A 70,410-nucleotide genomic window follows, 5' to 3' on the forward strand; every position below is an offset into this window, starting at 1 on the left:
TGGTCTTTGGTTCTGTTTATGTGCTGTTAAATTCGTTGATTTGAATGTTCCTTATATCTCTGGAATGAAAACAACTTGATTCCTGTGGCTAATCTTTTCAATGTAGCTCTGAGTTCAGTTTATTAGTATTGTATCAAATTTTGGGGTCTATGTTCATCAATGAGATTGGTTTACAATTCTCTTTTTGTAGGTGTCTTTGTTGGATTTTATGAGTACAATACTGGCTTCTTAGAATGAGGTTTCTCTTTCTATTTTATGGACATTTTGAGTATTAGTGTTAGTTCTTTTTTTCTTTTGCTAAGGCCTGGTAGAATTTGGCAATGAATCCATTGGGTCCTGGGCTTTCTTTTTGAGAGACTATTGCAGCTTTAACTCAGTCCTTGCTATAAAGCTATATATCTATTTGTGAAGTTTATATAGTCTCGGTTCAATTTTGGTAGGTCAAATTGCTTCTAGGAATCTATTTCTTTTAGATTTCACAGTTTATTGAATGTTGGTTTTCAAAATATTCCCTCATAATTCTGGATATTTTATTGCCACTTGTGATATTTCCTCTTTCACCTCTAATTTTATTAATTTGTGTTATTTTCTGCCTTTTAATTAGATTAAGATTTTTATCAATCCTATTTATTTGTTCAAAGAACCCACTTTTTTTCATTGACTCTTTAACGAATTTCTGAACTAATTTTTTTTTTTATTATTGTGGGGTTTGAACTCAGGGCCTGGGCACTCTCCCTGAGATTTTTAGCTCAAGACTTGTACTCTATCACTTTACACAACAGTGCCATTTCCAGTTTCCTGGGGGTTAATTGGAGATAAGTCTCATGAACTTTCCTGCCTGGGTTGGCTTTGAACTGTGATCTCAGCTTCCTGAGTATCTAGGATTACAAGCATGAGCTATCAGTGCCAGCTTTTTCTTTGTGTCTGCTATATTTGGATTTGGCTTGTTTCCGTTTTTGTTTTTGTTTTTCTAGAGGTATATCATTAGGCTATTTTTTTGAGTTGAGACATCTCTGTTTTTTGTTTAATGGAGACACAAGAAATTACTTTATGTTTTAGTTATCGTGTGTGGTAGGGTTTTTGTTGTTGTTGGTTTTGGTTGTAAAGCTTGAACTCAAGGCCATAAATTTGTTCCTGGGCTCTTTATGCTCAAGGCTAGCTAGCATTCTACCACTTTGAGCCACAGCACTTCTGGTTTTCTGGTGACCAGTTGGAGATAAGAGTTTCATGGCCTTTTCTGCCCAGGCTGGCTTTGAACCACGATCCTCAGATCTCAGCCCTCTGAGTAGCTAGGATTACAGGTGTGAGCCACCAGTGCCTGGATATGGGTAGTTTTTTAAATTTATCTTACATTTATAAATGAGTAGTTTCTTGTGTAATCTGTAATTGTTTTCTTTTAGTGCTTTGAATTCATTATTACATACTCTCTTTACCTTATCTTAAAGTTTCTTTGGAAAGAAGTCTGTTGTTGTATTGATGGGTTTTCCACCACTGGTAACCTCCTTTGAAACTTTCAAAATTATTTCCTTGTACTCTGTATTTAATGTTTTTACTATAATATTACGTAGAGAGATTATATTCTGATTTTGTCTTTTTGGAGTTTTGAAGGCTTCCAGTACCTGAATAGACATGTCTCTCTTAAGATTTGGGAAGTTTTCTGTTACCTTATTGAATATATTTCCCATGTCTTTAGTTTACACCTTCTCTTTCAGTGCCCATGATTAATTCATAAGTTCGGTCTTTTAGTGGAGTGGAAGAGTTAACAGTATCGCTCATTTCATTCCTATTTGTTCCTTCCTGTTTCTTGGTCTTCGTATGATTTTTTTATGACATCTACTTTGTCACCAAGTCCTATTCTGTCTTCCATTTTAGTTTCTTAGAGAAACTTTCAACTGATTGTGTGTGTGTGTGTGTGTGTGTGTGTGTGTGTTGATATTGGGGCTCAGGGCCTCACACACAACCTTTTCTTCTTAGTTGGTGGTCTACCACTTGAGTAGAGATCTCTTGGGTAGAGATCCAAACGCTAAGCTCTAGCTAGCCAGCTTGCTCACTTCTGCCTCCTTCCATGCCTTAGAGACCCGGATGCCAACAGGCTTTACCCACCTACTGCTCTAGGCCCATGTCGGTATGTGGAGAGGTCCTTTAATCAGCCTGCCTAGCTGAAAGTTTTATGTGGGCTAAAGGTATTTGCCTCTTTATTCTGGGCTGCCTAGGAGTGGGGTCCTCAGAAATAAACCCAGTTTATCTTGCTAGGATATGGACTCCCTTCTGGGAGTCCATAGACATGAGTGGTGGTGTACAGATGCTGGTCCATCTTCTGCTTCTGTCCAGTGGCCCGGGCAAGTCTTGCCAGCCTTGCTTTGTCCTCTGCGTACTTGTTTTGTGTACAGGGTAGCCTTCATGGGTAGATCTGCCAGAAGGAAAAATAAATTTACTTTCTTCAGCAGTTTACAGTTCTCTCATTTTTTTCTTTTTTTCTTTTCTTTCTTTTTCATTTTTCTTTTCTTTTCTTTTCTTTTTCCTGCATTGGGCCTTGAACTCAAAGCCTGGGCGCTGTTCCTGAGCTTTTATCACATACATCTAGTGCTCTACCACTTTGAGTCACAGGACCACTTCTGGTTTCCTGGTGGTTAATTGGAGATAAGAGTGACACTGACTTTTCTGCCTCGGCTGGCTTTGAACCGTTATCCTTAGATCTTAGTCTTCTGAGCAGCTGGGATCTCAGGCGTGAGCTACCAGTGCTTGGCTTGATTTTTTTTAATTGAGAATTTGTATCTATGTTTATCAAGAAATAAGATGTATAACTTTTTTTTTTTTGGTTGGGGTGATGTACAGAAAGGTTACAGTGACATTCATTTGGTAGTGGGTACATTACTTCTTGAACATTGTTACTCCATTGTCTATAATTTTTTGTAGCATTTTGCCTGTTTATTTTTGGTTTTGCTTTTTTTTTTCTGGTCTTGCCTTGAACTGTGGGCCTGGGAACTGTCCCTAAGCCCCTTTTGCTCAAGTATAGCACTCTACCACTTGACCTACAGAACCAATTCCAGTTTTCTGGTGGTTAATTGCAGAAAAGAGTCTCACAGACTTTCCTGTCCAAGGTGGCTTTAAATTGCAATTCTCAGATTTCAGCCTCGTGAATATAGGATTATAGATGTGAGACTTATTTTACCTGGTTTTGATATTAGGGTAGTATTGACTTTTTAGAATTCAGTTTGTTAATAGTCTTTCTATTTATATTTTTGGTAATAGTTTGTGAGGCATTTAATGTTGATTCTTCTTTAAAGGTTTGGTATAATTCAGTAATGAGGGTCTGAGAGTTTGGTCTAGTGGTAGAGTGCTTGTCTAGCATGCATAAAGACCCGGGTTGATTCCTCCATACCACATACATAGAAAAGCCAGAAGTGGTGCTGTGACTCAAGTTGTAGACACTAGCCTTGAGGAAAGCCCAAGAACAGTGCTCAGGTCCTGAGTTCAGTCCCCAGGACTGGCCAAAAAAAAAAAAAGATAATAATTCAGTAGTGAATTCATCGGATCTGGGATTTTTTTTTTTTTTAGATATGCCCTATGATGGATTTGACCTCATTGTAGATCTATGTAAGCTGTTTGTATTCCTCTTGGTTCAGTATTGGTGTCTCTCTCTCTCTCTCTCTCACACACACACACACACACACACACACACACACACACACACACACACACACACATGCGTGTGCATGAATTTATTCATTTTTTTCTTGAAAATTTGTTGTCCATTATTAACTTTCACTCAACTGAGCACCACACTGTGGTCACCCCAAGCTTCTTTTTTTTTTCTGCCAGTCCCAGGGCTTGAACTCAGGGCCTGAACGTTGTCCTTGGACTTTCTCAAGGCTACAGTTCTACCACTTGAGCCACAGCACTATTTCCAGGTTTTTTCTATGTATGTGGTACCAAGGAATCGAACCAGGATCTTTGTGCATGCTAGGCAAGCACTCTACCACTAGGCCACGCTCGGGGCCCACCCTGAAGCTTCTTGATTGTGCTTAATGACTTTGGACAAATGGCAATCAGACAAATTCCATGACAGCTTGAGGCTCACTATCTCTGCTGGCCAGAAAGTTAGGTATGGAATGAGTATAGCCAGTGCCTGGCTACTCCTACAAGAGATGGCCCCTAGCTAGTCGCGAGGATTTTCCTCCGGGAGGGGATAAAGGCTTCTCTTTGTCAGTGAGGATTTTCTCAGGTGAGGTGTGAATAGGACTCACCCTGCTTCTCTCTGCTGGCAGCTGTGGGTCTCTAGGGAGAGGACTGTAGCTACCTCAGGACAAAGCTCCCGTGGGCTTTCTTTGGCTTGATTATCATTTCCACCTGTTTTGTAGGGGTAACTATATGCAGTAAGTGTTGGTCTCTTTTATTTCCAGCTACAGTTATAGATAGGAGGTTTCTTTTGGGACAGTCTAATAATAAAATTAAAGCTTTGTCAGTAAAGAAAAATGCAGCAGGGCTGGGAGTTTGGCCTAGTGGTTAAAGTGCTTGCCTAGCATGCATGAAGACCCGGGTTCGATTCCTCGGTACCACATACATAGAAAAAAGTCGGAAGTGGTGCTGAGGCTCAAGTGGTAGAGCTCTAGCCTTGAGAAAGTCCAAGGACAGTGCTCAGGCCCTGAGCTCAAGCCCAGGACTGGCAAAAAAAAAATGCAGCAGTTAGAACAAGCTGGTTTTGTGCACAAGTGTGTATGCATACAAGTGTGGATGGATAACGAGGACTGCATTCATATTTTTATTCTTTTAATGGATATTTATTGCATGTCTTCCTTCTGCCATCCTGATCAAGCAGATACAGTAGGAGAAAAACAGAAGTAATCTATGGCCTCAAGAATCATGTTCAGGCCGGGAGTGCTTGCCTAGCATGCGCGAAGACCCGGGTTCAATTCCTCGGTACTACATACATAGAAAAAAGCTGGAAGTGGTGCTGAGGCTCAAGTGGTAGAGCTCTAGCCTTGAGAAAGTCCAAGGACAGTGCTCAGGCACTGAGCTCAAGCCTAGGACTAGCAAAAAAAAAAAAAAGAATCATGTTCAGGATAAACTGTGGTATATAATTTGTGATTTTGTTCATTTCCAAAACTGGAGCGATAACTTACAGGATGAACAAAGCTACTTTCTCCTTACTCAGTTATTTATAGTAAATTTCCAGTTTAAAAATGTCTTACTGGGGGCCGGGAGTTTGGCCTAGTGGTTAAAGTGCTTGCCTAGCATGCATGAAGACCCAGGTTCGATTCCTCAGTACCACATACATAGAAAAAAAAAAAGCCAGAAGTGGTGCTGAGGCACAAGTGGTAGAGCTCTAGCCTTGAGAAAGCCCAAGGACAGTGCTCAGACCCTGAGCTCAAGCCCAGGACTGGCAAAAAAAAAAATGTCTTACTGGTCGGGGAGTTTGGCCTAGTGGTGAGACTGCTTGCTTAGTATGCATGAAGACCCGGGTTCAATTCCTCGGTACCACATACATAGAAAAAGCTGGAAGTGGTGCTGTGGCTCAAATGGTAGAGCTCTAGCCTTGAGAAAAGCATAAGGACAGTGCTCAGACCCTGAGTTCAAGCCCAGGGACTGGCAAAAGCGAACAAATAAAATGTCTTACTATTGCTGGCTATGGTGGCATGTATCTGTAATCCTATATCTCAGGAAATTAAGGCAGGAGGATAACAAAATTGAAGCCAGATTGGGCTATGTAGTAAGTTCTAGGGCAGATTGAATTACACAGAAAGAGTCTGTCTCAAAAAGAAAGAAAAGAAGAGTCTTATTGCTTCCCCTCAAATCCTCTGTAAAAAAAACTGGAAAGAGTAAGAGCATGGAAGTTGGAGAAGAAAGTAAAAAAAAAAAAAAAGCAGGGTGCTGTTGGCTTACACATGTGATCCTAGTTATTCAGAAGACTTGAGATCTCAGGATCACAGTTCAAAGCCAGTCCAAGCATGAAGTCTGTAAGATTTTTTTTTTTTGGCTGTGGGGTTTAAACTCTGAGCGTGGACACTGTCCTGAGCTCTTCAGATCAAGGCTAGCCCTCTACCACTGGAGGAAGAGGGAGAGAAAGATTACATTTTGTGAATTTAAGAATTAAGACTAAATTCTGACTATAAACCCCACAATATAACAGTTCAAAAGTACAATAGGATATAATGTGAAACCTGAAAACATTTTTTTAAAGTGTTCTTTATAGCCGGGTTCTGTTGCTCACTCACGCCTGTAATCCTAGTTACTCAGGAGGCTGAAATCTGAGAGTTGTGGTTCAAAGCCAGCTCAGGCACTAAAGAACATGAGACTCTTATCTCCGATTAATCACTAGAAAATCAGAAGTGGAGCTGTGGCTCCAGGGGTAGGGTGGTAGCCTTGAGCTGAAGAGCTCAGAGACAGCGCCCAGGCCCAGAGTTCAAGCTACATACACCTCATGGTGTCCATGACAGCCACACCAGGCCACACAGCTCTGTTCTGTTGACTTATATGTGCACTTGTACCCAATGTCATGGAGGCTAGCAGTGCCTCAGCATTGTCACCGTGCTCCATGTAGGAAAGAGGCGGATAGACAATAATAGATGAGTGCCTACCCCTGAGCCCTTGTCTCTCCACACTTCCTTTGAAGGTGCTCTCCCAGATACCCCAACAAAAGTATGCTGCTTAAATGATTGTACCACCTTCTACATGCCAGTGTTTGAGAGGTTTGGAGAAGTCCTGTAGCTGTGTATGTTGCTGCTCCTCAAACTACCATTATGGCTTAATGCAATACGTTAAGGAGCAAGTAGATAAGAAATTCTAGAAACAAGCTATGCCTCAGTAGATCTCAAGTAGTACACTGAATTCTCCCACAGTTGGCACACGCTGTAGGGGCCAAACCAGTTCTCTTCTTAGAACACTGAGATCCGATTTGCTGAGCCTGCGAGCATATTCCAATGTCTGTGAAGCCCACAGGGGTCTAGAAGATGAACTTTATGTCCACACCGCCATCCATGAGAGGAGAAAGCGAAAGATGGGAGATAGGAAAGCTTTGTTGATGGGTGACACTTCTATATCATTTATTTATTTATTTATTCATTTTTATTTTGCCAGTCCCTGGGCTTGAACTCAGGCCTGAGCACTGTCCTTGGATTTTCTTAAGCTCTACCACTTGAGCCACAGCACCATTTCCAGCTTTTTTCTATGTGTGTGGTACAGAGGAATCCAGGTCTTTTTTTTTTTACTTGTTTTTCTTTTTCTTTCTTCCTTTTTGGACTGCCCTGAGTCTTGAACTCTGGGCCTGGGCTCTGTCCCTGAGCTTCTTTTGCTCAAGGCTAGTGCTCTAACACTTGAGCGGCAGTGTTGCTTCTGGCTTTTTCTGAGTAGTTTATTGGAGTAAAAGCCTCACAGACTTTTCTGCCTGGGCTAGCTTCAAACCACAGTCCTCAGAGCTCAGTTTCCTGAGCAACTAGGTTTATAGGTCTGTGCAACCAATGCCTGTCTCTTTTGACAATTTAATTATCATAAGTCTCAATGCAAATATTGGCCATTTATTGTTTTTGGAGACTTGATATTTCCTCTCATTGCTTAAACATGCTTGTATGTTTTTATGACCACATAGCTCCCATAATAGTGAAACTCCAGTTGTCTGAACTTACCTGGCCTAAAGCAAAAGAATTTACTAGGGGCAAAAGGAGGTAGCTATGTTAGAATGCTTGCCAAGTAGGCACCATGCTGTGAATTTGATCTCTAGTATCACAAGCAAAAAAAAAAAAAAAAAAAAAGAAAACCACTAGGTCAGCAAGGTTGTAAATATATTAAATATCTTGGTTTTTATCCTACAATATAGTGTAAATATATCAGAACATCAGGTTATACCCCATGAATGAATACAATTACAAGTTGCCAGTAAGATTAATAAATTTGAAAAAGTATCATCCACTAGAGGGCACTATGTCCCAGGGACCTTCATTTTCTTTTCTTTTTGCTTTTTCTATGTATGTGGTATTGAGGACTTGAACCGGGGTCTTTGTGTGTGCTAGGTAAGCACCCTACCATTAGGGCAAACTCCTGGCCCCCATTCATTTTCTTTCAGTGAGACTATTGATCTCTTCCGAACCAGGAAGAGCTATATTTCTGTGACAAAGGTCATTCATGGCTGAGTGAGACTTGTCATGAAAGAAATCTATGGTTTGTTTTTCTTAATGTATTTTTGTTCTACAAGGGAGATTCCTCATGGTACTTCCACATGAGGATATAACAAATCCAGAGCAACCTCTCTCCGCAGCATTCCCCCTCCCTCCCCAGAATAATGTCAAGGGGTGTTCTTGTTCTATTTTCACATATGTATTTGAAGTACATAAATCATGTTCACCTGCATTTCCCTTCCCCAAGTCCTGCCCCTCCCCCTGCCCCGTTTCTCTGGTCCCTGCCCCTCCACAAGGCCATACAGTCGTGTCCCCCCCCTCTTCTAACAGCCTTGACAATTTCAGCCCCAGTTGAGAAATCATTTTTTATTTGTATCCTTCCTGGAGAGGAGGAGTTTACCTATAGATGACTTGTGGACAAGGAAATAAATCAGAAAAAAAATGAGCGGGGAAGTGGCGCTGTGGCTCAAGAGGTAAAGCGCTAGCCTGGAGCTGAAGAGCTCAGGGACAGCACCCAGGCCCAGAGGTCAAGCCCCATGAGTGGTCAGGGAACCGTGTAAAAGGTAGCTACAATCAGGTGGAAGTGGTTGTAATGGCCTTGGTACTTGGGTATAGTGTCTAAAATTATAATATTATTCTAGCCATGGGAAAAGAGAAATAAGCAGATAAGGAAAAGTACAGTAGAGGATAAGACTTTCACTATGGGAAAAAAGAGCTTTAATTCATTAAAAAAATGTTTGTATTGTATGTAGAAAAGTTCTCATCATTACATTTCAGTAGGTGCAGTAATGTTCCTAGATCCTGTTAACCCCTACATTACATGTCCTTTCTCTTCCTCTCCCATCTACCTCCCTTAGTAGTCTTTTACTCTTGTGATTCTTTTTTTGGTTGTTGTTGTCCTTTTTTTAATCCCGTTTTTACATATGAGAAAAATGATGTGATACTTGCCTGCATAATACATGATGATGTTCAGCTCCATCCAGTTTCCATCTCCTTAATGCAGAATATAACCTCTACTGTGTGTGTACATAATCACATTTTCTTTATCACAATTAGCATGGATGTACATGTACAGCAAGCTGATCTTTCTTTTGGGAATATAGTCAGATGTCTATACTACTCTACATACTGGTGGATCATATGGGAAATACCATTTAAAATTTTTTTTGAGGAATCCTATATTGATTTCCATAATGGTTGCACCAATTTCCCCTCCCAATGATAGTGAACAAGCATTTCTTTCTCTCTACAACCTCAGTTTCATATGTGGCACACTGCAAGGATTATAATTTACAGTAGCCTATTATGTGTTGTTCGGTAGCTAGAAGAGAGAACCTCAAAGACTGATTGGCTGAGTCCACTGTATTTCATGTGCCAAGGTTACATGTGTAGTAAGTATTCATTGTCACTGTAAGTGGGCTCAAAGACACCTTAGTGTATGTTTGTGACAAGCACATCCAGAGACAGATTTTGAGGACAGGTGAGTGGATTCATCCCCTGACGGGTTTGTAATCTGATGGCATTTTGGGGAGGAAGAAATAGATTGGAGGAAGTAAAGACATATCCTTGGGGTCTATATCTTGTCTTGTCCTCTTTCTGTTTCCTTTTTTTCCTCTGCTTCTAGGATGCCATGATTTGAGCTGCTCTATAGCACTGTCTCTTCCCTACCATGACGGACTAACATGACAAAAGCCATGAGTGAAAATGAATATTTTCTCCCTTAAGCTGATTCTCTCAGCTATTTGTAACAGTGACAACAAATGTAACAAATACAACGTGTTTTTCCCCTCCCTGTAATTTCAAAAAAATGTACAGAAAGATAGGAAATGTTAATTTCTCTAATTTGGTCATTATATATTGTATACATGTGTCAAATTTTATACTGTAGTTCATAAATATGTACAATTAAAATAATTTTTAGAAAACATAGACACACACTTGAGACCAAAATTAGACATGCATTTTAATAATTCAGAAGAAAATAGGTGAAGAACTTAAGCCCAATAAAGAGAACTCTCGGTAGCTACACATTCTTGACTTAAGGCAACTCCCTAAGCTTGTCTCTTAGCTGCAGCACTTAAGTCCATCTCCACAGCCATCTCATCTCTGGTGGAATTTTCCCAGTGAAATTGTCTTGGTTGAAGAGCTCCTAAGACACTCAAGTCTTCCTAGCTGTACTATACCCAAAAGAGGGATTAAACAGCTCTAAAAGAAGTTACCTGAGAAGTCTGTGTTATGATCTGTGGAGTATGTTGCCTGCTAGCCACGGGGCCATTTCCCTGAGACTTAGTTGGTTCAATCGTGAATGAATCAGGCACATTCGGTGAAACCGGAAAAGGGGTCCAGTTATTAAGATCAATGGTGATATCCTCTATTTTAATCAAGGGGGGTCTTGGAGTTAGTTCCTCTGAAAACTGCAGGGGAATACAGCATGACATCTTGTTCTTACAAAGACGGATGTATCTCTCATTATCTAAGCATCGTCTTCTGCAGCGTCCTGAGTCATTTTTCCAGCACTTTTGTTCCCCCCAGCCAGCTGCAGGGAAGGAAAAAGTAGGTCAAATGTTAAACTCTAGCATCCACATAAATCATCCAGAAATATACAGTGAGAATTGGTAGCTCACATCCATAATCCTATCTATTCAGAAGGCTGAGATATGAGAATCAAGGTCCAGAGCCAGCCTAGGCAGGGTAATCTGTGAGATTCATGTCTCCATTTAAACACCAAAAAGCCAAAAGTGAAGCTCTGGCCCAGTGGTAGAGCACCACCCTTGAGCGTGTAAGCTAAGAGACAGTGCTCTGGGCCTTCAGTTCAAAAAGTCCCAATACTGTAACAAAAAGTAAATGAGGGAGCCGGGAGTTTGGCCTGGTGGTTGAGTGCTTACCTAGTATGCATGAAGACCTAGGTTCTATTCCTTGATACCACATACAAAGCAAAAGCCAGAAGTGGTACTGTGGCTCAAGTGGTAGAGCTCTAGCCTTCAGAAAACCCAAGGACAGTGCTCAAGCCCTGAGTTCAAGTCCCAGGACTGGTAAAAAAAAAAAAAAGTAAATGAGCCAGGCACCAGTGGCACACACCTGTAATCCTAACTGTTCAGGAGGCTGAAATTTGAGAATCGCAGTTGAAGACAGCCTGGGCAGAAAAGCCCATAGACTCTTATCTCCAATGAGCTACTCAGAAAAAGCTGCACGTGTCACTGTGGCTCAAGTGGTAGAGCTCTAGCCTTGAGCACAAAGCTCATGGACAGTGCCCAGGCCCTGAGGTTAAGCCCTAGGATGTGGCGTGTGTACTCACATTCCTTTGAGCACTATTCCCAATAGGTGAGCCGTGGAGACAGCCTCAGATGCTCTACAACTGATGAATGGATCCAGAAAATGTGTTCTATACACCAACTGGACAAAAACTAAGTTATATCATTTGCAGGGAAACTGATGGAACAGATCACTAAGTGAAGGACGCCATGCTTGGAAGGACAGAAGCCCCATTTCCCCCTCAGATATGAGTGCTAGACTGAAAAGATAAACGTTTATATAAACACATACAAGGCCATATATATATATTTATTTATCAGAATCTTCAAGAAGATTAGGAAGAGTACAGGAAAGCCAGATGCTAGTGGTGCACACCTGTAACCCTAGCTACTCAAGAGACTTGAGATCTGAGGCTACCAGCCCGGGCAAGGCATTCAGGCCCTGAGTTCAAGCGCCGGGAGAATATTTTAGATTCAAAGCATCAACTGCGTGGATGATATTTAAGAGGACTATGAAGAAATCAAGGTGAGTTGCTGGTTTTCTGGATTGGGGTGCTTATGATTAGAGATTTGTGCTATTCCCTGAGGAGTAAAAACTGAGGAATGTGACTGGGGCAAAGAAAAGGATGGGCTAAGGATTTGCTCTGGAGAAGAAAAATACATGGGAGTCCAAGCACATCAAGAAGGCTGCAGAAAATACCTGTAGAATGTCAGAGAAAGACATGTCAGCTTGGGATTCGTTGTTTAAGGTGACAGAACTAAAGCCACAGAATAATATTTGGAAAAATGAAAGGAAGAAAGAGGGAGAGAGAGAGGGAGAGAGAGAGAGAGAGAGAGAGAGAGAGAGAGAGAGAGAGAGAGAGAGAGAGAGAGAGAGAGAGAGAGAGAGAGAGCCAATCCAAGTGGGAGCAGGGGAGGTGGTGAGGTTAGTTAAATTCAGACGTTGATGTTCAGGTAGCTGAAATAGACATTTCTGTAGCTATGGGTGACATAGAAATGGAAATGCACAGTGAATTCCAAGAGCCTAACTTAAACAATAAAATAACCACAACTGGGAACAATTTACAACTTGATTTTTTTTAAGGTAACAGAGTTATTTTTTACCGCCAAAAAAAAAAGCTCTCCAGTCTGTAGCTATTGTATTATTTGGGCAGGTGATCTTTATTACTCATGTCTCAAAATTCACATACTAGAAACAATAAAGAACAATGATATATATTCAAGCAATATAGACAAAACATTAGCAGGTGTGGAATCAGCTAGAATCAACTTAAATATATTAATTGGTAGCAATTCACCAATGAGCAGTTTGGCATAATAAAAAGTTGCTCTGGGAAGTGGTGATGTGGCTCAAGTGTAGCCTTGAGCTGAAGAGCTCGGGGACAGCACCCAGACCCAGAGTTCAAGCCCCAAGACCAGCAAAAAAAAAAGTTGTTCTGTAAACTGTCAGATACTCTATCACCTAAAAACATACAAAATAAAGCTCAAAGGATTAGGCCATTAAATTTTAAAAACAAAACCTGTAAGGGAATAAGAGACTGAATTAAGAGTCGAAACCAATCCTCCAAAATAAAACAAAAATAAGTGTAAAGGATGTATAGAGAAATTCATATATATGATAAATTGTATTTGAAGTTTGACTTGTTCATTACCCAAAGATAGAAGTGAAAATTAAATACTTCAATAAAATCTTTAATTCACAGTATTTGCAAATATTTAAAAATAATACATTAAGCAGACAGGAGAAATCATTTTCCAACAATTTTATGATGAGCAATTTATATATATGAAAGTTTATACTACCTCTCCTTGTTCTTAAAACAGAAATTGACTTATTTATGCAAAAAAAACTTGAGTAATTTACATAGCATTATTTTTTATTAATATGTATTCAGTCGTGGAAAGTACAATTTCCATTAGCTTATGTCAGTTACACAGGGAGGAGAAGTTCTTTGTTCTATCTCCATATGTGTTAGCACTCTATCCAATCACTTTCCCTCTCTCTAGCCCACTCATCCCCTCCTCTCTTCCCCAGTTTGACTCCTCCACACAACAGCTCTGCAGGAAATACCACATAGACTTGCTAACTCCCTGGAAGGATGTGAAAATGAAGGTGTCCCTCTGAAGGTACTTGGAGGACAAATTAAAATTGAAGATGGTGGAAAAGGTTTTTTGATGCCTTAGAACACAAGAATGAAATAGTTACAGCAGAGGTGGTGAGAGGTCACGCTGACACTGGTAGCAGCTGTATGTAAAGAGAGAGCTGAAGGCATCCAGGGCTTTAAGGAGAAGTGTGCCTTTTCAAGAAAAAATGTCTCAGAGAACTGAATGTCTCAAACAAAATAATCCCAGAAAGTAAAGGCCACAGGGCGGCCAAGCTCACAGGAAATACCCAAATATGACTCTTTTCCCCTCAAGACACTGAGTGGGGGCGGGGGAAGGGCAGGACCTAACTTTAATATCCACGCCTTACAGGATTCCATTTACCTTTGGCCACCTGAGTTAGGAGCCCACAGATAATGAAGACCAGCTTGAGGGCAGTCATGGCTCCCCGGAGAGAGGCAATTATTTGTCCCGGAGGAACGCAGAACATCTTATATGGCTAGGCCACCATGCAGTCACCTGCACTGGCTTCTTCTGGGTGATGGGCCAGAACCAAACCAGGGGGTGGGGGGGTGGGGGGTCATGCTACACGGATCACCAGAGCATTGCTTTGTATCTGTGGACGTGCATAGCCTGACACCTTCCATCTCTAGAAACCATGAAAGGGACCTGAAGCTTCAGTACAACCATAGGGTCTAATACAAAGAAACCCCCACAGGAAGGCTTCCTGAATCCTAGAGAGGGACAGCTATTTCTGCTCGTTCACCTGCAGTACCTTGAGTGCACCCAACGACAGAGCAATGGTGTGTAAAGTTAGCACGTGACCACACCAATAACTTCGGACATCCAGTAGAGTAAAGAGGATGCTTTTTTGTTCTGTTTAGTTTATAAGATTCTATTGATTATTAAATACAAAGAGTTTGGGTTGAGGAGTGAACATAGGAAAGCAGGTTTTATTGAAGAGCTTCTTTGTTCCCATTCCACTTTCCTGTCAGAGGTTATAAAGTAAAGAAAGTAATATTGGAAGAAAGGCAATACTTTAAAAATCAATAATCTAACATTCTGCCTTAGGAAATTGGAGGAAAATTGAAAATTAAATCTAAAAATAAACAGAAGTGAACTATTCAAAGTTAGAGCAGACACCATGACATTGAGAATAGAAATAATATTTTTTAAAGAGCCAATAAAACTAAAAGTAGATTCAAAGTCAAAATTAATAAGCCTCTAGCCATACTAAGCAGTGATAAAGAAAGATCAAATTTCCACTTTTAGAGAGAGTTTATTGCTACCAATCTCATTTACATTAAAAAGACAATAATTAAATACAATAAATTATGCCCATAATACTAAATAGATTAGATAAACTAAGTCCTTGAAAAACCTCCAAATATTCTGTTAGAAATTGATCACTTGAATAACCTTTACCTACTTAATTCAAGAAGGTAAGCCAGCTGGTCCAGGTGCCTCACACCTGCAATTCTAGCTATGCAAGAAGCTGAGATCTGAGAATCTCGGTTCAAAGCCATCCCAGGCACTAAAGTCCATGAGACTCTTATCTCCAATTAACCACTAGAAAACTGGAAATGGTGCTGTGGCTCAAGAAGTAGGGTGGTAGCCTTGAATTGAAGAGCTCAGGGACAGCACCCAGACCCTGAGTCCAAGCCCCATGACTGACCAAAAAAAAAAAAAAAAAAGAGTGAAAGGAAAAGAGAAAGTCAGTTGTCCATAGTATTGTTTTTGGCCAGTCCTGGGGCTTGAACCCAGCACTGTCCTTGGGCTTTCCTCAAGGCTAACATTCTACCAACTTGAGTCACAGCATCACTTCTAGCTTTTTTTTTTTTTTTTTTTTGCCAGTCCTGGGCTTGAGCTCAGGGCCTGAGCACTGTCCTTGGACTTTCTCAAGGCTAGAGCTCTACCACTTGAGCCTCAGTACCACGTCTGGCTTTTTTCTATGTATGTGGTACTGAGGAATCGAACCCGGGTCTTCATGCATGCTAGGCAAGCACTTTAACCACTAGGCCAAACTCCCGGCCCACTTCTAGCTTTTTCTGTGTATCTGGTACTGAGGAATCAAACCCAAGGCTTCATGCATGCACTTCAAGGAAAGCACTCTACCACTAGGCCAAACTCCCAGCCCATAATACCTCATTATAAAAAGAATTCAGTCCCAGATTATTTCACTTTTGATATATTTTGGACCTAGGTAGATAATTTTCCAAAGAAGACATGCAAACAAATGTCCAGTAGTTATAAGAAAATGGAGTTCCACTCACTAATTGTCAATGAAATGTAAATGAAAACCATAAGACACATTTCCAGGAAAAAGCTACATACTAAGAAAGGGGCAAAGAGGGGCTTGGAGTGTTGCCTAGTGGTAGAGTGCTTGCCTAGCATGCACAAAGCCCTGGGTTGGATTCCACAGTACCACATACACAGAAAAATCTGAAAGTGGCGCTGTGGCTCAAGTGGTAGAGCACCGGGCAATTCTGTATTGAAGACAATACAGAATGCAAATGAGAAATTCAGCAGAGATACCTTCGTACCATTTTTTTCTTTTTGCGAGTCCTGAGGCTTGAACTCAGGGCCTGAGCACTGTACTTGGGCTTTTCCAAGGCTAGTGCTCTGCCACTTGAGCCATAGTACCACTTCTGGCTTTTTCTGTGTATGTGGTACCGAGGAATCAAACCCAGGGCTTTGTGCATGCAAGGCAGGCACTCTACCCCTGGGCCACACTCCTGCTCCAGAGATGATTTTTCTTTCTTTCTTCTTCTTTTTTTTTTGGCCAGTTCTGAGCCTTGAACTCAAGGCCTAAGTCCTTGGGCTTTCTCAAGACTAGAGCTCTACTACTTGAGCCACAGCACCATTTCTGGCTTTTTCTATGTATATGTGGTGCCAAGGAATTGAACCCAGGTCTTCATGTGTGCTAGGCAAGCACTCTACTACTAGACCAAACCCCCGGCCCACCAGAGATAATTTTTTTAAAGTACCAAACTTCCAAGTGCTGAAATCCTAGCTATTCAGAAGACTGAGATCTGAGGATCTTTCCTGACGCCTAAGGCAGGAAAGACCATGAGACTTCTAGCTCCAGTTAACCAACGAAGAGCCAGAAGTGGAGTTAGGGCTAAAGTGGTAGAATGTCAGCCTTGAGCCAAAAACTCCCCAGCCTGACTTTAATCCCCAAGACTGGCACCAAATATTCTTTTAAAAAATGAAGTTAAATTAATTACAATCACTCCAAAGAAAATGAAATACCTGAATATATGCCAGGTATATTGAACTTCCATGATTAAAAAAAAAGATAAACTTACTCTATTTATAGATTGGGTAAATCATCATAGTAAGAATATAAATTCTTCCTAAACTGATGTTCAAGTTTATAATCCAGATTCTTCTTAAAAGTCCAGCAAGACTCATTCTAAATTTACATAGAAAATTACTGGAACTGGACTAACCAAAGCCCTTTTAAAAACGAAAACTGAAGTAGGCTATTATGGAACTACAGTCACTGAGACCCTAGTACTCGTGGAAGGACGGAGGCTGAACCGTAACGGATTTTCCTTCTCCAAAGAGGTAAATCAGTCACTAAGGGGCTGCCCTTAGACTCCTAGAATTCTTTTCTTGCTCACAGTACCTGAGGGCCTTAGCATCTGCTAGACAGTCTATGCTAACAATGTAATTGATGGTGGGATGCTTTGGGTATCCAGCTCGACCCCTGGAGAGTAGAAATTAAGGTCAGCCTTGCAAATGATGAATCCTACTTAGGTGAGGCAGCATAATTTCCAGTCCCGGAACCCAATGCCTGGGTGAACGCGTCTGTTGGCATAATCTTCTGGATGGTCTCACAGAGGAGCAGGAAGTAGACTCTGCCTGCATGACTGACCTGGGAAGGACTGCTGAGGCCACCTTGTCTTCTGGACCTTGCCCTGAACGGCTCTTTCTGCTACTAATCTTAGTCGGTATTTTCTTTCTGTACTAAGCCATCCCCTGAGGTAAATGGCCGAGTCCCCTAGTGAGCTCATACACCTCAATGTGGTCGTGGGGACCCTCCAGCTTGCCGTTGGTGTGAAAGTGGTTTGGGGACCTCTAGACTTCAGACATGCAGGTCAATAGAGCAGCATGGAGGAGTCAGAAGTAGATCAGCTGGGTATGTGGCTTAGTGGTAGAGTACTTGCCTAGAATGCACGAAGCCCTGGGTTTGATTCCTCAGCACCACACACATAGAAAATGCTGGAAGTGGTGCTGTGGCTCAAGTGGTAGAAAGCCCAAGGACAGTGCTCATGGCCTGACCTCAAGCCCTAGGACTGGCAAAAAAAAAAAAAGCAATTTTATTAAGGTGTTATACAGAGAGATTACCATTTTATGTCATTCCTTTTTTTTTAGACATTTCTTTTTTTTTTTTAAGACAATGTCACCCATTCTTGCCCCCAGTTTCCCCCTGAAAAAAAAATTTGAAAGAGTAGAACATACAATCTTCCTGCCTTATCCTCCCTGCTGTAGAATTATAGTCATTTACTGCATGCCAAGAAAGAAAATTTTGAAGGCAGACAGTTTGGTAGAGAGTTCTTAGACATCATGCCAAAAGCATGATCTTTAAAAGAAAACTAATTTCAGTGACCCAAATTAAACACTTCTCATCTGTTGCAAAAACCCCGTGAGGAAAATTAAAAGGAAAGCTAAAGACTGAGAGAAGTTATTTGGAAACCACATGTCCAACAAAGAGCTCATACCTAAAACAAAGACCTCTCAAAATTAAACAATTAAAAATAATTCATTCATGTCACATACTGGTGGCTCACACCTGTAATCTTAGCGACTCAGGAAGCTGTGATCTGAGAATTACAGTTAGAAGACAGTGTGTGTAGGAAAATCCATGAGGCTATTATCTCCATTTAAGCAGCAAAAAGCCTGAGGAAGAGCTGTAACTAAAGAGACAGAGCACTAGCCTTGATCAAAAAAGCTCAGGGACAGTACCCAAGCCATGAGTTCAAGTGTGAACAATAACAACAAAAACAATAATAACACACTTAGAAAACTGATATAGCAGAGATTTAACTGAGGAGGATATGGTAGCAAATATGTGCATGAAAAGGTATAATTAGTAATTAAGGAAATGAAATGAAAGCATGATATGTTATTACATACTAATTTTTTTTTGCCAGTCCTGGGCCTTGAACTCAGGGCCTGAGCACTGTCCTTGGGCTTTCTCAAAGCTAGAGCTCTACTACTTGAGCCACAGCACCACTTCTGGCTTTTTTTTCTATGCCTGTGATATTGAGGAATCAAATCTGAGTCTTCCTTCATGCTAGGCAAGCACTCTACCACTGGCTCCTACATATTGATATTTTTAAGCTGAGAACCCTTGGCTCGTGCCTACAATCTTAGCTACTGAAGAGGCTGAGATCTGAAGACTGCAGTAGTTTGAAGCCAGTCCGTAGCAGACAAGTCCAAAAACAAAACAGGAGGCATGGCTCATTTAGTAGAGCCCAGTCATGAGCAGAAACAAGCAGGTAAGAGTACAAGGCCCTGTACCAACACCACCACACACACACACACACACACACACACATGCAAGAAATAAAAAGTGTATACAAATAAATGTTCCATACTGTGCAATACTTCTTGGCAATAAATTAAAAAAAAAAACCTAGCTGGGTTCTCATGCCTGTAATCCTAGCTACTCAGGAAGCTGAGATCTGAGATCCAGATTCAAAGCCAGCCTGGGTACAAAAGTCCATGAGACTCTTATCTGCAATTAACCACCAGAAAACTGGAAGTGGTGCTGTGGCTGTAAGTGGTAGAGCTCTAGGTTTGAGCTGAAGAGCTCAGGGACTGCACCCAGGCCCAGAGTTCAAGCCCCAGGTTGGACAAAAAGATAAATAAACAAACCTGATAGATTTGACAATTGCAAAAGAGCTCATATTACAAGATGCCACTATTTAATATTCTTAAAATCTTCAAAATATGGAAACAGAGAAGAAAATAGTCGTTTCTAGAGACACAGACAGGTGTTGAAGAAGGTTGAGTGTGAGCTTTACAGGAACTTATGAGCTATATGCCCTTGAGAAAGTCAGCAGAACTCTGACCCTCAGTTTCTTCACCACATAGAACTATATTGATCAGTGGGGTAGCACAGATTTTAGAAAGCAGATATTGGTAACAGACATTTAACCAAAGAGGTTATCATTTCCTTCTCACAGCACAAATTTTTTGTCACATCATGTATAGCCTGTAATATTACTTACTTGTTCCTAGCAACCAATGCAGACTATAAATTAAGTCTATATCAGCCTAAATTCTGAATAATGTGATCTAAAAAAATCACCACATCTATGGTTCATGTTTTTTTTTCCTCAAGTGAGAATACTAGAAACTTTATTGCGTCACCTAAATAATAGCACAGGCTGCCATTAAACGTGGATAACACACAGCTCAAGAAACAGTTTAGCCCAAGTTACTTTACTTGTCAAATGGAGAAAGTGGAGACTTACAGGCAAAAATCAGCTTTCAGATTTAAAATATAATTTAGGAAATGCAAATCAAACACCACTGAGATTCCACTTCAACCCAGTTAGAATCTTCTTTATCAAGAAAACGAACTATAACAGATGTTGGTGAGGATGAGGCCAAAAGGGAACCTTAATGCACTGTTGGTGGAGTGAAAACTTGTTCAATCACTCTGAAAAGCAGTGTGGAGGTTCCTTAAAAAAGTAAACTTAGAACCACCCTAGGATCCAGCAATTCCACTCCTAGGCACTTAATCAAAAGATTACAGAGTAGGATACAGCAAAGACATCAGCACAACCATGTTCATTGCAGCTCTATTCACCATAGCCAAGGTATGGCATTAACCAGATGTCCCTCAATGGATGACTGGGTCGGGACCGTGTGGTGTATATATACACAGTGGAATGTTATTCATCCACTAAAAAGAATGACATTGGCTGCGCTCCTGTGGCTCACACCTGTAATCCTAGCTACTTAGGAGGCTGAGATCTGAGGATTGCGGTTCAAAGCCAGCCTGGGCACTAAAGTCTGTGAGACTCCAATTCACCACCAGAAAACCAGAAGTAGTGTTGTGGCTCAAGTGGTAGAGCACTATTTTTGAGCTGAAAAGCTCAGGGACAGAGCCCAAGCCCCAGATTCAAGCCCCACAACCAACCAAAAAGAAAAAAGAATGACATTCATAAACAAATGGAAAGACCTAGAAAAGGATTATGTTAAGGGAAGGCCCAGAGACACAAAGAATGGATGTTTTCCCTTAGAGGTAGAAGCTAGATTTAGCCTATAAAATTACAAATAAATACGCTGGGTGGCATGTAAGTGTATACAAATATATTAGATAAAATCTGGTAGGATGGAGGGAGGACTGAAATCGTGGAATTCTTTAGGAAGACAAAGTCAAAGTTCAGTAAATACAAGTAAGCAGGTACCAGAAAAGGATAGGGTGGAACTGAGGGGAAAGGGGCAGGTGAACGAAGAGAAGAGGGGGAGAATGCAATCAAGAAAGCAATGTATTTCTACAAAATTAAAAAAGTGTGAGGAAAAGAGTAGCCGGAGGGAGAATGTTGAAAGCTGAAGGTTGAATGTTGATCAAGAGGCATTGTATTCATAAAGTGTTTTGTTAAATGGCACCTTTTTTTGCAATGACTTAAATATTAAAAAAATAAAATATTACTTCAAAGATAAACCACAATTCCCCATCCCTATCTAAATAAAACCCAAATCTTCAGTGAGGCCCAAACATAGCCTTCTTCTCGGAGGCTGGCTTCCTTTTCTATTCTCTCAGCCACCTGACTTCTTGCTTCCCCTAAGACACATAGTACTTTCAGGCCCCAGGCTTTGTTCTTGCTGTTCTCTCTGCCTGGAAGATTCTAGACATTGATATGGCTCAGTTTTCAGTGCAATCAGATTCTAGTTATAATGTCACCTTCTCAAAGATTCCTTCCTTGACTACCCTGCTCAATACACACATACATACACACCATACTATTTTCTATCCCTCTTACTGTGCTTTAGTTTTCATTTTTTGATAACTCATTACTATTGTCTTTCTCTGTTGCAATTTCTCTCTATCTCTCTCATTAGAATGGCAGGACTTAGTTTTCTCTTATAAGAGAACTGTAGATTTGAATTTGGTGTATGTCCCTGCGTGCAGACAGCTCAGCCACCCTCTCTGTAGGCTATAAGGGAATGGTTGCACAGACAAGATTTTCAGCATAAGGATGCTTAGAGTCACCACTTCCCCCACAAATTCAGCCATTGTCCATATACCTGTAGACATCCGAGGTCTTTGGTCTTTCTAATGAGATTGCACCCTGCAGTCGCTGGTAGTTTTGCTTCTCTTCTCTGGGCCTGTACTCATTATACCTTTAGAGACTTGAAGACAGCCACAGTGACTTTCTCCAGCTCATTACTATTTTTCCAGCTAAACTGCCTCCTCCTTCCACCACCACTGAGACATAATCCTCTTGTACAACAGCAAAAACAGGTTTTTACCAGGCATCATGGGTGGCTCAGCCTGTGATCCTAGCTTTTCAGGAGGCTGAGATCTGAGGATCATTATTCAAAGCCAGCCCAGGCAGAAAAGTTTATCAAACTACTATCTCCGATTCATCATCAAAAAGCTGGCAGTGGAGCTGTGACTCAGGTGGTAGAGCATTGTTAGCCCTGAGCAAAAAAAAAACAGACCAAACCAGGAACAGTACCCTGGCCTGGAGTTAAAGCCACACAACTAGCACACGCGCACATCCACGTGCGCCCCCCCACACACACTCAAGTAAACTAGATTGGAACCCAAATCTCAGTCCATAAACACTACATAATGCTGAGCAAATCACAACTGCCAGCAGGGGCTTCATGAGGACACCAAGGTATTGGTGGCTGCAGAGAATCCTGGGATGTTCAGAGGATGGCCTCTGTGCCTCTTGCTTTCCTGGAGGGGAACTGCCCAGATTCTAAGGACAAATGAAGTACATTGGGTGACCCCATCAAGCTATAGCTACTGCTTTTCTAAGAAACTAGGATGGAACAGAAGTCAGGGCCCTGAGACTGAAATCAGTGACCCCCCCCCCACCCCCAGATCTCCAAATCCTAAATGTGCGCTATGTGTGGTCCTATCTTGAACTCCAGCCCCAAACAATAGAGCAAACATTGCCTGTGAAGTCAGATGCCAATAGCTCACACCTCTAATCCTAGCTACTCATGAAGCTGAGACTGGGGTTCTAAGCCAGTCTAGCCAAGAAAGTCTGTGAGATTCTTATCTCCCATTAACCACCAGAAAACCAGCTGTGGCTCAAAGTGGTAGAGAACTAGCCTTGAGCACAAGAGCTCAGGGACAGTGTCTAGGCCCTGAGTTCAAGCCCCAGGACTGACAAAAAAAATTGCTCACAAATTTTCCAACATGGACCAGGGCCAGCTGGATAGACATTGAGGATACAGAAACGGTAGACTGAGCTAGGTGCTGGTGGTTCACACTTGTAATTTCTAGCTACTCTGGAGGCTGAGATCTGAAGATCTCCATTGCAAGTCAACCCAGGCAGGAAAATCCATGAGACCTTAATCTCCAATAAACTACTAAGGAAAAGCTGGTAGTGGCACAGTGGTTCAAGTGGTGGAGCACTCACCTTGAGCACAGAGAGGATCAGGGACAGCGCCCAGGCTCTGAGTTTAAGTCCCAGGACTAGCAAAATTATAATAATAATAAATAATAATAATATATAAATAAGTAAATAATAAAAATAGACTGTCTTGACCTTTAGGCATATCACAGTAATTCAAAGTTCTCCTTTGGTCTATCAGACTGGTGAGAGAATGAACTAGAAGACACCCAGCACTGATGCATCATGGTAAACATAACAGAAATAAGAAGTAGGGAGACAGAGCATGGCTTGGGGGGGTGGGCGGGGGGAAGAGGAACTTTCCACAGGTAAGGGTGAGAAAGACTGTCTGGAAACTTCATCTGCTCTGTCGGCAAAGCCACTGACTTGTGCAGGACTCCTGTCTCCACCAAAGCCATCTCCTTCCCAAAGGTTGCCCAGCGTGGACCCTGAGCGTTGGCATCGTCTATTTCCTGACCTGCTGGCTATTGTTCTGGGTACTATAACCCTGTTCACGTCTCTGATTCATTGCCATGTGCCTCAGCACCTCTCCCCACCCCAACCTGAGGCATTAAAACCTCCAGTGTAGATCCAGGGTACATGCACATGCAGAACGCTGCCCAGATCACTCTACAAACCTCTCAGCACACATGGCACTCTTCTTCCTGATCTTTGCTGCCCTATGACAACTTAAGGTTTGGAAACACTATGAAGAGTTTGAGCCTATTCTCTTACCAGATACCACAGAAAACATTCAGAAGAATGGCTCACTTCCCTGGGTTTATGTCGCCATCCTGTGGCCAGAGGAGAGCGTACTCCCCCTTGAGAAGGTGTATCGGTGACAAAGATGCTTCTACATTAAACACTTTCTGTTGGGAGGCAGAGCCAGGCAGATCCTGTGGAAAGGAAGAAAGAAAGAAAGAAAGAAAGAAAGAAAGAAAGAAAGAAAGAAAGAAAGAAAGAAAGAAGGAAGGAAGGAAGGAAGGAAGGAAGGAAGGAGAGAGAGAGAGAGAGAGAGAGAGAGAGAGAGAGAGAGAGAGAGAGAGAGAGAGAGAGAGAGAGAGAGAGAGAAAGGAAGGAAGGAAGAGAAAGAAAAGAAAAATAAAATTTCCTTGGCAGGCTAGATTGTTGTCATCTTGAGAGGGTCCCTATCAGACATTGTTGATAAATTCAATACTAGCTACAAAATCTTGATCCTTAATCATAAGTTTTTACCTCTTTTCAACTAGCTAAGATATTCTACTGCAATTCATTTCTGAAATGGATGGCATGGCTTCTTTGTATTATATGATCTGTTTCTCATCTATTAAGGTAAAATTCACTGGTTCCATTTTCTGCTCTGATGCTTTCCCCATGTGTTTCAGTGACATCCTGCTTAGTCACACATTATCAGATTCAGTTGTTTGCAATTTTTTTGTTGGGGAGGAGAGAAAGCCCATTATTTCTGTTCTTCATTGTTCACCTGTGTCCTTGAACTCACCCTAACATTAATCTCTTAAAAATAATTTGGGCTGGGTCGGGAGTTTGGCCAAGTGGTAAGAGTGCTTGCCTAGCATGCATGAAGATCCAGGTTCGATTCCTTGGTACCACACATAGAAAAAAGCCAGAAGTGGTGCTGTGGCTCAAGTGGTAAGGCTCTAGCCTTGAGAAAGCCCAAGCCCAGGACTGGAAAAAAATAATAATTTGGGCAGCTTTTGCATTTCCACGATGTTCTGGAACAACTGGTACAATCCCAGAATTGGTTATTCCCTCCAAGCTTGCTTGATCTGAGGCAATCATACAGTTAGTCTATGATTTATGTAACCAGGGCACATTTGAGACTTAAAAAAAAAAAAGAAAAAGAAATGCTACTAATGGTGCCTGAGTAAAAGAGCGTAAACAGAATGTGAGAGCCAAAAGAAGCAAGACGTCAAGGTTGGCATGTCAGGAGCCTGGGGCTTCATGGGAGAGGGCTCTCTGTACCATGCCCCAGTCTTTATGCTCTACTGATGGTTTCGGGCCTGCTTGTCTTCTGTCTAGTACAACCCTCGAGGGGCTGTTTTCCTTTGAAGTAGTTTTCAGTTTGTCATGCATAGTTCCTCATCACAGAGTTTTATTACTTGGAACCTTTCTTACATTTACGGTTATTTTTCATGGTTTTGTTTGCTTATAATTATGTCCTCTTTTCAGATGATAAAAAAATCTGAGCTATTTTATTGATGTGTAACAAGGATCAAGATTCTGGCTTTTTTGTTTCTGTCCTAGGGTATTCGTTATTCTTTGAAGTTTATTACCTTGTGGTTCACTCTACCATACCAACTTTAGAAGACAGTTTTGCCCTACTTGGGGGGCACTTAGGATTTATGATGGGTATGAAATGAGAGAAAAATGTAATAAAATTGAAAGATGATTATTAATTAAACAAAAGGAGGTTATAATACAGTATTGGTGGCAGATTTCATTTTTAAAGTGAAGTCTATGTATATAAAATGATAGTAATATAACATAAGGTGATATTTAGGTGACTGAAGTATGGTGTTTTGCATTGTTTCAGCATTGCTTTTCTGTATTTTAATAGTCAATGGCATAGATTGCTTTCATAACAGTTTAACGATGAGTTGAACATTAAACATTAGATTTTAGAGAAATAGCAGGAGAGAGAAAATTCAGAGAGAATAGATGTAACTAAGTAAGTATTGATGACTTCTTACATTAATGCATACATTATGTAGGCTTTCCCTCCCTCCCTCCCTCCCTCCCTCCCTTCCTTCCTTCCTTCCTTCCTTCCCTCCCTCCCTCTCTCTTTCTGGACTCCCCTCTCTTTGTTTCCTCTCTCTCTCATTCTTTCTTTTTTGTCCAGTACTGGGGCTTGAACTCAGGGCCTGGACATTGTCTCTTAGCTTTTTCTATTCAAGGGTAATGTTCTACCACTTGAGCCACAGTTCCATTTTTGCAAGTTAATTGGCGATAAGAGGCTCATAGACTTTCTTGAAAGTCCTTCCATTTGCGCTTCCAGCCTTAGATTGCAGTCTCCTAAGTAGCTAGGATTGCAGCTGTGAGCCACTGGCACCCTGCTAGTTAGTCTTTTATGAAGAAGGAAATCCTCACAAAATAATGTGGGTAAACTTGGAAGACACTAAGTAGAGTCAGCCAGACCTAGAAAGGTGAAAAGTATGTAGCCTCACTTATGTGTGGAACCTAACATGGCTAAACTGGTGGAAGTGGAGGGTATGGAGGTGGTTGTTGGGGAGCTTTGTCAAGCTGTGTTTTTTTTCTTGGCAGAGCGCATGCGTGGAGGGAGGACGGTTTCTCCTTGCTGAAATGGTTTTCATCAATGGTGGGTAGAAGAAACCATTTCAAAGGCAAGTGCTGCACTCCCACTGGTTAAGGGCAGACAGAGAAGAGGTAAGTTGGTGACTCGAAATATAGAAAGGAGAGAGTGAAGGCCTTTTCCAGCACCCGTGGCTCACACCTGTAATCTCAGGCGTGACTGTGGTTCAAAATTAAGGGGCAAGAAAGTCTGTGAGACGCATCTCCAGTTAAGTATCAAACAAGTTAAAAGTAAAGTTGTTGCTCAAGCGGTAGTGGGCCACCCTTGTACAAAACAGCTCAGGGATAGTACCCAGACTCTGAGTTCAAGCCCAAGACTGGCTCCTCACTGGCATATGTGCACACACACACACACACACACACACACACACACACACACACACACACAGAGTCCTTGTGCATTTGCGGAAAAATCAACAAGGTCTCTGCAGGTAGGGGTGGCTGTGGGATAATGGGGTATGATGTGAGATTCCAGAAGACCTCAGGAACACGGAATTCCTTGCACACTCACTTTGCAAGGTGTGCAGTGAAAATTCTTTTGTTGGACAGGTACAAAACCATTGAAGTTTTTCTCATTGGCAATAATTTATGTTAAAAAAAAGTAGTTTTTTCCTGGAAGTACTTTAATATCTTCCAGTGATATCATATCTTTGCTGCTACAAAATAAAGAAACAAGAAGGGAATGGCTAGCAAGACATCGCTACACTTCTGTTCATTTTGAAAAGAAAAGAAAAAGAATGAAAAAGGAAAAGTCACCGTACAGAGCCTGTATATATCTCTACAAAGCCATACTGTACCTTTCTTAACAAAATATACACAAGCTCCCCCAGCGTTCCATGGGGAACAGAAGCCTGGGGTGTAATTACACAGGGGAGCCAATCTAGACAGCCAGGATACACTGCACATTTCCAGAAGCCATGGGTAAAGATTTTTTTAAATCACAGGACAATGAGAAATGCTTGAGAAGAGATAAGTTTATCTTGATGTCAACATTACACGAAGTGGCTACGCAGGATGGCCTATGTCTAGAATCCCAGCCCTCAGAGGGCAGAGATCTGGGCAGGGAAATGGGGACAAAACCATGAGAAGGGGTATCAATGCGTGAGAAGTAATGCACCTCCTACCTGGCAAATGTAACTGGAACCCCTCTATACATTACAATAAAAATAAATAAATAAAAAGAAGGCAGAGATAAGAAGATAGAAAGTTTAAAGCCAGCCTGGGCTGTATTGTGAGTTCTAAGCCAGCCTAAGCTGCTGAGAAGGACCTTATCTCACAAAATCAACTAACCATGAGCTAGCCAACCTGTGACCATCAGAGCATCATATTACTGCATTGATATCCATATACTTTTTAGGTACTTGTATCCATTAAAAATAATTTAATTTTTTTTAAGTGCACAATTGTTAAAATATTTATCTATGGAGCCAGGAGTTTGGCCTAGTGGTAGAGTGTTTGCCTAGCATGCACGAAGACCTGGGTTCGATTCCTCGGAACCACATACATAGAAAAAGCCCAGAAGGCTCAAATGGTAGAGCTCTAGTCTCAAGAAAACCCAAGGATAGTGCTTAGGCCCCGAGCTCAAGCTCAGGACTGGCACTTTTTACAAGTATCAGAGTCTTCCAGAATAGACACAATAGACTTGCAAATGGGTTATAAGAGCTGCTTTCTCTACCTGGACACGTACTGATGAGCAATTCTAGAAGAAATCAAAACACACTATGGAACCTAATCATTGGTTTAAAAAAATCTCTCCCTCTCTCACTCTCTCTCTCTCTCTCTCTCTCTCTCTCTCTCTCTCTCTCTCTCTCTCTCTATCACACACACACACACACAGACTTTTAAAATGACATAGCAAAGTGAGAAAGTACATCTTCCACAGCCAGCTGTAGACAAGCTCCAAGGGTGGTAAAAGATAGCTGCCACACTCTGCAGATGTGACCTTGGATGAAGGCAATTCCTGGGTGCTCTGTCAGCTGCCCTGAGAGGTCAAAGGCCTGCTGATGTATCAAGGAAGGCCACAGTGCAGCCTGTGTGAGAAACTGGGCATATACTGAAAGAAGAAGGATCTCTAGCTTCTCTACTCCAGAGCAAAAGAATCCTTATTATTCTCATGCTGTCTATGTTATAAAATGCTGTAGGTGCATAATGTATAAAATGTGGTGGCACAGGCCTGTCATCCCAGTTTTAGTGGTGTCATGATTTGATGAGTCCGAGTCAGAAAAAGACGTACTTAATCCCTAACTTCTCCAACACACCAAACATTTCCTGAAAGTGTAGAGCAGCTGAAAGTGATAGGAGAGCTTACTAGAAAATAAATATGGCAAAGAAAGAGAGCATATGGCCTAGACATGCCATGGGGGAGGAGATGTGGCAGTCTAGCTATCGCTGCCATCGTGGCCACCTTCTTGGTCAGAGCTTGGCCTTGGGTTCAGTACTAAGAATGGGATGTTTTCCTATTGACGGGGACATTCAATCTAAAGGCTACTAAGAACCCCAAGGACAGCACATTGGCTTTGTTCTTGGCATGTCTCACTTAGAGACAGACAAGAATGTGGTCCTTGAGAATTACAGGTTCCATTCTTACATTTTAACCCAGGTCTCTCTCTCTCTCTCTCTCTCTCTCTCTCTCTCTCTCTCTCTCTCTCTCTCTCTCTCTCTCTCTCTCTCTCTCTCTCTCTTCTCTCTCTCTCTCTCTCCCTCCCTCCCTCCCTCTCTCCCCCTTCCCCCTCCTCCTCCTACCCCTCTTCCTCTCCCTCTCCCTCCCTTTCTCCCTCCCTCTTTCTGAAGTACTAGAATTTGAACTCAGGACCTCACACTTGCTAGACAGGTGCTTTAACCATTTGAACCATGGCTCCACACAACAGATTTCTTGTAAAGGGGCACAGGACAAAAATGTCTGTGAATGCTGAAGGGGCTGGGAGCTGGAAATGGAAAATATTTGCTGCTGGAGCAAAGAGACAACCAGTCACTGCTTGAGTGATACAAGGACAGCAGGACATAGATAGAAAGACAATTCTCGCTCCCCCTGCCCTCCAATCTCCACTACAAGATGGAACAGAAAGCCAGATGGGAAGCATATCCATCCCTGCAGAGTCCCCACCCAGTGTCACAGGCTAACCTGGACAGCCATCCCACATTGAAGAAGCTCTGTGAACCACACTTCTACAGATAATTAGGGAAAAGCTCAGCGCCATCTTACCACTCTGGGCACTTCCCACCATGCAGTCCAAAAGAGCACGGCAGCTTTGCCAAGTCCTCCAGGTAAAGCCAATCATTCTAGAGAGCCAGCCATTTCCTCTCCAGCTTTACAGGGACTTTGGGGATAGAGTAAACCAGAGAGAGCTGGTATAGCAATGTGGCTCGAGCTTGGGGGACCAGACTAACTCTGAAGTTCATAGCTGGGCCCTGCATCCCCAAGGCAGATCCAAATGCCTGGGCCTTTACAAATGACACCAGACCTCCTATGCTACCAGGCTGCCCTTGTTGAAAGTGGTATCTAGGCAGGTGCTGGGGGTTCACACCTGTAATCCAAGCTACTCAGGAGGCAGAGATCTGAGGATCACAGTTCAAAGACAGCCCAGGCAAGAAAGTCCTTGAGATTCATATCTCTAATTAACTACCATAAAACTGGAAGTGGTGCCGGAGTGTTAGCCTTGAACAAAAGAGCTCAAGAACAAGTACCCCAGGTACTGAATTCAAGCCCCATGACTAACCAAACCAACCAACCAAACAAACAAAAAACAGTGACATGTAAAGTTACTATGGAGCTGCCTTTGACAAGGGGGTATTCTGATTGGCACAGATTAGCACCTTATTATCGTCTAGTTAGTCCTATTATCAGTGATCTTCAAACTCTGTTGCAGGTTAACAAACAACTCACTTTCCCCAAGAGAATATATTGGAGTGATTTGGCCTCTACATGGATATTGTTCTTTAAAAAAAATCTTTTCTGCAAAGTGGCAGGATACAAAATTAACCTGCAAAAGTCAGTAGCCTTCTTGTATGCCAACAATACGCAAACAGAAGGCCAAATCAAGAAAATGATCCCATTTTCAATAGCCTCCAAAAGAATAAAATACTTAGGAATTAACCAAAGATGTAAAGGAATTATTTAATGAAAACTATAAAAGCCTAATGAAAGAAATTAAAGAGGATACCAGGAAATGGAAAGACATCCCATGCTCATGGGTAGGTGCCGGGGCCAACCGGCAGCAAACCAGGGTTCGCAGATTGGGGTTCCTGAAATCGGGGGCAAGGACTAGCAAGAAATAGAAGAGAGACAGACACACCGGGTCCGGGATGTCCGCAGTCCAGGTAAAGACTGCCGAGACTGCCGCGTTTATTTTCCACTCCCGCTTCTTCCCTCCTCCAGACCCAGGGAACCTCCAGGTGTTACATTCATATGGTAATTCTCGGGTCATTTACATAGAATAGGGCCAGAAAGCAATAAGACAATAAAGCCATGGTCTGATGCAAGTCAAGGTACAGTTTGATTCCACTCTGGCTCCCAACAGGTAGGGAGAACCATTTTAGTGAAAATGGCCATACTGCCAAAATTTATATACAAATTCAATGTAATCTCCATCAAAATCCCAATGACATTATTTACTGAAACAGAAAGTATAATCCAAAAGTTCATATGGAACAACAAAGACCGAAAATAAGCAAAACAATTCTAGGCAAAAAGAGCAATGCTGGTGGTATTACAATATCAGCCTTCAAAGTCTACTATAGAGCCATAATAACAAAAACAGCATGGTATTGGCACAAAAATAGACAAGAAGGTCAATGGAACAGAATAGAAGATCCAGAAATAAAACCACATACCTATAGTCAACTTGTGTTTGACAAAGAAGCCAAAGATATGCAGTGGAACAATCACAGCCTATTCAATTATTGGTGCTGACAAAACTGGGCAGCCACATGCAGAAAACTAAAAATTGATCCTAGCCTTTCACCATGCACAAGCATTAAATCAAAATGGATCAAAAACCTCAATACCAGACCAGAAACCTTAAAACTGCTACATGATAGAGTAGGAGAGACACTGGAACTCATAGGCACAGGCAAAAACTTCCTGAACAGAGTCCCAGGGTTACAACAGATTGGAGAGAGACTCGATAAATGGGACTACCTAAAAATAAAAAGTTTCTGCATAAATAAAAGCATAGCCACAAAAGTGAAGTGACAGCCAACCAACTGGAAAAGGATATTTACCAATAATACATCTGACAAATGCTTAATATCCAGTATCTACAGGGAACTCAAGAAACCAATCCTCCCCAAACCAACAAACCATTCACTAAATGGGCAAGGGAAATAAAGAGAGACTTATCAAAAGAAGAGGTTAAAATGGCAGAAAAGCATATGAGAAAATGTTCATCATCCATGGTAATAAGGGAAATGCAAATAAAACAACCCTAAGATACCACCTTACCCCAACTAGAATGGTCAATATTCTGAACTCAGACAATGACAGTTGCTGGTGGGGTTGTGGAGGAAAAGGAACCCTACTGCACTGATAGTGGGATTGTAAACAAGTTCAGCCACTCTGGAAAGCAGCGTGGGGGTTTCTTAAAAAACTGAAAATAGACCTTCCCTACGATCCCGCCATACCACTCCTGGGCATCTACCCTGAACATCATAACCCAGGATATGATAAGGACACCTGCTCAGCTATGTTTATCTCTGCACTATTCACAATAGCCAGGCAATGGAAACAACCCAGATGCCCTACGGCAGATGAACGGATACAAAAAATGTGGTATTTATATACAATGGAATTCTACATAGCCAACAGACAAAATAAAACAATGACATTTGCTGGGAAGTGGATGAATCTAGAGTGAATCATGTTGAGTGAGACAAGTCAAGACCAAAGGAACAAAAGGCGCATGGTATCCTTAATATGTGGCTATTAGATCCAAACAGTACAAGAGCGAGGACTCAATATTTGCATACCCAATGCTATGGACATGGTATTAGAAATATAAACATAACTACATAGACATAAGAATTCATGACTCTATAGACAGAATGTTTTATTGCATAGTTTAATATGTATCTATGACATACAAACCCTTAGATTAATTTTAATTATGTTCTAAAATCTAAGTGCCAGTGATTGTATATAGAGATTCCCTTCTTGGATACTTGTTTGTTAAACATGTCATTTGAAACATGATATAAAAATCAATATTAATAAATTCTTTAATAAAAAATCTTCTCTGAGAACATGCTTTCTTCCCCCGAAGGTTAAAAAATAAGAGGCCTTGTCTCTTCTTAGAAATGTCACAGTCACATGCAGAGAGACACAGCTGTGGAGAAAACTCAAAGTCGGGCTTTTATTATGAGCAAGGGCAGGACCCTGCTTATAGTTCTGGAGAATCCTAGGGGGAAAAATAACATAGTTTGCCCCCTCTAGGTCTCCAAATACTGCCTCAAAGCCTGTGACTTGCAACCCTCTGCATATCCAACCAGTGCTAAGATCAAATCTTCAAGTCACAACCAACAGATGGAGGTTTCGCATGGGTACATTTTTATCTATCTGGTTCAGTGACCATCTCTCTGCCCCCACAGGCAAAAGGGCAATAAAACTCTTGATCAGAGTCTCACTGCACACAGCATTCTGGATTGCTGGCATCTACCACCTTCTTCATCCCAAGGACCATGAGACTTCTGTTGCTGGCTCTTACCATCCTTGCATTCCTGCCCCAAGTGGCCCCAGGTAATCAGAACCCCTCCCCACTTCCCATCCCACCCCAGAAGCCACAGAAATGAAGATAGCACGGGATCCCAGCCCATGGGATTCCAATGTGGATCTGTTCTCTCCCACCTGAGCAGCTCTGTAGGCCCTGCCTTGGGACTAGAGCCCTGGAAGGGGTAAGACAAGATATCCTCGCTACACAGGATGATCCCAGCACAAGTGAGAGCTTGACTTGCTTCCATTCTCTCCACAGCTTTTGAATGATTCTCAAAGCTCCAGTCCCTTTATCTTTTGGGCCTTAAAAGTCTTCTGATAGCTGCAATGAAGTCTTTTTGTTGGCAATTTGACAAGAATGTCAGAAAATATCTCCTGAGCTTTACATGAAAGATAAAATGGACTTTTCTTACTTTTTTTCTAATGATAAAGTCTAAGCTTTGATCACCACTGCATTTTAAAAATTTACCTAAAGGCACAACCAGAACTTTGAACTTGAAGAGGATCTGTTTGCCCCCCTCCCATCTCCTGTCTTTCTTGTATATCTTTTTTTTTTTTTTTTTTTTTGCCAGTCCTGGGCTTGAGCTCAGGGCCTGAGCACTGTCCTTGGACTTTCTCAAGGCTAGAGCTCTACCACTTGAGCCTCAGCACCACTTCCGGCTTTTTTCTATGTATGTGGTACAAGGAATTGAACCCAGGTCTTCGTGCATGCTAGGCAAGCACTTTAACCACTAGGCCAAACTCCTGGCCTTTCTTGTATATCTTTCAAGACACATTTCAATGTCTGGTCAAATTCATCATAAAAATAAGTACAGGTATCACTTTTGCATAGAAAGAAAATATACTATGCATGGTTACAATTAGTCCTTCTTTCATTTAATATATTGTGGCCATCTTTCCACGTCCCCATTTAAGATCTGCCTCATTCTTTACAAATTTGTAAAGTTCCACTGTGAGAAAAAAACTGTTAATTTATAGATAGGAATTTAGAACATTTCCTATCTGTGAACATATATATGCAAACACATTTACCTTTTTTGGCAAGAATTTAAATAGATATGTTTCTAGAAGTGCAATGGTTGGATCGAAGGTAAGTTTAAAAACTCATTCCAGGAGCTAGGAGTATGGCTTAGTGGTAGAGTGCTTGTCTAGCATTGTTATTTAATTTCTAATTGTAAGGGAATTTTGATCCTAGTTTGTTGAATTTGGCTAGAAAACATAGCGTATATGATACTGAACATGTGGGCTTCTCCAGATATGTTTATGGCCTGGCAGTTTGCTACAGAACGTAGAATCTTAGACCAGCAATATTGACATTTTTTAGAAATTTTGCAGAGAATGCAAAAGCTAGGTCCCGCCACTTTAGTTAAATCCAAATCTGTTTTTTAGCAAGACTTCTACAGGCTTTGTATGCAAATGAGAGCTTGAGAAGCATCGACCTAACCCCCACAGGAGCAGCTCATGGAAATGCTTACACTAGTCCAAGGTTCAAGTTAATGTTCTAATTTCTTAATTAACATGACTCTTCCTTGTATTGTGAGTCTCTACACTAGACAAATCATATATGCTCCTGTGTATATATATATTTTGTAGTAGAATGCATTCAAAGAAATTGAACCAAGTGAGTAGCTTGTCACAGTACCCAGGTCATTTCATTAGAATCCACATACACACAAGCCAGGTGCAGTGGCTTACACCTGTAATCGTAGCTACTCAGGAGGCTGAGATCTGAGGATTGTGGTTCAAAGCCAGGCCAGGCACTAAAGTCTGTGAGACCCTTATCTCCAATTAACCACTAGAAACCTGGAAGTGTCGCTGTGGCTCAAGGGGTAGGGTAGTAGCCTTGAGTTGAAAAGCTCAGGGACAGCACACAGGCCCAGAGTTCAAGCCCCACAGCTGACCAAAAAAAAAAATGGCTGGGAGTTTGGTCTAGTGGTAGAGTGCTTGCCTAGCATGCACGAAGACCCAGGTTCGATTCCTTGGTACCACATACATAGAAAAAAGCCGGAAGTGGTGCTGAGGCTCAAGTGGTAGAGCTCTAGCCTTGAGAAAGTCCAAGGACAGTGCTCAGGCCCTGAGCCCAAGCCCAGGACTGGCAAAAAAAAAAAAAAAAAAAAAAAAAAGAGTTCACACACATACAATTTCTTTTGACCATTAAGTTTCTTTCTATTGATGATAAGCATCAATCTCACTTTCAAAAAAGTTCAAACTTGGGTAAGTGGGAGGTCAGGACCAGATATCTGGGCAAACATACCCATGCTGGGAGATTTGCATCCATAATCTTTAGTATGAATCTCAGTATTATGATGGGGTGACAGATATCCAGTCCTATGATAACACAAAGGACATCAGTAACCTAAAATCAGTTGTCTTTCCTTTGATTATTTAGCCTATAGGGGTGAAAAAAAATGTTCAAACAAATCTGGACACTGCAGGAAAAAATGTCAAGATGGAGAGCTGACACGGGATGTCTGTAGAAATCATCGTGTCTGCTGCATTGCAGCCAAATATGGCTTTAGAATCCGGAAAGTGACTCAGAAAACGACCCCAATCTTCTTTGATTATTCCCTTCTGACAACCTCCACAATCCTCGTTGATGATATATATCCCACAAGCCCTACAACATTCTATGACGATGTGCATGTGAACCCCACAGAGTTCTACGACATCACAGTGCCAACAATAACGATTCCCATTACACAGGACTTGGAAGGAGACAAAGAAAATGATAATGGGGAAAAACCTGGCCAGAAGCATGATACTGAAACCCCTGTCCCAGAGATTCATCATAGCTCATGGTAGGTGGCTGTCACTTGACTATGTCCTGGGAGATGGATGAAGTCCCACAGATAATTATTTTGCTTATTCTGAAAATATCATGACCCACCCTTTTCCCTACCAAAGTGTAATTCTAGATAAAAGTAGTTGTGTAAAGAATCTCAAGTGTTTGCTCTTTTCAATAATAAACTCTTCAAGGCTCTTCTTAAAATGTCAAATCACTTCCACAACAAGATTTAACCCATTTTTTTAGGGTTCTTATTTGCTGGTGGCCTTAACCAGTTAGGTAAATTATGCCAACCCTGAACTTTTGTTGTGCCCTTCTGTTGTCCTAATGAATGTTTTGGGGATAACAGAACTATTCTTTGTATGTCATGCTTTTGGATAAAAGCATAACCGGCCAAAGTCAAAATCATAAATACCTCATGTCAATCTGTGCTGATATCAGAATTGAAAAGATAAAAAAAAGCTTTATAGTTCAGCAAACACCTCCCACAAAAGGATATAATTTCCTATTACATAACTTTGACCTAGAACCCTGTCTCTTCACCTGCTTACAAGAAACCAGATGGCCCACATGTAAGCTATGAGATCTCTTTTTGTTTGTTTGGGTCATTATTTCAAGATTAGAATAGAAGGAATTCCAAGGCTGAAAATACAATTTACAAATCAGGCCTTCGTGGCTCACACCTATAATCCTAGCTCCTCAGGAGGATGAGATCTGAGAATCATGGTTCAAAGCCAGACCGGGCATGAAAGCCATTTTTTTGTTGTTGTTGTTGTTAGTCATGGGACTTGAACTCTAGGTCTAGGCTGTCCCTGCTGTGCTTCAGCTCAAGGCTAGCATTGTACTACTTGAGCCATAGCACCTCTTCCGGTTTTCTAGTGGTTAATTAGCGATGAGTCTCATGGATTTTAGTGCCGGGGGCTGGCTTTGACTGAGATCCTCAGATCTCAGTCTCCTGAGTAGCTAAGATTACAGACATGAGCCACTGGCCAGGCTATCCTGAGACTCTTATTAAAAAAAAGGAAAAAGAAAAGAAAAAAGAAAAACCAATCTCTGTGACTTTCATGGATGAAAATCAGACAAGTGCATGCATTTAAATGAGGACGGCTGACAGCACGGTCCCCAGTGAGTCTGAAGTTGGTGATCACCAACATTTAAAGCATTTTTGGCCAGTGGTTCTCACAGGACTAATTATTATCTTCATCTGCTTAAAAGTCATATACTCACGTAGGAACTGTAGACAGCGTGGCTGGAGATCTCTACAGTGGAAACTAGGCTATGCATTTCAGCCTTTCTCCAAGAAGGATTCTAAAAGGCTGCAAGCACACTTGCGGAGTGCAGAGGCACAATGCCAAAAGCAGTTACCTGACAAGGGTCACTGAGACACAGTGCAGGGGCATGCACAGGCACACAGTGAACCTGGACCTTTCCAAGATCACGATGCAGAAATAGCTGTACTCGGGGCCAGGAGTGTGGCCTAGTGGTAAAGTACTTGTCTAACTAAGTCTTGGATTCAATTCCTCGGTATCACATACACAGAAAAAGCTGGAAGTGGCACTGTGGCTCAAGTGGTAGAGCACTAGCTTTGAGAAAGCTCAAGGACAGTGTCCAGGCCCTGAGTTCAAGTCCCAGGACTGGCAAAAAAAAATGAAGGAAGGGAGGGAGGGAGGGAGAGAAGGAGGGAAGAAGGGAGGGAGGAAGGAAGAAGAAATAACTACACTTAAATATGTCGTTGACTAATGCGATGCTCAGCTTGTGGTTTTGTTGTTGTTTGCTAAGAAAAATGTCTGCCTTATTTTAGAATAAGGAATTTTTCTAAGCCTCATGTGTTATGTCCAAAATTCACTGCCTTTCCTCCTTACATTGTGCTGGAAAGAGAAACTAGGGGCCTTTGTCCTGTGAGAGGAAGTGTTCCCTGGATCCCCACTTTGATTTCTTGAGACTATCTTTGTGTCTTTGGCATACGACTCTACATAGCTTCTAAGTACCTAAGCACCATGCCACCGCTGGATACTGCAGTTGACCATGCATCACAGGATAGAAGGTCTCCCTGGCCAAGAAAAGAACAAGAATAATAATTCATTTCCTCTTAGCCAAGTTATAGATCTGACTATTCAGGGAGCATGGTTTAAAACTTCATGAGACTGGGTACTGGTGCTCAGACCTGAAATCCTAGCTATTCAGGAGGCTGAGATCTGAGGATCGTGGTTCAAAGCCAGTACTGGAAGAGAAGTCCCCAGGAGACTCTTATCTCCAATTAACCATTCCAAAAGTGGAAGTGGCACTGTGACTCAAGTGAAAAGAATTCCAGAGACAGTGCTCAGGCCCTGAGTTCGAGCTTCAAGACAAAAAAATAAAATGCAATCTCACTCAGGAACTACAGATAAATAAATCCACTGCATATCTAAAACGATATCCAGAAACCAATACAACAAACTACAGAATGCTGATAAATATAATATAAGATTTAAATAAAGAAACATTGAATGTTTACATTTTGTAAGATGCAACTAGCAGTCATGTCAGTTCTCCTCAGATTGGTACACATGTGTAACACAATTCGGTAAGACTCTCAGAACAACTTCTTGTAGGTGTAGGCAATGTTATTTTATTATCTTACTTGAGGAGAAATTTGCCCCAAAAAATAGCTAAAATAAAATTGAAAAAGATTAAACTTGAAAAAATTATTGTACCAAATTTCAAGGTTTATTATGAAGCGATAGTAATCAAGATTGTGTAGTCTGGTATATAAATAAATGAAAAATGGAACAGGGTAGGGATATCGGGGATTGCCCCTCAGATGAACAGCCAGATCATTCAATGTATTATGTATGTATGTATGTATGTATGTATGTATGTATGTATGTATGTATGTATCTAACTATCTATCTATCTATCTGTCTATCTATCTATCTATCTTTTGGTACTTGGGTTTGAACTGAGGGCTTTGTGCTAACTCTACCTGGAACTATATTTTCTAGCCCTTTTTGCTTTGGTTGTCTTGCTTCTGCACCTCCTCCCTCCCCCCACCACCTCCCCTGCCCCAGGAATGCCCTGAACTGTGATTCTCCTATTTACACTTCTTGCCATAGCTAGGGGGGCAGATGTTTCTCAGCATGCTTTCCTTTTTCTGTTGAGATGGAGGTCTCAAGAGCCCTTCCTAGCTGAACTAGAATCTGAGTTTCCTGAGTAGCTGAGGTGGCAGATATGTGCCACCATGCCCAGCAGTGTTTACTGACTGAGAGGAGAAGTTTACTGAGTTTTGTTCGGGCTGTCTTCAGACTGTGACCCTCCTGACTTGGCCTTCCTGAGCAGACAGGTCTGCAGGTGTGAATGCTGCACCAGGCTTGACTATTTTATCTTGCTAGGTTACCCCTTTTTGATATTTTGGTAGAGAGAGCAGACATTTTGTTTTTAATACATTTGTGCATTGGTGTTTCCAGATTAGCAGCTTCCCATCACCAACAGGACAGACAAGGCAAAAACAAACCAAATGGTGCTGTGGCTCCAGTGTCAGAGCACTAGCCTTGAGCAAAAACAGCTCAGGGATAATACCCAGGCCCTGAGAGCAAGCCCAGGACTGGTGCACACAGACACACAGACACACACACACGCACACACACACACACACACACACACACACACACACACACACACTTACTTAAACTATCAATTCATACAACTTAAACAGATCTCAAGAATATAATGCTGGGGGCCGGGAGTTTGGCCTAGTGGTTAAAGTGCTTGCCTAGCATGCATGAAGACCCGGGTTCGATTCCTCGGTACCCCACATACATAGCAAAAAGCCAGAAGTGGTGCTGAGGCTCAAGTGGTAGAGCTCTAGCCTTGAGAAAGTCCAAGGACAGTGCTCAAGCCCTGAGCTCAAGCCCAGGACTTGCAAAAAAAAAAAAAAAGAAAAAAGAATATAATGCTGAAGTTTGGAAGTGGTGCTGTAGCCCACGTGGTAGAGCGCTAACTGAAGAGCTCAGAGACAATGTCAAGACCCAGAGTTCAAGCCCTCGACAGACCAAAAATAAAAATATATATAATATATAAGGGTGAAATTTAAAAATTAAACCCTCAAAAGGTCATGTGACTCTATTACTACAACACTGTTAAAAGGAGGCAGTTATAGACATGGGGTAGGGGCATTGTCTAGTGGCAAAATACATACTTAGAATGTACAAGGTTTCATTCTAGGCATCCAAGATGGGTATATAGGTAGATCAATAGGTAGACAGAAGAGTGGCTAGCACAAGCTGAACACAATGACAAGACCAAGAAGGAAAATCAAGGTGACTGTAAGGGAATATCCGAAGTTTTACATCCCTAAACGCATCCTAGTATCTTCCCACCCCAAGAAGGACGCCATTTGGACCTCCTTGATGATTGATAGACACAGGAGCAAGTTTGTTTGCTTTAATGAAAGGTTTGAATGCTGAAGGGACTTGACACAAAGTGTCTTCTATCCATCGTCCTTTTTCTCTTCTTCATCTTCTGGGTGGTGGTAGGCATCCTCGGAGTGGTCCAGTTAAGGACACCATGGATTGTTACTGGCTGGATTGTTAAGTAGCCACTGGGCACACAGCACCGCTTAGGATATGCACAGCGTATGACGCTGTCTTCACTATCCTTGCACACCAGCCGGCAGTAGCCATCCCTCCAACATTCTGCTGCAGGTATGGGGACAATGATAGTATCACCCAGGCGGACAGACAAGAGGAGACAGGGGAGGTACAGTAGGACAGGAGAAAGCAGAGGGAGAGGAAGGGAGGGAGGGAAGGAGAGAGAGACAGAGACAGACAGAGATAGAGGGACAGGCACACAGACACACAGACACACAGAGGCAGAGACAGAGGCAAAGGCAGAGACAGAGACAGAGACAGAGAGGTTATCCAGTGAGTACTTCTGGACCAGGTCCCTGAAAGGTGAGAAGAAACCTTGAAGAAGAGAGAACTGAATTGATAACACCAAAGATTCCAGGAAGACATTTGTGGACATTCCTGCTCTGTCTCCCTAGTCCCCAACTTCTCATACATTATTTGGGGACTGAGTGGAGCCACTGAAGGTCTCGCCTGGTAGAGTGGGAATAATAATAATTGAAAAAGGTCACTGTTTACCCGTCACCGTGGGTGTGGGCGAGGTTTGCTGTTGTTATATCAGACCCAGTGTGTTCTTCGTAGCCTTGCCCTGTAAACTCAGCAAGGCTCCTCTCCAGTTCCAACCCAGTCTCCAGTCCTCCTTCACCTTGGACCCACACAGTTCAAGCTCAAAATTCAGTCTGCTCCCAGTCTTACCAGATTCAAGCCTGCCTAAGCCTCAACTGCAAGCCAAACCCAAATCTAATCAAGTCACCAACTGCAATTCTCATCACCAAGCTGAACACAAGCACCATGAGACCCTGACTCAAAGTCAGGGGCTAGTATCCTAGGGGTAGAGTGCTAGCCTGACATGTGCAAAGCCCTGGGTTTGATTCTTCAGTACCACATACACAGAAAAAGCCAGAAGTGGCACTGTGGTTCAAGTGGCAGAGCACTAGCACAAAATGTCCAAGGAGAGTGCCCAGATCCTAAGTTCAAGGCCCAGGACTGGCAAAAAGAAAAAAAAAAAGAATTGTGACGCTGGGCATGGTGGCTCCTGCCTGTAATCCTAGCCACTCAGGAGGCTGAGATCTGAGGATCAAGGTTCAAATCCAGCCTGAGATTCGTATCTCTACTATCTCCAATTAACCTCTAGAAAACGGGAAGCGGGGCTTAGCTCAAGGGTGGCGTGATAGTCTTGAGCTGAATTGTTCAGGAACAGTGCCCAAGCCTAGTTCAAGCCCCACGACCCACCCAAGGCTCCTGCACCCAATTCTTTGCCCCAACTCTTCTCCTAAGCTTCCACCACAATGCCATGAAGCATGAGAGATTCCAAACATCAAATCATCCCATCCCATCACTTAGCAAGAAACAGCAGTGTGGCAGGGTCTTGGGGAAGCCTCCCACAGGTGTGTGAAATAACAGATTTGGATGCTTCCCAATGAGAGGGAGGTGGAAGGAAATGGGGAAAAGGGAGGAAGACTCGCTCCAGAATTCAGACCATAGAGAGAGGCCAACTTACCTGAAATTGCTGGCTCCCTGGCCAGAAGGACAGCCAGAAACAAGAAAAGAAGCTTCATGGCTGGCTACACTCAGGAGCTACAGGGGAAGAAACGGACATGCCTGAGGAAGAGACGAGACTCCTTTTATCAGCTGCGCCGTGGGCAGTCCAATAGAACAGGAGGGCATTGCTGTGAGGTCGGCTGGGCCCCAGGACACAAGCTGTAGATGTCTCAGCACAGTACACAACGAGCATGGACTGCGTCCATGCCAGAAGTACCTGTCCCTCCTGGTGACGGCATGGGTGAAATCAAAGCCACGTTGTGGCTATGTGTGCTATTTACAGGAGCAAACTACGAGAATCAGCCTTGATGCCCCTTCACAGATATGCGTTAACTAGAACCCGTAACATCACCTGTCTTCACAGAGATCACTCTCAAAGAACGAGGATTCCAGGAGATAAGTGCTGATGTCTTTCCTTCCCTCTCCCTCCTTCCCTCTCTCTCTCCCCTTTCCTCCCTCCCTTCTTTCCTTCCTTCCTTTCCTTTTGGTGATATTATGGTTTGAACTCAGGACCTCACATTTGCTAGGCAGACATTTTATCACTTGAGCCACACCTCCAGAGAAGCACTGGTTTCTTTTCTAGGTAAAGGTATGAATCAGCAGCTTCACAAGACCCTCATCTGCACGGAGGCCCAGGGTCCTTTGGGTTTGGTGCTCTGCCATCTTCAACAGAAGATTCACCTGATGATGCAAGAGCTGCTTCAGTTCCTGCCATCAAGTCCTTGTTCCAGCCATCAAGGAAAGAGAGAGAAGAAATAAAGTTACACTTTTCCCTTTAAGAGCACCACTCAGAAGTTGCATGTGTCATTTTTCCCTCCAGTACATTGGCCAGAGCTCACTCAGACCCAACCTAGCTGCAAGGAACTATTCTGGAACTATTTCCTTTGTTCATGGTTAAAAGCTGGGGATTGCTTTATTAAAAGTGAGAGAATGCTATCTGAAATTGGATAGGGAACGGGGGGGGGGGGAACAAGATGAGGGGTGGGGGGGGAAGGGAAATGGGGACCAAGACATGTGAAAGGGTATCAATGTATGGGAATTAATGCACCATTTATCTGGCAAATATCATGTAACCCTTCTATTAATTACAATAAAATATATTAAAAAAGTGAGAGAATGGATACAATTATGCCTGGCTTTAATATAAAATAATATTTAATAGATATTTGTAGAGGTAGTGAATAACATTATTCATTTTACTAATTACAGACAAAATTACTACATGAAACTACTAGTGGAAAACACTTCAAGATATAGGCATAAAATGAATTTTTGAATAAGAATCCAATAGCTCAGGAAATAAGGGCAAAATTGACATACAGGATTACATCTAATTAAAAAGCTCTGCACACGTGGGTTCAGTGACTCATACCTACAACCTAGCTATTCAAGGGGCTGAGATCTGAGGATCACAATTCAAAGCCAGCCCAGGCAAGAAAGTCCAGAAGACTCTGATCTCCAATTAACTACCAAAAAGCTGAAAGTGGAGCAACGGCTTAAATGGTAGAGTATCAGCCTTGAGCAAAACAAAACAACAACAGCAAAAACAAAAACCTGTGAACAGTAGCCAAGCTCGAAGTTCAAGGCCCAGAAACAACCCACAAACATATACACACACCCACACATGCATACACACACACACACACACACACACACACTACACAGCAAAATAAACGATTGAAGAGTGAGAGAAAATCTTTACCAGCTATTCATCTGACAAAGAATTAATATCCAGAATATATGAAGATCTCAAAAAATTAAACATCAGATGATCAAATTAATAAATTGGCAAATGAATTGGACAGTTCTCAAAAGATTATGTCCACCATCTTTAGCCATAAAGAAATGCAAACAACAATTGTGTTGAGATTCCATCTCGCTCCTATCAGAATGACAACAGAACCACAACACATGTTGGTGAGGATGAGGTGGGGGAGAACTCTCATACACTGTTGGTGAGAATATAAATTAGAACAACCACTAGAGAAATCAGTATGGAAGTTCCGCAAAAAATTACAAATAGAATTGCCATATGATCCTAGTAGACCACTCCTGGGCTTATGTAGAAAGGAACAAAAGTCAGCATCCAGGAGTGATACCTGCACAACCATGTTTATTGTAGCACTGCTCACAATTGCAGCATGTGCAAGATCCCAGCACAGAGAGAGGGAATAGGAAAGGAAGAAAGTGGTCTGGGAGTTTGGCTAGTAGTAGAGTGCTTGCCTAGCATGCACAAAGACCAGGGTTCAATTCCTCAGTACCACATATATACAAAAAGCTGGAAGTGGTGCTGTGGCTCAAGTGGTAGAAATCCCAAGGAGATTGCTCAGGCACTGAGTTCAACCCCAGGACTGACCAAAAAAAAAGAAAAAAAAGGAAAGGAAGAAAGCAAAGGAGAGGGAGAGGGAGATGAGGAAGGAACCAAGCTTTGGTCAGGACCCAATTAGACCCATGATTGCTGTGTGGTACGTAGGGGACCCACCATGCCAGGAATGGAGTTGAACCTCAGACTTTTTAATGTCTCCCACACAGGTACAGCTTGGCCTGGCCAGTTCTGTAGACTGGGTACCGCCTACTCCTTCAAATCTGTGCCGCTGCATTGTTTTTTCTTTTATGCATGTCTGGTGGGCCGGGGAGAACTTAGAAAGGGAAGAAAGGGAGGCCTGAGTCCTCTTTCTGAAGACTGAAAAGGAATGAGCACAAAATCTAAAGAAAACTGGGGGAATCTGACACTTGGAAGTCTAGAAATGTGTTTCAGCCCAACACCAGCAGCGCATACCTGCTACTCAGGAGGCTGAAATCTGAGGACTGTGGTTCAAAGCCAGCCCAGGCAAGAAAGTCCATGAGACTCTTAGCTCCAGTTCACCACTAGAAAACTGGAACTGGAGCTGTGCTCAAAGTGGTAGAGTGTTAGCCTTGAGCTGAAGAGTTCAGGGACAGTGTCCAGGTCTTGAGTTCAAGCCCTAACCACATTTACAAACTACATAAGTTTAAATATAGAGTAAATGGAATTAATGGCACAATGAAATCCGAATATAGACTGAGTGGAGTTACAATCTTTCTTTCTTTCTTTTCTTTCCTTTTCTTTTCTTTTTTGTGGATCATGGGGCTTGAATTCAGCCTGGGTGTTGTCCCTGAGCTCTTCAGCTCAAGGCTACCGCCCTACCCTTGAGCCAAGCCCCACATCCTGTTTTCTAGAGGTTAATTGGAGATAAGAATCTCAGGTCCTTTTGTGCCTGGACTGGCTTTGAACCTTGATCTTCAGATCTCAGCTTCCTGAGTAGCTAGGATTATAGGTGTGAGCTACTGTACCCATCTAAATTTCTGATCTCTAGTCACACGGGTAAGTAGTAGCTAGCCTACCCGACAGCCCAGAGGTGGGCCATTCCTCATTGTGCAAGGCTCTATGGGCAATGCTGGTGTAGAGACCCCCAGACCCACCCCCTTCAGTACAAACAGGAATTTCTGAAAACCATAAAACTACTCTCTGACAGTTGAATGGGACCCAGCTGGTGTGAGAACGTTCCGTCAGTTTCCACCAGCCTGGGAAGCTCCCTAAATCTTATCTTACTTATCTACACCTGATGGGTGTAATTTTTGCCTTTAAAAAGGCTGTGTAAACCCTGATGGACGACTCCTCCCAGCCTGCTGCCGAGTGCCTGCGGATGAGTTCCCTGCCTGGCTTGTATCCCGCAATAAACCTTGCTTTTGCATTTCGGACACCTCTATCTCGGTGGTCTTCTTTGGGGGGGCCCTCCTCTGGGCACCACACTAGTCTACAAGAAAATAAAAACCAATCCTTATTTATTATTCCCTTGGACCAACAAGGTGGTGTCAGCAGATTAGCCATACAAGGAGATTATTATCACTTCCTAGTCCCTCCTGTCCTCTGTCACACACACACACACACACACACACACGTTTTCCATCTTTATTTGCCTTTTTACAAAGTACAATTAGGTAGAATTGTCAGACAGGAAACCCCAGGGATGATGTGATGGGTCTGTGGGATCCAGTGGCGTGGAAGGGAGACGTTTGTTGCAGTCTTCTACTGGGTTTTTCTTTATGCAGTTGTACAGAAACATACTTGGGGTTTACACAGCATTTAGCCCAGCTTGGCATAAAATATAGAACACTTCTGTCTCTTTACACGTTTGTCTGCATCTGCCTGATGTACTCCAGCCCTGTGCTCCTAGAAATAAAAGGGAAGGGAAGTGCAGATGAGCAGCAGTCCTGAGAGAAAACGCCAAGGGCTGGGGAAGGGAACGGCTAAATCCCAGTAGAGAAGAGAGCAGTAAGGGGGAAAGAAATCCCTACCTAATATCCCTGGGTTTGAGGGAAATCATAGACCATGAAGTTTTCTTTATCCACTTATGGCCCCTCGTTCCATCCCTCCAAGTCCTGCCCATCAGGAAATGCCTCCTCCTTGGCTGGTTGTGTTTGGGTGAGACAGGAAACCCCCCTCGGTCCAGGGTTTCATCTCTCCATATTTCAGTGTGCCTACTTACCTATTATCCACTAGTCACGTCTGTTCTTTGGTACCCAAACTGTCTGTGTCAGTGAGAGGGAATGGGACTCTGAAATAAACCCATACAAACATGTGTTTGTGGTCTGGGCCATGTGTGAAAAACTCCCACAGGGGTCACACTCTGGAACCCCAGCATCCTGCCCTGGCCCGAATCTGTCAATGAAATCGCAAGCCTCTTTTCTGAGGAGTCAACAACCTAAGACAACCAAGTATTTGAGGATTGCACTGGACAAAAAAGTAGAATCAGATCCTTCTGTTAGAATTCTGGCAACTATTTTCACAGTAGAAACAACAGACTAAAACTCAAATCCTCCAAAGGGATTCGGTCATAGGGCTTGAACTCCAGGCCAGGGCGCCATCCCTGAGCTCTCTGGCTCAAAGCAAGCGATCTACCCCTTGAGCCACAGCACCTCTCCCAGCTTTCTGGTGGTTAACTGGAGATACGAGTCTCACACACCTTAGTGCCGGGGCTGGCTTTGAACCTAGATCCTCAGATCTTAGCCTCCTGTGTAGCTAGGATTACAAGCGTGAGCCATCAGCATCCAGCTTGGGATTTTTTTTTTAAGCCACCTCATTCTGTACATACCCCATCCATGTTCAGAGGGAGAGGGTCAGAGTGAAGATGGGAATGGAAAATCTGTTGGTGCTACAGAACCAAAATGTTCCCTGGCAGCAGCCATCCAAGGTCTCCAGCCTGCCACCCTATTCTCCCGGCATCAACCGTCCTCACCTCCAAAATTCCTAAACACATAGCAGGTTCCCTGACCCACACCCCATTGGGAAGGATCCTGGTTACCTTCATTGGCCTGGGCCAGGAGCAAGGTAACAGTCAAAGCCAGAAGAAGTTGCTTCATGAGTGATCAGAGCTCAAAGAAGACTGGGAGGCTTCTGACCTAGCTGCGCAGTTCAAGGCCTCCATTCCGGAACGTCTAGACGGGATTTAAGGCCTAAAGGAACGTGGTGGTTGTGATCAGTGAACCAGGAGAACAGTCATTGGAGGCAGAGGCAAAGTAGGCAGGCAAGTAATCAACCACAGTTATGCAGAGTGCTGGATGAAGGGAAAGAGGAGCAGGTTTCCAGTTCTTGTGAAAAGAGCGAAATCAGGTAAGCTAGAAAAGAAGTGATGCTTCTGTGTGTCTTGAATTGTTCCTAGCAATATGAACATCATTAAATGAGGGTAAGGATAGAAGAAGAAGAAGAAGAAGAAGAAGAAGAAGAAGAAGAAGAAGAAGAAGAAGGAGGAGGAGGAGGAGGAGGAGGAGGAGGAGGAGGAGGAGGAGGAGGAGGAGGAGGAGGAGGAGGAGGAGGAGGAAGAGGAGGAGGAGGAGGAGGAGGAGGAGGAGGAGGAAGAGGAGGAGGAGGAGGAGAGGAGGAGGAGGAAGAGGAGAAGGAAGAGGAGGAGGAAGAGGAGAAGGAAGAGGAGGAGGAGGAAGAGGAGAAGGAAGAGGAGGAGGAAGAGGAGAAGGAAGAGGAGGAGGAGGAAGAGGAGAAGGAGGAGGAAGAGGAGAAGGAGGAGGAAGAGGAGGAGGAGGAGGAGGAGGAAGAGGAGGAGGAGGAAGAGGAGAAGGAGGAGAAAGAGGAGGAGAGGAGGAGGAGGAGAGGAGGAGGAGGAAGAGGAGAAGGAAGGGGAGGAGGAAGAGGAGGAGGAAGAGGAAGAGGAGAGGAAAATAACCTTGTGATCACTTGGGGAAACAAGAATATCAGCATTATGGAGTAAAGGGAACAAGAAAGCCACAATGCTCACTTTCTTTAAAATATAATTTTATTGTTATTATTAGGGTCACTTTTTTGTGTATGCCAACCCTGGGGCTGTCCTTTGAGTTTTTTTGCTCAAAGCTAGCACTCTTACCACTTGAGCCCTAGGTCCACTTACTGTTTTTTTTGTTAGTTAATTGGAGATAAGAGCCTCTTGGAGGGGCTGGGAGTGTGGCCTAGTGGTAGAATGCTTGCCTAGCATGCATGCATGAAGCCCTGAGTTCAATTCCTCGGTACAACATACACAGAGAAAACAGGATGTGGTGCTGTGACTTAAGCGGTAGAGCGCTAGCCTTGAGAAAGCCCAAGGACAGTGCCCAGGCTCTGAGTTCAAGCCCCAGGGCAGTAAAACATGCAAAAAAAAAAAGACACATGAAACAGAGAGTCACCTCAAAGTTCTCACAGATCAACAGTGACATATGGGGTCACTGCTGCCTGCTGACACAGGACTGCTGGTGAAGGCCACTGAGCTGGGGAAGGGAACGGCAGTGACGGCTGATTGATACATCGGGTTGACTGATTAGAAAGGAGTCAAATAATTTCGAGCACAGTAATGGCCAGGTTTGCCATTCACGAAGACATCCTCACAAGTAGCATTTCCTAACATGAAGTAACTGTGGTCTCCAAGAACAATGAATGCAGATTTTTCCCTGATGACCTCAGACATTGGCTGAAAACTGAGTTAGGGAATATTTGTGAGACACATAGCACAGCACTCGCTACCACTGCTTACTCTGAATTACCACATTCCTGGGTCCTTGGGAACATTGGTGTGCTGACCCCTTCTTTTCTGACTCCTCCCTCTTCTCCCCCGTTATCAGCATACCTAAAGGACTTCAGAGTGACCTGTGACAGCAGAGACTGTTCTGCTCACCCTGCTTCCTGGTGACTTAGACTTTGAGAGTTTAAGACCAGAGGGCTGCATTGGCATGCAGGTTCAAGGCCAGCTTCTCTCTCTTTTGTGCCTGGAATGGGTCCAGTTGGACTTGATTGCAAGATGGTAAAGAAGGAGGAAGATGTTGTATCAGAACATGTTTCTTTTTCCTCAACCTCCTGCTTGCCCTTCTGTTTCTCCCACGATCTTCACAGGCCCCCTTATCTCTGGTGATACCCAGGCCTTGCAGAGGCTGCTCAGTCTTTTGTCTTCTTTCCCAGGAGTTGATCACTGCTCTCCCTAGCTCAGATGGCCTTTCACTCCTAGAGTTTCTCTGGCTCCCTCCACCCCATCCCAAACTAACAGGACTTTTGTAGTTCCTGTGCACCAAGAAGGGAAGTGGTGGTAAGGTGGTGACTGAGCTAGGGAGATCCTGTCGTTAAAATATTTTCAGGGTGTTCTGTTTTGTTTTGTTTTGTTTGTCATCCTGGGGCTTGAACTCAGGGCCCTGGCACTGTGCTGAGGTTCTTTTGCTCAAGGTTAGTTAGCACTCTACCACTTGAGCCACAGCACCACTACCGGTTTTTTCTGTGTATGTGGTACTGAGGAATCAAACCCAGGGTGTCATGCATGCTAGGCAAGCACTCTACCACTAAACCATATTTCCAGTCCATAATATTTGTAGTTTCTAAAATAAGCTTTAGTCACCTAAGGTTTATTTTCTACTTGTGTGTGTGTACAAACGAAGTAGCTTGGAGGAAAAACTATGCAGCAGGGCTCAAAGGTTCCTGGTGAAGGCAGTTTATTGCTATAGACCACAGACCTACTTTCAGCTAGCAGTACAAATGAGTCCTAACAAAACACATCTGCATGCTACTTTATAATTTACAAAGGGCTTTATATGCCCAACATTTCACATTCTTTAAAAATAAAAACTATTAGAATGTAAAAAATGATTTTAACTAATTTAAAAGATTAAAAAAAAAAACTTTAGATGCTTCCCAAAATGTTCACTAGCCTTTTCTCTGGGCTTCAAATCACATTCCTTCCCATCTCTGTCACCCAATTAGCTGAGATTACAGGACTGAGCCATTTTATTTCCCACACTGTAGCAGAGATGCTGGTCTGTGTCTTCTCATTATCAAACCCTGACTGGTTGAACAGTTACTGAATGAGCTCCATGGAACCGGAATGCTTGCTGGAAGAGACAGCAACAACAGTGCTGTGACCCCATGCCACCACAAGAGGGCCAGAAATGCAAAGGCGTGGGTATTCAGTTTGATATGACTTTTAGAAGGGACCAAAGCCTTCTGAATCACAGCAGGGACTCGTGGATTAGCAACGCTGTACTACTTACTTCATGTGCAGTTTACTAAGGGAGGAGATTTATGTCCTCACCACAATGGCAAAAATCACAGTAAGTATGGGAAATGATGAATGTGTTGATGAACTCACTTGCAGCAGTCAAGCGATATGAATATCAAATCAACATGTGCATGCCTTAAGCACATTAAATTTATCAGTTTTACCCCCAATCAAAGCTATTTTAATGAATAGATGAGATGAAGAATACTAAGTGTCTAGCATGCAATAGATCCAGTGTCCAACTGTGTATAGGGCTACTTTACAATGTCCACATAGGGTTTGCTCCAGAGTCCTCACAGAGTCCACTATCTGTCCCCACTTGAATTCCTAACAAAAAATGCCAAAGTGAGTAGATAGGCTCATGGATGAAATTCTAGACACAGTCTCAGCTCCAGAGGATTTCCGTTTGAAGCTAATCCAAGCAGAGAAGTCCCCAAGACTTCATCTCCAAAATAGCCTACAAAAAAGAAAGAAAAGAAAAACAGGCTGGAGACATGGCTCAAGTGAGAGTGCCAACTGAGCAAGCACAAGACCTTGAGCTCAAACTCCAGTACAAGAAACAAAGAAAGAAAGGAGAGAAAGAGAGAGATAGAGAGGAAGACAAAAGGAAGTGAGAGAGGGAGGGGAAAAAAGAAAAGAGAAAGTAGGGAAGGAAGGAAAAAAGGAAGGAAGGAAGGAAAGAAGCAAGGAAGGAAGGAAGGAAGGAAGGAAGGAAGGAAGGAAGGAAAAAAGGAAGGAAGGAAGGAAAGAAGGAAGGAAGGAAAAAAGGAAGGAAGGAAAAAAGGAAGGAAGGAAGGAAAGAAGGAAGGAAGGAAGGAAAGAAGGAAGGAAGGAAAGAAGGAAGGAAGGAAGGAAAGAAGGAAGGAAGGAAAGAAGGAAGGAAGGCAGGTCAGGAATATGGCCTAGTGGTAAAGTGCATGCACGAGACCCTGGGTTTGATTTCTCCATACCACATACGCAGAAAAAGCCAGACATGGTGCTGTAACAAAGGTGGTAGAGTGCTAGTCTTGGACAGTGTCCAGGTCTTGAGTTCAAGCCCCAGGACTGGCAGAGAGGGGTGCGAGGAAAAAGGAAGGAAGGAGGGGGGGGAAGGGAAGGGAGAGTGAGAGAAATAAGAGAGGGGACAGGGGAGAGAGGAGAGAGAGGGAGAGAGGAAGGAAGAGAAGGAAGAAAGCGGGAAATAGCGAAGTATTTGCATACAATAGGGCACACACCTCCCAGCTAGGGTCAGCTTTCCTTATCAATGCGCTCCACTCCCAAATTCAACCAATTACAAATAGAAAGTGTTCAGGAAAAATTCAGGTTTTTATCTGTACCAGACATAGACATGTACAGAATGTTTGCCGTTATCCCCTAAATAGTACTGTGTAACAACTATTTATATAGCACTAACAACATGTTAAGAGACTATAAGTAACACAGGGTTGATTTTAAAGTACATGAAAGACTTTGGTTGACATTTCCCTATTGGCTAATGATGTTGATTGTTGGCCATTTGTACTTCTTCTGAGAAGTGTCTGTTCAATTCACTTGCTCATTTATTGGTTGGATTAACAAGTTATCTGGTGAGTTTTCTTTTAGTTTGTTATATATTCCGGATATTGATCCTCTGTCAGATGAGCAAAGAGCAAAGATTTTCTCCTATTCTATAGTGAGAATTTCTATCATGAACAAAACAAAACTAACAAATGCTGGTAAAGATTTCGAAAGGAGTGACCAGGAGTTTGGCCTAGTGGTAGAGTGCTTGCCTAGCATGCACAGAGACCCGGGTTTGATTCCTCAGCACCACATACATAGAAAAAGTCAGAAGTGGTGCCGTGGTATAAGTGGTAGACCTCTAGCCTTGAGAAAGCCCAAGGACGGTGCCCAGGCCCTGAGTTCAAGTCCCAGGACTGGCAAAAAGGAAAGAAAAGATCTGGGGAGGAGGGAAAAGAAACCCTTATGTACTGTTGAGGATGTCCGTTCATGTAACCATCATGAAAGTCAGTGCAGAGATCCAAATACACGAAGAAAAACAGAATGACCATGTGATCTAGGTATACTCATTCCTTGATAAAAACCCAAAGGAATCAAAGTCAGCATGCACTGGGGATATCTGCTTAGCCGTGCTTTCTTTCTTTTTTTTTTTTTACCCAGTCCTGGGCTTGAGCTCAGGGCCTGAGCACTGTCCTTGGACTTTCTCAAGGCTAGAGCTCTACCACTTGAGCCTCAGCACCACTTCCGGCTCTTTTTTTTTTTTCTATGTATGTGGTGCCAAGGAATCGAACCCGGGTCTTCATGCATGCTAGGCAAGCACTTTAACCACTAGGCCAAACTCCCGGCCCAAGTTAGCCGTGCTTTCTTACAGTACTATCACTGTAGTCCAGAAGCCCTCCTACTGATGAATGGATAGAGAAAATGTATATATACACAATGGAGCATTAATCAACCAAAAAAAAATTGATTCACTGAGCACCAGTGGCTCATGCCTACAATTCTAGGTACTCAGGAAGCTGAGATCTGAGGAACACAGTTCAAAGCCAGCTCAGGCACTAAAGTCGGTGAGACTCTTATCTCCAACTAACCACCAGAAAACTGGAAGTGGCACTGTGGCTCAAATGGTACTACCCTAGCCTTGAACTGAAGAGCTTAGGAACAGTGCCCAAATCCAGAGTTCAAGCCCCATGACTGGAAAAAACAAACAAACCAAAAAATCCCACAGAATTTAATCACTTGGTTTACAGGAAAGTAGATAGAACTAGAAATCATTATTTTCAGTGAAATAAGCCAGACGCTGAAAGGCAAGTACCCCAGATTTTCTATCACCTAGGGAACCTAGAGGAAAAAATAAAGAAGCCACACATAGAGAAGAGGAACTGGACTATTAGGAAAGAGGAAAAGAATTAGAAGAAAGAGGAAAAGGTAAGATGAGCTGAAGAGGGTAGATATGATCAAAGCACATTAGACACAAGTATGAAAATGTCACAATGAAACCCATTATTTTGTATAATCGATATGCCTAATAACAATAAATACACAGTTTCTGAGAGGGTATACATCAGTTATAGGCAAATAGCATTATATTATATGTAAGGGGCTTAAACATACACAAATTTTGGTTTTTCAGGAAGTCCTGGACAATTCCCCACAGACACCAGGGACTGGCTGGACTTCAAGTCATCGCTAGATGACATTAAATACTTCATGCCATGTAAGTGTTGTATAAATGTCTGTGCAGCTATATTTTTTAGAAGCAGTGTAAAAAAGTAGCCTGTATATGTCTGAGGCAGGTGTGATTTTTTTTTTGAAAACTTCAGTCCTCAGTTGGTTAAAGCCCCCTGATTCAGAGCCCACAGGAAAAGTAGGCTGTAATTCCTTATCCACATCCCTCCTGATGAAGCTCAGTTAAGAATATGAAGAGACACATAAGACACAGAGAACGCAACCAAAGGAGTTTTAATAAAACTCAGGAATCTACAATGGGGAGACTCCAGGAGGGGTCTCTCTTCATTTCTTTGGGGTCTCTCTTCATTTCTTTGGGGACATCAGATATCAGGTCCTAAGTTGTGGCTGGTTTTTGGGCTTCACGCAGCACAGTTTGCCACTCAGGCAGAAAATGTAGAGCTTTTCATCCTTGATGCACTGCTCACGGCAGGCCCCGTAAGATTTCCAACATCTCTCAGTGTTGCCTAATACGGAGAGTAGAAACAGTTATGAGGAAAACGAGTTCTGGACCAGGATGGGGGTGGGGGGTGTCAGTAGATGGGGGAACCAAAAGGAAAGTCACCCCCAGATAACAGAATCTCACAGCATGTACCGGACACCCATCCCAATACCAGCCCTTCAAGAATTCAAGAACGTTAGTCGGGCACCAGTAGCTCATGCCAGTAATCCTAGCTACTCAGGTGGCTGAGATCTGAGGATCACAGTCCAAAGCCAGCCTGGGCACAAAAGTCCGTGACACTCTTATCTTCAATTAACCACCAGAAAACCGGAAGTGGTACTGTGGCTCAAAGTGGTAGACTGCTAGCTTTGAGCTGAAGAGTCAGGGGCAGTGCCCAGGCCCAGAGTTCAAGTCCCACGACTACCAACAACAACAACAAAAACAAAATACAACAACAAAAAAGAATGTTCTCCCTCTTGGATGAAGTGAGTTATAATGGTTAAGACAATGGACTTATAGACTCACAGACCTGGACTGGAAATGCAACTGTTTTGCAAGTCAACTAGTAGACCTTGAGACGGTCACTTTCTTTCTCAAAGCAGTAATTTCCTCTTTTTTGTGTGTGTGCTGGTCCTAGGACTTGAATGCAGGGCTTGGGCACTTGCTCTGAGCTTGGCTCAAGACTAAAGCTCTACTGCTTGAGACACAGCTCCATTTCCAGATGTTGGGATTTTAATTGAAGGTAAAGAGTCTCCTAGCTGGGTACCTAGGCTCACGCCTGTAATCCTAGCTACTCAGGAAGCTGAGATCTGAGGATCAAAGCCAGCCTGGGCACCAAAGTCTGTGAGAAGTAAAAATGTAACTAACTTATTGGACACTGATGATTCATGCCTGTGTTCCTAGCTACTTAAGAGGCTGAGATCTGAGGATTGTAGTTCAAAGCCAACCTGGGCAGGAAAGTCTATGAGACTCTTATTTCCAGTTAACCACCTAAAAACGACATGGCGCTATAAAGAAGCTCAGAGGTCTGGGAGTTTGGCCTAGTGGTTAAAGTGCTTGCCTAGCATGCATGAAGACCCGGGTTCGATTCCTCGGTACCACATACATAGAAAAAAAGCCGGAAGCGGTGCTGAGGCTCAAGTGGTAGAGCTCTAGCCTTCAGAAAGTCCAAGGACAGTGCTCAGGCCCTGAGCCCAAGCCCAGGACCGGCAAAAAAAAAAAAAAAGAAGCTCAGAGACAGTGCTCAAACCCCAAGTTCAAGCCCGAGGTCTGGTGAAAATATCAAGGGAAAAAATTAGACAATTCTCACACTTTTTGACAATAATATTTTATATTAGGAACAATCAGTGTCATGTATTTAAGGTACTTAAGGAAAGAAAAAGTAAGCAATGTTATGTCTAGCAAAGCTGACTTTCAAAGACAAGGACAAAGGGACTACTGTTCACACACAGGCAAGACTGATCCTTCACACTTCTCCTTAGGAATCTAGGATAAATCATTTTAGTCAAGTAAATAGACAGGTACTGGAACAGAGCATGAAGCTACTTGTAGACTGAAAATTAAATCAGCTCAGAACCCTGAAGTCAGGATAAATAATACTTAGCAAAAAAAAACACATAATAATTGCTCATTAAACTCTGGTAGTTCACACCTGTGATCCTCGCTACTCAGGAGGCTGAGATCTGAGGATCATGGTTTAAAGCCAACCTAGCCAGCAAAGTCTATGAGGCTCTTATCTCTAACTTATCAACAGAAGAGCTGGAAGTAGAGATAGGGCTCTAGTGGTAGAGCTTTAGCCTTCGGCAAAATAGCTCAAGAACAATGCTTTCGCCCTGACTTGAAGCCCCTGGACCAGCAAACACACACACACACACACACACACACACACACACACACACACACACACACACACACACACACGAAATTCAAGCTTTCTCCTCTGAATTCCCTAAACCCCAAGGTAACCAAATAGTGGATAAATAAAGCATTTGTTGGCTAAGTTGTTGAGCTTTCCAACATAGCTGCACTTCTCACTCATTCACCTACTTCATGTTAATTTAGGGTCACAGTCTCAATGAGACTTTTCCTTAAAATCTCTTTTTCTTTATTTTTGTGGGTTTGAACTCACTTTCCAGGCAGGCATTGCATGGCTTGAGCCATGTCTCTAGCCTAACACTTTTTAACTGACATATTTAAACAATGTCGTCTCCACTGTCTCCTAGATCTAGCTATCCTGGGAAAGAGCAGAGGATGAGGGGAAAGAGCAGAGGATGAGGGGAAAGAGCAGAGGATGAGGGGAAAGAATGAATTGATTGAAGAGGTCATTTTAGATCAGAAAAGATGAATATAATTGTCTTCTGAGTTTATCTTCAGACCTTGTGTCCTTCCCAACCACCCATCTGGGTTTGATTCCTTGGTACCAGATACAAAGAAAGCCAGAAGTGGTGCTGTGGCTCAAGTGGTAGAGCCCTAGCCTTGAGAAAGCCCAAGGACAGTGCTCAGACCCTGAGTTCAAGCAAAAAAAAAAGTTTCCTTGCACTCCCAAGTTTCAGTGTGTTCAATGTGGACTCTCTTGATCTAATTTGTTATCTAACATTGAAGAACTCTAAACTCAGAGAAACTGAGAGTTTTGCTGGGCCGGGGCATCACAGAGCTAGCAAATGGGACGCCAGTGCTAGCCCAGGGTCTAAGGGCTCTTTTCCTCTCCCTTTTCCCAAACCAGTATTTTATCATGTCACCCATCTGCTACCCTTACCAGTCCCAAAGTGCTGAAAGTAACGCTCCACCCCTCTGTCCTTCCCCGCAGCCATCTAAATTACCTGGAATCACCTGGGACCCGAGCAGCAGCACCATCAGGGTCAGAAACACAGGCTTCATGACTCCCCAGGCCGCGGAGTCCGTTCTGGTCTGCAGAGGTGACAGGGCAGTGGGTGAGAGCTCTGGGAACTCTGCTCCCTTTAATCAACTAGGACACATGTCCCTCACACGTGCCTTCAGCTGCCCATGTGAACAGCAGGCCCTAGGCCAGCCCTCCTCCCGCATGTCCAACCACCCTCTCAGCACCTCATCTCTCTCAACTGACACATATACCTTTTAGGCACTGGCAAGAATGAATCATACAACAGCCAGAAGGATGTTATGGGGTGTGTGTGTGTGTGTGTGTGTGTGTGTGTGTGTGAGAGAGAGAGAGAGAGAGAGAGAGAGAGAGAGAGAGAGAGAGAGAATCCTTGTGAAAACTCATCTTCAAGCTGCATTGTACTCGTAAGTTGACATTAAATTGAAATTCCTTTGTACAACTACTTAAAATAAATAATAATAAAATAAATAATAATAGCTGGGCGCTAGTGGCTCATGCCTATAATCTTAGTTTCTTAGGAGGCTGGGATCTGAAGATCACAGTTTGAAGCCAGCCCAGGTGCAAAAGTCTGTGAGACTCATCTCTAATTAACCACTCAAAAACTAGAAGTAGCCCTGTGGTTCAAATGGTAGTAGAGTACTAGCCTTGAGCACAAAGAGGTTCAGGACAACAGCCAAGCTCTGAGTTCAAGCCCCACAAACCACAAATAAATAACGATAACGATAACCTGGAAATGGAAACAAGAAGCTCCCCTACTCCCCTTTTTCCTTTTACTTTGCTTGTTGGGCTACCTGTTTGGGGAAGGATAAGGGGGGGTGCACAGAAATGGAGGGACAAAGGGTGAAGAAATACAGCAGTGGTACTCACTGGATACTATGTACAAAATGAATTATACAACACGTGGCGGGGCATGGCAGGGGAAAACTGGGAGAGTGCAGGGGTGACATTTTCCAAAAAGAAATGTACTCTTTACCTGACTTATGTAACTGTGGGCCCCTTTGTACATCACCTTCCTAAAAATAATTTTAAGATTTTAAATAATAATAACAAATAATGGTAAGTCAAACCATTTTCACATCTTCCAACTCCATCATCTTTTCCTGCCCTACAAATTTCCATATTATCTACTCTACACATCCACCAGTCTTGTGATTCTAATACAAGTTAAACTAGCTCCTTTGAAAAAAAAAATATATATATATGTATTTCCCATTTGGGAGTGAGGAGGAACAGTGAACATTTATTTCTCCTTCAGAAGAAAGGAACTTTACCAGCAAAACAAAAGCTAAATTTTAGGAAAGAGTTTGGCATTGAAGGTCAGAAAGGAAAGAGCTGAGCTGAAAATATCCACTCATTGTTTTCAATGGCTGTGTGACCTTGGAAAGTTGCTGGCCCTCTCTGGAAGATTAAAATAGTGTATATTGAATACAATGATTACATTTGTTCACTCTTCCTCCATTCCTGTACCCATAAAAAAAAAATCACAGAATGATTCCAATCCTGGAGTAAATATTCTCTTACAACTTTTTTTGTGTGTGTGCCAGTCCTGTGGCTTGAGCTCAGGGCCTGAGCATTGTCCTTGGGCTTTCTCAAGACTAGCACTCTGCCACTTGAACCACAGCACCACTTCTGGCTTTTTCTATGTATGTGGGGTGCTGAGGAATCGAACCCGGGTCTTCGTGCTTGCCTAGCATGCTAGGCAAGCACTCTTACCACTAAGCCAAACTCCCAGCCCCTCTTACAACTTTTTTACATTTCTTTATCCACTACTGTATTATATCAATTGGGTCTTGGCACAAATACAATCACAGTTCTCCTGTCACATATTTGTACCTTTCTAGTTTTGCCCTTCCTCGTCTATTTCTATTTTAGAGCAATCCTTTACTTTGGGGGAAAAATAATCTTTCTTTTTTTTTTTTTTTGACCAGTCCTAGGCCTTGAACTCAGGGCCTGAGCACTGTCCTTGGACTTTCTCAAGGTTAGAGTTGTACCACTTGAGCCTCAGCTTTTATCCATGTATGTGGTACTGAGGAATTGAACCCCGGGTCTTCATGCATGCTAAGCAAGCACTCTACCACTAGACCAAACTCCCCGCCCTCTTTCTTTTTTTTTTCCTCAGTCCTGGCACTTGAACTCAGGGCTAGGGTATTGTCCTTGGACACTTTTTGTTGTTGTTGTTCTTCAAGGCTAGCACCCTGCAATTTGAGCCACAGCACCACTTCTGGATTTTTCTGTGTATGTGGTACTGAGGAATTGAACCCAGGACTTCATGCATGCCAGGCAAGCACTCTACCACTAGGCCAAACTCCCAGCCCTTGGGGAAAAAAAAAATCTTATTTCATCATACAAAATGTTTTCTTATAACTTTTTCTCTACACCTCATTTCTTTCTTATTGGATTTTTTTCTACCTTGCTTGTTGATGGTTGGTTGGCTGCTTGCTTTAACTTTCAGGTCTTAAGTCAACTTTACTAACCATTGGATTTTCTAAAAAGCCCTTTTTGCGCCCTGTTTTTTCACTTAGTCTCATGTGATGAAGTCTAAGAGTTACAGAATTACATTCCAGCTAGGCCTGGCTAAGATAATATAACTCCCCAACAACCTTGAACAGCAGAACTGTTCAACACTATAATGGGAGTTTAGGATACAATAAATTGATTTGGTTTTGCTGGGCACAAGAGAAAAAGAACCATGCAGGTCTTGGAAGATGCAAGTCCAGGATTAGAGATATGTACATTGGTGAGAAACTGGATGTATAGACATACTGGGCTTGTCCAGAGTCAGTCAAAGCGCCTCCCCTCTGATGTGTATCTTGTGTGTGTTGGAATACCATGACAGTGTGGAAGAGGCAGCCGAAGGCCCTTGGAGTCCTCACTCAGATATGACCCGCGGTTACTCCACTAGGCTTGGTCATCATTGCTACAGGAAATATCTTCTCCCCTTCCCCTCCCTCCTTCCCTCCCCCTCCCCTCTTTCCCTCCCTTCTTCCCTCCTCCTCCTTTCCTCCCTCCCTCCCCTTCCCCTGTCCCTCCCTCTCAAAGTCCCCTTATCCCAGAGGCCTGGGGTGGCTGGCGCTCCCTTGTGGCCCCTTGGTCCAGGCACTGCAGAGCTGGGTGGAGACTCAACTGCTGTTGGGCCTTGGACCTTGGCTAACCTTGCCTTGCTGACCTAAGAGACAAAGGGAGGTGCCTCGAGGCTGGGGGCTGCTTCCGTGGCCTCAGAGGGCACGTGTGAGTGACGTGTGCCCCACGAGATCCAAGCAAGTACAGCTCCCTGTTGGCTTTGCCATTGCACAGCCTGGCACATCTGGCGGGTGGCTCCAGCCATGAAGCTCCTGCTGCTGCTGCTGGCCATTCTGCTGCTCCTGGACCAGCTTACTACAGGTAACCTGGCCCTCCTGAGTGCAGGGGCGGCTGCTGGAGACTGGGCTCTGCTCAGGGAATCCCCAAGGCCGGGACTACCTACTAGAGAGGACAGGAGGACATGGGCATTGGAAGGGCACATGAAGCAACTGGTGAGCAGCAGGTGGTAGGCAGATCTTAGGGCGCAAATGTGCCCTCCACATCTGCCTGCTGAGCCACTTCATCCTCCACCTGCAGGATGTTGTGCAGGTCCCCTCCGTCCCCCCCACCATGTGTGAGAAGGGGGGATGGTCAGAACAGGCCTCATCATCTGTGGCTCTCATGGCAACTCCCCCTCCTCTAAAGAGAGGTAAGGAGTATCCTCTCTGCTTTTTTACCGGGTGGGGAGGTGGAGTGTGTTCAGGGATTGCAATCAGGGTGTCACACTTGCTAGTCCAGCTCTAGGACTTCAGCCATGCCCTCAAGTCCTTTCTGTTCTCATTTGTTTTCAGATAGGGGCTTGTGCTTTTTGTCTGGGCCAGCCTCAGAACTGCAATCCTATTTCTCTGCTTCACAAGGAGCTCGAACTACAGGAAGGAACAACCATACTTGCTTGGCCTTGCTTGGCCTTTCTTCCTTCCTTCCTTCCTTCCTTTCTTTTTGTGTCCATTGTGGGGCTTGAACTCTGGGCCAGGGCACTGTCCCTGAGCTCTTCAGCTCAAGACTACTGCCCAACCTCTTGAGCCATAGTGCCACTTCTGGTCTTCTCTAGTGGTTAGTTGGAGATAAGAGTCTCCATGGTCTTTAGTGCCCGGACTGGCTTTGAACCTCAGTCCTCAGATCTCAGCCTCCTGTGTAGCTAAGATTCCAAGTGTGAGCCACCACGCCTGGCTTGCTTTGTATTTCTTAATGGTCACATTGCTGAGGAGGAATCCTTGGCAATATATGTGCCTGTCCTAGGGCTTGAACTCAGGACCAGTGCACTGTCCCTGAGCATTTTTTTTTTCTCAAGGCTGGCACTCTAACACTGGAGCTACCACTCCCCTTCTGGCTTCTTGGAGGTTAATTGAAACTAAAAGTCTCAGTCTTTCCTGCCCAACCGGGCAGGATCCTCAGATTACAGCCTCCTGAATTGCTAGCTTTACAGCTTGACATCTTCTTCCTCCTCCTCCTCCTCCTCCTCCTCCTCCTCCTCCTCCTCCTCCTCTTCCTCCTCCTCCTCCTCCTCCTCCTCCTCCTCCTCCTCCTCCTCCTCCTCCTCCTCCTCCTCCTCCTCCTCCTCCTCCTCCTCCTTCTTCTTCTTCTTCTTCTTCTTCTTCTTCTTCTTCTTCTTCTTCTTTCTGCCAGTCCTGGGGCATGAACTCAGGGCCTGAGCACTGTCCTTGGGCTTTCTCAAGGCTAGAGCTCTACCACTTGAGTCACAGCACCACTTCTGGCTTTTTCTATATATGTGGTACTAAAGAATCAAACCTGGGTCTTCGTGCATGCTAGGCCAGCACTCTACCACTAGGCCAAACTCCTGGCCACATGACATCTTCTTTTTTTAAAAAATCCTTTAATATTCCTTTAATTTTTAACTTAATGGTTCTACCTTCTTCCCTTTCTTGGTGCCTTTAGAAGTTTTCTACTGAGAAACACACTGGTGGCTGCCTTATTACCTCTCACCGTACAGATTTCACTGGCTGCATACTTAGGGCAAAAGTCCCAGCATTCCTCTGACCTCTACATTTCCTATAAATTGGTATTTAGAGCCAGATACTTGATAAGACTCAACTTATACACTGGGTGTACAACTGCTGCTAGTGATATGCTCTTTTCTCTTTAAATGTCAATATCAATTGCTGATGCCCTACATCCAATAATTGCTTAGGTATTGAAAAATGATGGTATTCAATGATATGAAATTCATTGCTTAGCTGAAACACTGGCATAAAATGGCGGTCACCCATAAAAATGGCTGAGTAAAACAAAACATGGCTATTATTTGTTTACTTGGCAGTACAGTTGATACTCGAAAGACAGAAGAAAGACAGGGGAAAGGAGTTTAGGTTTGGTGTCTAGTAAGACTAGGCAGGAGTACAAGGCAGAGTGCAGAGGGGACTGCAGATTCAGGGCTCCATTTCCACAGAAAGCACAAAATGAAGAGAGAGATGGAATGCTCTATCCCCCAAACTCCATTTCTGACACAGTACCTGGGGGAATAAACGCTGCTTTTCTGCATGGAAAAGATTTGTGTTTCTTGGAGGAAGAAGGTTATGTTCCATTCTTGCTGATATGATTTCAAATACAAAGTTTCCAATTTCCAGGAACCTTTTCAACACGTTTCCCTTCTCATTGATAACAAAGGCACTTTCAAGAGTTCTCACTAGCTATCTTCCAAACTCATCACCTCCGTGCCAGATCATCAGTGAGCTCTAGGGTTTACAGCCAATGTCTTTCCCTGTCTCCGCCAGCCTTTCAGTGGTCACCGGCCATGAGAAAGAGCACACAGAGCATAAGGAAGTTCAAACAGTACATTCGGCTTCCCTAATCTCACCTCTGGATCAGATGTACATTTCGCTTCTAGCCACACAAATGTACATATAGATTGCTCTCATTTTACTTCAAACAATTATCTTTGTTCTTTTGTGTGTGTGTGTTGGCAGGAATTGTACCCAAAGCCTTGTGCATGTAGGTGGAAAATTGGCACAATCATCAGACTTGGCGAGAAGATCACAACCTTGTGTTACACTGACCAATGCTCAAAGCCTATTATTGTTTGGGGGTACTCTCTGGCCAGTCAGATTATTGCTTAAAGCTGGAGAGAGGCCAAGTGCCAGTGACTCAGACCTGTAAGCTTGGCTTCTTAGCTGAGATCTGAGGATCAAGTCTGAAGCAAGCTTGGGCAGGAAGTCTGTGATTACAGGTGTGAGCTACTGGCACCTAGTGGCTATTTTTTTAAATTTCATTTTGCAGTTGCTCTTGTCTCCAGGCCTGGCCCCAAACTCTTGGTCCTTCTGCCTCAATCTTGTGTCTGTTGAGAATACAGGCATGTGCCCCAAGGCTGGGTCTGAAGTTTGTATGCCTGTAGATTTTTATAGCCTCTTATTGTAGCATCTAGCTTTCTGAAGCTGATGCAAGGAGCCTTTTCTTCAAAAAGAGAACATGATGCTGTAGGAAGGGAAGGAATTGCTCAAGATCTCCAGGTCTCACATAATGGAGCTAGGTCTTGAATCCAGACTCTGGGAGCTCCAACAGTCTATGCCCTTAACCCCGGTGCCTTCCCCTCCACAGACTGACAGGAGACGCCCGTGGCAGGTTGAGATTGAGTATAGAGGAAAGGTTAAGTCTCTGTCCCGTCTCCACATCCTTCCCTGTCCATTTCGTAGCTTTCTCCCGGTTTCACCCTCTGTCAGACTTCATGAAGAGAAACTGATTGGTACCGGGGCAGCTTCCATAGCAAGACTGGCATCTTTATTGTGGAAAGAAGGGTGGGTATCCTGTGGTTTTGTTTTGTTTAGTTTTTGTCTTTCTGCATGATTAGATATTGTGTATTCGTCTTGCCTCTTTGCTTGGGGTTGTCTGAGGCAATTTCATCACAGCGACTGTCTTTGATGGGAAGGTTGTTTCAGGGTTTTTTTTGCTTGTTTGTTTGTTTGTTTTTAAGGTCTCATGTTTGTCACTTCATGTAGATCCACAGGCAAAGTGGATAGCCCAAAGAGCAGGACAAAAGAAATAGATTCACATGAAAGAATTCAAGTCTATGTGAAGTAATGCACCTTCTATCTGGCAAATATAACTGTAAGCCTTCATTAATTACAATTTAAAAAAAAAAAAGAAAAGGAAAGAATTCAAATCTAAGCCGGGCACTGGTGTCTCACATCTGTAATCCTAACTATTGATAGGAGGCTGAGATGTGAGGATCTCAGTTCAAAGCCAGCCCAGGCACTAAAGTCCGTGAGACACTTATTTCCAATTAACCACCAGAAAACTGGAAGTGGTGCTGTAGCTCCAGGGGTAGGGTGATAACCTTGAGCTGAAGAGCTCAGGGACAGCACCCAGGCCCAGAGTTCAAGTCCCACAACCAACAAAACAAAACAAAAAAGAATCCAAATCTAGGAACCCTGGAGGCCCCCTCACGGGTGTGTCAATCTGTCCATCCAGGGCCTGCTTCTACTTACAGCTGAGGTGGCCTCCCTTCCTCCTTTCCCTATCAGGCAGCGCCCAAAAATGCTGGAATTCACGTGGCAAGTGTCACCGGAGATGCTCCAGGAAGGACAAGGTGTATATCTACTGCTCCAATGGTAAAGTGTGCTGCGTGAAGCCCAAGTACCAGGTGAGAGAGAGGCCGTGGATCTTCGCAGTGCCTGGAAGCCTGACACCAGGAAGGAAGAGAAGAAGCCTACCCTGAATCGGAACCCAGCGCATCCCATCCATGGCTCTCTCAATAAACACAACTGGCTGATAACGGTGTGCGTGGTGTGGGAGTGTGTGTGTGTGCACGCGTGCGCGTGCATGTGCAAGCACTCACCTGCCCCAGTTGTTTTCAATTCCCTTTCAGAGCTTCAGGAAGTCAGAGTGAAGAAGGAGGAGGAGGAGCAGGAGGATGGGGAGGAGGGAAGGGGGGACTAATTTCTTTTTTCCTTTTCTTTTCTTTTGTTGTTGTTGTTGATCATGAGGTTTGAACTCTAGGCCTGGGCACTGACTCTGAGCTCTTCAGTTCAAGGCTAGCTCTCTACTACTTTGAGCCACAGCACCACTTCTGGTTTCTGGTAATTAATTGGAGATAAAAGTCTCCTGGACTCTCTTGCCCAGGCTGGCTTCAAACCATAATCCTCAGCTCTCAGGCTCCTGGTTAGCTAGGATTACCAGTGTGAACCACCAGTGACCAGGCTTTATTTCTCTTTTTCTATCAGGTTGTCACAGGTTGATGGAATTCTCTAGAATCTACAAGTCATAATCAATGTGCAGAAGTTATATAAACATTAGGCTTTTTTTAAATTTTGTTTTGTTTTTGCCAGTCCTGGGCTTGAGCTCAGGGCCTGAGCACTGTCCTTGGACTTTCTCAAGGCTAGAGCTCTACCACTTGAGCCTCAGCACCATTCCCGGCTTTTTTCTATGTATGTGGTGGTACCGAGGAATCGAACCTGGGTCTTCATGCATGCTAGGCAAGCACTCTACCACTAGGCCAAACTCCCGGCCCCAACATTAGGCTTTATAGCAACATGTTCCTGTGTGTATATCATTTATTTAGATCATGAATGTCTCACCAATAGCCACACTTTTAGCACTCTTTCCTTCTACCATACTCAAAGAAAGACAGCACTGCATCAGACACCTGCACAGCCATGTTTATTTGCCATACAACTCACCATAGACAAGTTAGGAGAAAGCCTTGATACCCACCAACAGATGAGTGGATTAAGAAAATGGCATATGAACAAAATGGAGTATTATTCAGCATTCAAAAAGTAAAAGAAGCCAGACTCAGAAAGAGAAGAGGTTCATGTTTTGCTCTCATATGCAGAACCTAGAAATAGGAGGAGGAACAAGAGAAGGAGGATTCTTTATTTTTTCAATTATTGTTATTATTTATTTATTGGTGGTACTAGAGTTTGGGGTTTGAACTCGAGGCCTTGTACTTAGTAGGTAAGTACTTTACCTCTTAAGCTACACTCACAGCTAGGCAGAGGTATCTTAGATTACTTTTTTATTTCTTTTTTAATTTCTGGGGCCTGAACTCAGGGTTCCTGAGCTTTTTTGCTCAAGGCTAACACTCTACATAAGCAAAAAAGGGAAAGGGCAAAATGAATACTCCTTAACACTCCTAGCAAGTTCACAACACTACCTGTAGGAGGCAGTATCACCCCCTTGAAATTCATCCATCTAGCCATTCACACAGAAAAAAAAACCAAAAAACAAAACAACAGCAACAAAAAACCAGACCTGTTTCTTAGTCTACTCTGAAGGGACTACGCTGGAGCTGCAGCAAATAATTCACCCAATTTATTTTTTTTAAGGAAAATAGCATTTGAAGGGCTTTTCTCAAAAAAAAAATATTTTTGTGCCAGTTATGGGCTTGAACGCAGGGTCTGAGCACTGTGCTTGAGCTTTCTCAAGGCTAACAGTCTACCATGTGAGCCACAGCACCACTTCTGGCTTTTTCTGTGTATGTGGTACTGAGGAATCGAACCTAAGGCTTGCCTAGGGCTAGGCAAGCACTCTACCACTAGGCCACGTTCCTAACTCAAGTTAGTTTTCCCTTTCTGGAAAATCATGTGAACACTCACGGTGCACCTCTTTGTGGGTAACTTCATTCAGTTCACATCATGTTTCTGAGATTAATTCATGCTGTGTATGGCAACAAATCATTGTTGTCTAATGAAGAACGATGTTTATGATATACTTCAACTAATCCATGTGCCTCTTGAGTATGTCAGTTGTTTCCACTTACAAAGCATTAGGAATAAAGCCATGACCATAAACATTAATTGAAAGTCTCTACAGGACTGGAGTCATGATTCACACGTAGATCACCGTCCAGGAAGGAAAAAGACTAATGAGACCTGAGAGGTCTTGAGTTCAAGCCCTCACACCACGGAAGTAAGCTGGGTGCTAGCTGCTCACACCTGTAATCCTAGCTATTCAAGAGGCTAACATTACAAGATTGCAGTTAAAAAGTGATGAAATTCTCATCTTCAATTAGCCAGCAGAGGTAAAGCTGTAGCTCAAATGGTAGAGTACTAACTAGCCTTGAGTGAAAAACCAAACAAAAGCAGAAGGCCCTGAGTTCAAGCCCCCATACCTGCATTTAAAAAAGAAAAAAAAAAGAAAAAGGATCTCCAATAAACTACTAAAAAAAAAAAAACTTGAAGTAGATCTGCGGCTCAAATGGTAAAGCAGGAGCTTTAAACAAAAAAGACTGAGGACTGTGCCCAAGCCCTGAGTTCAAGCCCCAGGAGACACACACACACACACACACAGTCTGACTCCTAAGTCACACACCAGCCTAGTGGTGACACCAGGCTGATGCAAACTCTCAGTAGGTCATGTGACTCTATTGACCTCTCAAGGTTTTCCTCCCTCCCTCCCTCCCTTCCTTCCTTCCTTCCTTCCTTCCTTCCTTCCTTCCTTCCTTCCTTCCTTCCTTCCTCCCTTTCTTCCCCTTCCTTTGCCTTCCCCCTGTCCCCCGACTCCCCCTCTTTTCTTTTTCTTTCTCTCATATATACTAGGCAGGCTTCTCCTGCTGAGCCATAGCCTGGGCATTAGACTTTCTTTATGTAGGACAAAACTCAAGAATCCCCAGCAAGTTACTTTCCTGCTCCTGCCTGTCTGTGTTCCTACCTATGTTCCTCCAGATCCTCAAGCCTGGACAAGGCAAATTCCCCTCTGTCGTTGGTTTCTGCTTATGTGAAAACATCTTTCAAAACAAATCTCTTTCTTTTTAAAGATTGATTAATTTCTTTTTAATTTTTTAAAGTGTTATTGTAAAAGTGATGTACAGAGGTGTTATATTACAAAAATCAGGTGATGAGCATTTTTATTTTTACCAGTCCCGGGACTTGAACTCAGGGCCTGAGCACTCTCCTTGGGCTTTCTCAAGGCTAGAGCTCTACCACTTGAGCCACAGCACCATTTCTGGCTTTTTTCTATGGATGTGGTACGGAGGAACCGAACCTGGTAGAGTGCTAGGCAAGCACTGTACCACTAGGCCAAACACCCAGCCCCCACATTTCTTTTTGAATCCTGTCACCTCCTCCCCTCATTTTCTCCCGGTTTTTCCCTTCCTTATCCCCCTCCGCCCAAGTTGTATAGTTCATTTCCAGTGTAGTGTCCAGTTCAAAAAATTCTTTTTCTTAAATTTTACTGTAAAGGTGATGTCGTTCAAAAAAAAATTCTTAAGGTTCCATCCATCTAGGCAGACTCTTGACCTGCTACAGAGATTTTTCTTTTAATCCTTTCAAGATGACCACATGGTCCCATGGTCCCCAGAGCCTTAATGCTCACTCTGTCACTACTGACTCCTTTTATTATCAACCCACCACTGCCGTCCTCAGCTCCTGGTATTATCAACTCTGGATGAGTTGCTTTCTATTCTCTTTCTGCCAGTCCTAGTCTCATGGTATTAAAATCATCCCTATTTTTATTTTATTTTATTTTTTTTAGTCAGTCTTGGAGCTTGAACTCTGGGCCTGGGCACTGTCCCCTGAGTTCTTCAGCTCAACAATAGCAGTTTACCATTTGAGCCACAGTGCCACTTCCAATTTTCTGGTGGTTAATTGGAGATAAGAGTCCCATGGACTTTGGTGCCCAGGCTGGCTTTGAACCGTGATTCTTGGATCTCAGCCTCCTGAGAACCTAGGATTACAGGTGTGAGCCACCGCGCCCAGCAAATTATCCCTGTTTTATGAAAGGCCTTAGGAAGGTGGAGTGAGTGAACCCTGTTGGTGACAGGGTTTGTGACATGGAGAAGGTAATAAGGCTTTGGGAAATCGAGGCTTGAATCTCCTCCGTGATGGTTTGGTCCTGGCATGTCTGGAGCCTCTTTCATTCATCCGTTCATCACAGTGGGGGAGTACAGTAAAGAATCAAATGTTCCCCTGACTCAAGCCCTGGTGGAAAAGGTAGTTAAAACCAAAGAAGTAAATATAATCAGTTGAGTTTGTGGTAAGTATCACGGGAGGAATGATAGGTGCACTGTAAGGACAGAAGTATGAGTTGGGAGATAAGGACTACGCAGGCTTGCCTGTTAGCCCACCATCTCTAGACACCTGGCCTCAGGTGAGCAGAGGGAGCCATGCAGAATGAGGACTTCTTAGGAGGTGGAGGACAAAGCCTTCCCAAAAGAGATGGCACAGGGTTTTCCAGTAACACTTGGAGCCCTCTTATAAGCTGTGTGTGTGTGTGTGTGTGTGTGTGTGTGTGTGTGTGTGTGTGTGTGTGTGTCCCAGAGCTGGGGCTGGAACTCGGGGACTGGGTGCTGACCCTGAGCTTTACTGCTCAAAGCTAGTGTTCTACCACTTGAACCACATTCCTGCTTCCAGATTTTGGGTGGTCAACTGGAGATGAGTATCACTGACTTTCTTGCCAGGCTGGCTTCAAATTGCAGTCCTCAGCTTTCAGCCTCCTGAGTAACCTGGATTACAGGTGTGAATTACCAGTACTCAAATCCATCCTATTTTTTTTTTTTTGCCAGTCCTGGGGACAGAACTCAGAGCCTGACACTGAAGGTCCTTAGGCTTTCCCCAAGGCTAGAGCTCTATCACTTGAGCCACAGCACCACTTCCAGCTTTTTGATGTATGTGGTACCAAGAAATCAAAACTGGGGCTTTGTGCATGCTAGGCAAACACTCTACCGCTAGGCCAAACTCCCAACCATCTAGCCTATGTTTTACCAGCTCTGCCCACTCCACCATCTTGCTAAGTAGAGAATGTTAGAGTGACACAACACTGACTTAGCCAAGAATCTACACTCTGAGGAAAGTGCATATGTATGTAATGATTGACAGTAAACCTCATACTTACTTCCTGGGCCCAAAGCTCAGAGCTGGCATTTCCCAAGGGAGAAGTGCTGGCTTTTCCCAGGGGAGTGTCCTGGTCTTGGATTCCTCATTCTACAAGTCTGTGAGGACATTCAGATCTCTGCCACCTGCATCCGAACAATTCATGGTCGGGGCAGGGTGGGGGGGGGAGGGGAGGAATTACAAAACAGTGTTGGTTCAAGTTCAGTATTGGTTGGGTGGGAGGCACATAGGAGTTCTCCATACTAGTTTTTTGTTGTTATTATTATTATTATTTCTAGTCCAAATTTTCTAAAATAAAAGTTTCTTTTTAAAACATATCATCCCACTACTACCAAAAAAATCACATCATGACATCATTCTCTATTTTTTGCATAAGTTTAAGATTTTTCCATAATAAAAACATTTTTAGCTCCTTTTTTTGGGGGGGGGGTTGGTTGTGGGGCTTGAATTCAGGGCTAGGCACTGTCCTTGAGCTCTTTTGCTCTATTACTTTGAGCCATGGCACCATTTCCAGTTTTCTGGTAGTTAAATGGAGAAAAGAGTCT

The 70,410-nt window shown here is 43.2% G+C and overlaps 5 protein-coding genes across 5 annotated transcripts; 2 read left to right on the forward strand and 3 right to left on the reverse strand.

Annotated features, from left to right (window-relative positions):
• Window positions 1-10,235: 10,235 nt before the first annotated feature.
• Window positions 10,236-13,907, reverse strand: LOC150050332 (beta-defensin 125-like). The gene is made up of 2 exons (XM_090352816.1): window positions 13,850-13,907; window positions 10,236-10,647 (listed from the first exon to the last, which is right to left on the reverse strand). The coding sequence occupies exons 1-2, from the start codon at window positions 13,905-13,907 to the stop codon at window positions 10,307-10,309; spliced, it is 399 nt and encodes a 132-aa protein (XP_090208942.1). The 3' UTR covers window positions 10,236-10,306.
• A 19,135-nt stretch (window positions 13,908-33,042) lies between these two features.
• Window positions 33,043-42,823, forward strand: LOC150050333 (defensin beta 118-like). Its single transcript, XM_090352817.1, has 3 exons — window positions 33,043-33,100; window positions 35,463-35,871; window positions 42,585-42,823. Exons 1-3 carry the CDS (start codon window positions 33,043-33,045, stop codon window positions 42,586-42,588), a joined length of 471 nt encoding a protein of 156 aa, XP_090208943.1. The 3' UTR covers window positions 42,589-42,823.
• On the reverse strand, window positions 40,278-42,018 carry Defb119 (defensin beta 119). The gene is made up of 2 exons (XM_090352915.1): window positions 41,961-42,018; window positions 40,278-40,531 (listed from the first exon to the last, which is right to left on the reverse strand). The coding sequence occupies exons 1-2, from the start codon at window positions 42,016-42,018 to the stop codon at window positions 40,278-40,280; spliced, it is 312 nt and encodes a 103-aa protein (XP_090209041.1).
• An 11,118-nt stretch (window positions 42,824-53,941) lies between the features above and the next one.
• Window positions 53,942-57,048, reverse strand: LOC150050335 (beta-defensin 123-like). The gene is made up of 2 exons (XM_090352818.1): window positions 56,986-57,048; window positions 53,942-54,191 (listed from the first exon to the last, which is right to left on the reverse strand). Exons 1-2 carry the CDS (start codon window positions 57,041-57,043, stop codon window positions 54,055-54,057), a joined length of 195 nt encoding a protein of 64 aa, XP_090208944.1. The 5' UTR covers window positions 57,044-57,048; the 3' UTR covers window positions 53,942-54,054.
• Window positions 57,049-60,273: 3,225 nt separating this feature from the next.
• LOC150050336 (beta-defensin 36-like) lies at window positions 60,274-64,809 on the forward strand. Its single transcript, XM_090352819.1, has 2 exons — window positions 60,274-60,404; window positions 64,559-64,809. Exons 1-2 carry the CDS (start codon window positions 60,347-60,349, stop codon window positions 64,750-64,752), a joined length of 252 nt encoding a protein of 83 aa, XP_090208945.1. The 5' UTR covers window positions 60,274-60,346; the 3' UTR covers window positions 64,753-64,809.
• The last annotated feature ends 5,601 nt before the right edge of the window (window positions 64,810-70,410 follow it).

This window comes from Megascapheus bottae, chromosome 18 (genome assembly GCF_031878675.1).
Source record: "Megascapheus bottae isolate mThoBot1 chromosome 18, mThoBot2.hap1, whole genome shotgun sequence".
In the NCBI taxonomy this organism is placed as follows: domain Eukaryota; kingdom Metazoa; phylum Chordata; class Mammalia; order Rodentia; family Geomyidae; genus Megascapheus; species Megascapheus bottae.

What these genes read in the sequence shown, in the direction of transcription:
- LOC150050333 (XM_090352817.1), top strand. Translation starts at nt 33,043, where the DNA reads ATGAGACTTCTGTTGCTGGCTCTTACCATCCTTGCATTCCTGCCCCAA. An exon ending in CCTGCCCCAAGTGGCCCCAG is followed by an intron (nt 33,101 to 35,462) that starts GTAATCAGAACC and finishes TTGATTATTTAG; the next exon opens with CCTATAGGGGTGAAAAAAAA.
- LOC150050336 (XM_090352819.1), top strand. Translation starts at nt 60,347, where the DNA reads ATGAAGCTCCTGCTGCTGCTGCTGGCCATTCTGCTGCTCCTGGACCAG. An exon ending in CCTGGACCAGCTTACTACAG is followed by an intron (nt 60,405 to 64,558) that starts GTAACCTGGCCC and finishes TTTCCCTATCAG; the next exon opens with GCAGCGCCCAAAAATGCTGG.
- LOC150050332 (XM_090352816.1), bottom strand. Translation starts at nt 13,907, where the DNA reads ATGACTGCCCTCAAGCTGGTCTTCATTATCTGTGGGCTCCTAACTCAG. An exon ending in CCTAACTCAGGTGGCCAAAG is followed by an intron (nt 10,648 to 13,849) that starts GTAAATGGAATC and finishes CCTTCCCTGCAG; the next exon opens with CTGGCTGGGGGGAACAAAAG.
- Defb119 (XM_090352915.1), bottom strand. Translation starts at nt 42,018, where the DNA reads ATGAAGCTTCTTTTCTTGTTTCTGGCTGTCCTTCTGGCCAGGGAGCCA. An exon ending in CAGGGAGCCAGCAATTTCAG is followed by an intron (nt 40,532 to 41,960) that starts GTAAGTTGGCCT and finishes CCATACCTGCAG; the next exon opens with CAGAATGTTGGAGGGATGGC.
- LOC150050335 (XM_090352818.1), bottom strand. Translation starts at nt 57,043, where the DNA reads ATGAAGCCTGTGTTTCTGACCCTGATGGTGCTGCTGCTCGGGTCCCAG. An exon ending in CGGGTCCCAGGTGATTCCAG is followed by an intron (nt 54,192 to 56,985) that starts GTAATTTAGATG and finishes TCTCCGTATTAG; the next exon opens with GCAACACTGAGAGATGTTGG.